We start from the raw sequence: 70,961 nt of genomic DNA on the forward strand, positions 1-70,961 counted from the left end.
GCTATGCGGGATACCTGATATGTGACCCCTCTGGGGGTCAAGACCCACAGGTTAAAAAAAAAAACAACCCACTGTTCTAAAGGTTCTGTAACATCCCAACAAGCTCTGCCAGTGGAGGACCAAACATACTTCACATTCACACATTAATCATGAGGGATAGAGGTTTTAACAATAGTTGTAAGGCTAGGCATGCTTCAAGAGGTATAAGATGGGGGAGAAAAGAGAAATAGGAAAATTACCAATCAAGCATAAAGTAGAATTATAACTAAAATATTCAAATAAGGCAGAATTAAAGAAATACTCTCATCGACACATCACTATTTACTAAAATATACAAAAGGGTTAAGGCCCAAGGGAGGTGGGCATCAAGTCGTCCCCGTCCCCCGCCCCCCCCCCCCAGCTGAGGAGCTACTGACAACAGGGGCTGGGGGAGGAGAGCCAGTTTCCTTAAAGGGTGTGGTCCCCGGTAGGTCACGTGCTCCAGCCAAGTCCCACAGCCACTAGTGTATACACAACACAAGTGAGACCTGGCGGGGGAGGAGGGACTTGGGCAAGCAGGGAAGGGGACATATGGGGGGGAGCTGGGTGAGTGAATATAATCAAAACATACTGTATGAAAGTCCCAAAGATCCGGTAAAATTATTAGACTGCATTTACTTCTTTCTCTCTTTCTCTCTTTCTTTCTTCCTTTTCTTTCTTTCTTTCTTTTTCCTTCCTTCCTTCCTTCCTTCCTTCTTTCTTTCTTTCTTTCTCTTTTTCTCTCTCTTTCTTTCTTTCTTTCTTCCTTTCTTCCTTTCTTTCTGTTTGGTTTGTTTTGAGACAGGGTATCACTATGTAGTACTGACTAACTGGCCTGGAACTCTTTGGGTAGGTAAACTAGGCTGGCCTTGAACTCACAGACATTTGCCTACCTCTGCCCTGCTGTACTTGTTTTGTTTTGAGACAGGGTCTCTCTATGTTAGCCCCAGCTGTCCTGGAACTCACTAACTCACTCTGTAGACCAGGCTGGCCTTGAACTCACAGACATTTGCCTACCTCTGCCCTGCTGTACTTGTTTTGTTTTGAGACAGGGTCCTGGAACTCACTAACTCACTCTGTAGACCAGGCTGTCCTTGAACTCACAGAGATCTGCCTGCCTCTGTCACCTGAGTGCTGGGATTAAAGGCATGTGCCACGACACCCAGCCCTGTACTTGCATTTTTTTATATAACTTAAAACAGACATGCCTACAACTCACAAGGCTGAAAAACAAAATATAAGCATGTCCTATACAAATGCTAACAAAAATAAATCATACAGAACATGACACTGGATATGATCATATCTAAAGCAAAAGGTACTCGCAAAGATGAAAGCCATATTTTGTAATAGTTTTTAAAGTTTATTTATTTTTATGTGCATTGGTGTTTTGCTTGCATTTATGTCTGGGTGAGGATGTCAGGTACCCTGGAACTGGAGTTACGGACAGCTGTGATCTGCCGTGTGGGTGCTGGGAATTGAACCTGGGTCCTCTGGAAGGGTAGTGAGCATCTCTAACTGCTGAGCCATCTCTCCAGCCCCCATACTTTGTAATAATTAAGGGGGAAAATCATTCTAGAAGACATAATAATAAACTCATATGTACCTAATAACATGGTCTCAAAATAAAACAATTCACAAAATACATAATAACACAGAAGCAAAAAAATTACATAAAGCAAGGACAGAATTATAAACAGAAACTGATGAATCAATATAATAAGAGCTTAATATATCAGAAAATCTGGTGGTACACGCCTTGAATCCTAGCACTCAGGAGACAGAGGCAGGCGGATCTTAGTTCAAGGCCAGTGCTGTGGGATGGGATAGATGATAGAATATTTTCTAATTTTGCCAAATATAAACTAGATACTGTAACTGTAATCCTTACTTGATAACTGTTCTATTATATGTATTTTTACTATATTAAAGTTAAAACCTTCCTTTTTGACTTGACAGAAAAGAGGAAGTGCTGTGGGATGTCTTTCTGTATGCTGTGACTATGTGCTATGCCCATTGGCTAATAAATAAATAAAGCTGCTTTGGCCTATGGCAGGGCAGGATGGAGCCAGGCAGGACAATCCAAGAGAGACAGTGAAAGGAGAGGCAGGAAAGACGCCAGTCGCCGTCCAAGGGGCAGCAAGATGCCAGCAGACCGGTAACACCACAGCCACGTGGCAACTTACAGATTAACAGAAATGGGTGAAGTTATAACAGCTAGCTAGCAAGAAGCCTGCCATAGGCCAAACAGCTGGTAATTAATATAAGCCTCCGAATGACTATTTTCTAAGTGGCTACAGGACTGCAGGACCACAGGACCGCGGGGCCAGGTGGGCCCGGAGAAACTAATGGCTACAGGTCAGCCTGGTCTACAAAGTGAGTTCCAGGACAGCCTGTGCTACACAGAGAAACCATCTCAAGAAAAAGAAATAAAAATCAGAAAATCAATGATACAGTTCAAAATGTAATAAGCATATACTTGAACAACAAAACTAAGAAACTAATAAAGGTAAAGTTGAAAACTATATATAAGAGAAAATTCTTTGCTGGCACATGTTCCTGACGGAGGCCAAAGACACTGCGTGTGCTAAGTCCCTGTGACAGACAGAGATACCCCCACCACTGAGTCTAAACACCTGAGGGTCTCCTGCATGAGAGAAAGGGGGAAGAGAGGGAAATGCAAGCAGACTCATGGCCGGCAGTGGTTCTGCTTAGAGGTTCACACATCTGAATTCTCCGAAACAGTGGTAGGTCTGGAAGGTCACTTTCTTAGGAAAAGATAGCTCATTAAGTCATAGAGGTCGCAGATCCTGGAGAGGTTTTAGCACCTCCAACCCCTCCAGACACTTGCCCTTCCTTCACAACTTTAAAAGCAACGGCTTTGAACGAATGGACATCCTTCTGCAGAAGCCATCATGCCTGCTCCCCTATCAGAGTGCAGACTGGGGTACCGTATACAGATGTGCTGTGGGGCATAGTGGGGGCAGGGAGCACAGACAAAGGTCCAAAGGGATGCTGGAAGGAAGGGTGGAGTCCTCTGATCCCAGCCACTCAGAGGACTGGAAAGCGGCTCCAGGGAGGGAGAGGTTTAGCTGACATCCTATGGGTCTGAAGCAAAGATTATGGCAATAGGCCTCCGGCATCAGAGCAGAATAAGAAGTGAAGGAACCCAAAAGGTACCCACAACCATCCTTCGGTGCACCTGGCTGTGAAGAACCCCTTAATAAAGCTCCCTGCTTCCCTCCAGCCTCCTGACTCCACGTTCCCCTTCCAGCTAACTCTAACCTGGAACCATACAGGATGCTGAACCAGGTTGACCCAGCCGTCCACCAGACTCCTTTAGTTAAATATAGAATACTTAGAAGTGATTATTCACATCTTTGGAGAGACTGCACATTTTAATCATAATTACATGATAAATATTTCATGGTATATATCTTTGTCATATAATTAGGAATAAAAAATGTAATCTCAAAAAGATGCTAAATAATTCAAGCTGCTGAGGATGTAAAGCCAGGGCTGAAATATGGTCAGAAGGTAACTCGGGATCTTCACACAGGATCCAATACGCTACAACCCTGACAAGCCCAGAGCTGTTCTCGTGACTTAACCACCTTCTGAGGAAGCCTCTGTCAGGGTGAATTTTGTTTCAAGAACAAACTAACAGCATTATTTAAATATCTTCTTCCCTTCAAAATTACCAGACTTAGAACATATCTTATTAAGCTATCGTATTAAGGTGTTTTAAAAAAGGGAGGAGGGGTGGCTCAGAGGTTAAGAGCACTGGCTGCTCTTCCAGAGGACGCGGGTTCAATTCCCAGCACTCATATGGCAGCTCACAACTGTTTGAAACTCCAGTTCCAGTGGATCCAACACCCTCACACAGACATACATGCAGGCAAAACACCACAAAAAAAAAGAAATAAAAATTAGAACATTAAAAACAAACAAACAAAAACTACAAGTATCCTCAAACACACACTGTCCTGAAACCCTACATTCAACTAAACCTGAGAAGGGCCTATTAACGGGATAAGAGTATCCCCAAGCCTGGCAGAACCCCTTCACAATGTCTTAGGGATTTAATGTGCTGTACGATTTCTTAACTATTTTCATTTTTTAATAGTTTCCATATTTAACCTAAGTATTATAGTGGATTTGCGTACATTTTTATTCTTTTTAAGGTTCATTAATGCATTTGATTGTTTTGCCTACATGTATGTCCGCACCATATGCACACCTGGTGCCCGCAGAGGCAGAAGAGGGTGTCAGACACCCTAGAACTGAAAAGTTTTTAAGCTGTTACATGGGTACTAGGAAAAAAACCCAGGTCCTCTGTAAAAACAAGAGCCCTTAACCACTGAGCCATCTCTCTAGCCCCTATACTAGAAGTTTTTAAATGGGCTACGTCATTGTGCTTTCAAAAGGTCCAGTACTTCATGGCATACACACGGCAAACCAAATCCAGCCCAGACTTTGTGGGCATACAAATCGGCTTTTTTAACCAGACACCCACCACCACCTGAAATAAACAGCACAATAGCGTCTCAAGCCTCCTTCTCAAAAACTACCAGCCAAGTCTTGCAGCTTCCTTTGATTGTCTGTTGATAGAAAGCAAAGAGAGAGAAATAGAGAGGGAAAGAAGAGCCATATGCCTCCATCACCAAGAGAAGACCCTTAACAGCACACTGGTCATCACAGCCACCCAGCTGGGGAGCTGGGGGACTCCTGTGGAAGACCCCTGATCTTCTTTTCCAGCAAGTCCTTGCCAGTGGTGGATGGTTCCACTAGAAGAATGGCGATGGCTCCATGTCGTCATCGTCTTCTCCTCCTCCTCTCTACACAGCCCTGGCTGTTCTGGAACTCACTATGTACACCAGGCTGGCCTCAAACTCAGAGACATCAGCCTGCCTTTGCCTCCTGAATGCTGGGATTAAAGGTGTGCGCCACCATACCCATGGACTCCCAAGTTTTCTATGAGGCCTTCTAGAGCTTCATAGAATCCAATTCTTCAAATGTCCTAGGACTTAGGATAACCCTGGGCCAACAGGTTCCTCGGTCGGGTGGCTTATTTCAAATTGACTTCAGTTCCCAACTCCCGACCTTTTATTTCTGGATAGCTACTAAAAATAAGATTATTCCCCTTCTCCCCAAAACAGTGGCAATGCCCTGCCCACAAATACTGCAGGCTCATACTCTGGCACGGCTGTCACCCTGCCCAGTACTCTCTCTTGCCAGGTTGTTCTCACATTGCCAAGAGCAGGGCCTAGTCCAAGGATATTTGCCCCTTAAATCCCAACGCTACAACGAGAGGCCCACAGCAAGCATTAAAAAATTGCTTCCCCATGCCAGCAAGATGGTTCAGCAGTTAAAGGAACATGCCGCCAAGCCACACTACATGAATTGGATACGTGGGAGAAAACCAAAGCCTGTAAATTGTCTTTGGACCTCTGAGTGCATCATGGCATGTGCATGCATGCATGCACACAAAAATCTTTTTAAAAAAAATTTTTTTTAAGTTGTTTAAAGATGGAGAGTTGGCTCAGCAGCTAAGAACACTGGCTGCTCATCCAGAGGATTTGTGTTCAATTCCCAGCTCCTACATGGCAGCTCACAACTGTCTGTAACTCCAAGATCTGATATCCTCGCACATATATGCAAGCAAAACACCAATGCACATAAAATACATAAATAAAACCCCACCCCTCCTTTAAAAAGAAATTAACTTTATCTAAACTTATATTTACCCTAAGAAATCTATTCATTCTGGGGTCATTTCTTTTTTTTGGGGGGGGCGGGTTTCGAGACAGGGTTTCTCTGTGTAGCTTTGCGCCTTTCCTGGAACTCGCTTTGGAGACCAGGCTGGCCTCGAACTCACAAGAGATCTGCCTGCCTCTGCCTCCTGAGTGCTGGAATTAAAGGCATGCGCCACCACCACCCGGCTTGGGGTCATTTCTTTTACCTTTTTTTTTCTTCTGATTTTGATTTTGTTTTTTGCTTTTTTTAGACAGAATTTCTCTGATTAGCCCCGGCTGTCCTGGAACTTACTCTGTAGACAAGGCTGGCCTTGAGACCTGCCCAACTCTGCCTCCCAAGTGCTGAGGCTAAAGGTGTGTACCTTCATGGCCCAGCTTCTTTACCATCTTGAGACAGATTTTATTCTACAGCTCAGGCTGACATTGTATAGCTCAGACTAGCCATGAACAAGTCGCCAGCCCTCCTGCCCCACCTTCCAAGTGCTAGGATTACAGGTGTGACCCAAACTGCCTCACCAAGGAGCATTTCTTCTTTCGATTTGTTTTGTTGTTGTTGCTTTATCATTGTATTTAGTTTTGAAACAAGGTCTCTCTAGGTTGCCCTGGCTGGCCTGAAAGTTAATATGTAGAACAATTGTTCATGAACTCACATAGATCTTCCTGCTTCTGGCCCCCAAGTGCAGGGATAAAAGGCATGTGCCACAATGGCCTTGTGGTTCATTTAACAAGAAAGCCTTTTCTAAAATTATGAAATTAAAACTTTCAAATTTAAATTTTGAGATATCCCTGATTTCCCAAGTCATCCAAAGAGGTTAACTTCTCTGCATTTCCACAGGATTATCCTAGAGATTTGGGGGCAATCTATTTTTAGCCAAACAGTGTTTCTCGTTGAGCCAGATATGTGGCATACACCTGTAAACCTAGCACTCAAAGGTTAAGGCAGGAGGATCACCTTGAATTCAACAGCAGCCCGGGATACACAGCGATACCCTGACTCAGGAATGTGCACAAACACACACACACAAACATAAAATGTTCAACTTTGTGTTTCCAGGAAGTGAGTGTGCTGATCAAATATTGCTACTACTAACAGTACATTACTAGCTATAAATAATTCACTATTCAGGAATTAAATATATCCCCTCTTATTTCCATTTGCTCTTACTCTAGTCAAGTCAATTTATCACATATTCTGGAGTCTTTTAAATTTATAATGGAGGGAGGTAATGTATGTGGATGTGCACATGCCATAGCCCACATGTGGAGGTCAGAGGGCAATTTGTGAGGTCAGTTCTTCACTTTTGACTAACGTCTATGGTCAACTCATGTCATGAAGGCTTTCATGGCAAATAGGTAAAGTGGGCAAGTGCTTTGAACTGCTGAGCTATCTCACTGACCCAGCTCTGTTTCACTGGAGTCCAAACAAATGGCATCTCTCTCATCATTTGACAGTTTCAGATGATTTTCCACTTCAAAATCTAGATAGCGCCTGGCAGCTCAGGTATATTACTGTAAAGCCAGGTAAAGCAAAAGCCAAGTCCAGTGGAGACTGGTACACATCCTGTTAGTATAGTTAAAACACGCAGCTGCCCAGCTACGATGACTCTGAGCCATAATGACCAGCATGGCACGATATCCCTAAGGATGCAGCCGCGGCACACACACCGTGGTGTAACCAACAGCTCTCTGATTGAACTTCAGGCCTGCTCAACATGCCTGGTAACAGAAACCCAGCCAATGACTTGGGGCTAGTGAAGTCATGGATCTTGGAGAACCTAAAACCACCACTTTACTAAACCAGCATGATCCGTAACTACATTTTTCCCCCCAGAGCTGAGGATCGAATCCAGGGCCTTGCACTTGCTAGGCAAGCGCTCTACCACTGAGCTAAATCCCCAACCCCAACCCCCCCCCCCCCCCGCCAACTACAATTTAAACACTTATCCTTATACCCACAGGTAAGTGCAGTCCTCACCCCACATCAAGGAAACTTGTCTTCACAACAGATGGAGGCCACTGCAGAAAATCATAACCAATCAAAATGCAGAGTTGTGGAGCCTAGTCCTAACTGACGTATCTAACACACAACTCCTGCTCCTAAGGCTCCGGAATCACTACAGAGGGGTGTTGGGGGGGGGGGTGTATGTGGCAGAAAGACTGTAAGAGCCAGAGGAACAGTTCGATGTGAGATGATATATCCTAGAAATGTCAGAGAAGCTATGAAGTCTCACCAACATGGCTGCCTAAAGAGACCTGAACAATGCTAATGTGGAAGGCGGCTCAAGGGACCTGAGTCCTACACTAAGAACTACAGGCAACCAAGGATTGCTGAGAGCGGGACCAAAGTCTTCCCCAGGGAAGAACACACCAACTGGTTATCCAATACCAAACTGTCAGCTCTGAAAACATACCTGAGCAATATTAAATGGACTGAACAGGCTGTACTTACATATTTAGGGATACACACACATACACACACACACACCAATTGAAAAAGAGGCCATGAATATGAAAGAGATCAGGGGATGGAATGCATACAAGTTGTAGAGAGGAAAGGGGAGAAACGGTGCAATTATATTATAATCTCAAATAAATAATGAACAGGCTGCCAAAACACCAGGTACGAGCTCTGGAAGGGCAATGCTCATCTAGACTTCTGTGGTGGCTGGGGAGGACAAAGACCAACCAGTGAACAGCAGCAAAGGACAGCATGTTGAGAAGCTAACAGCTGGTATGTCTGTCCTCTAGTTCCAGAATTACCTTTATGCGGGGTCATGCGGACAGCTCAGCTCCTCCCTACGACCAGCATTCACAATGAACTCACCGTAACCAGGAGGGCAGCCGCTTCCGCACTCAGCTCGGGAAGCTGTGCTTTGCTGCTGTTCCAAACTGGGGTGTTCCTCCAGGTGGAAACCACCAGGAACTGCGTGCCACCATAAGATGGAAGGTTTTTGCCAGGCAACTCTGAGAATGTTGGGTCTCAGCAGAGGAGATATTGTGATATACCACTGAAGACAAATCCGGCTCTTTGAGAATACATGGCTGGTGCTCAGCCAATCTTCAAGAGCCAAGTATTTGGGAATTATAAAGTGATGTTAGAACAAGGTCAAGAGTCTAAGGTACAGGGTTTTAAATTACCGCCATGGCCTGTAACCGAGTCCTGCAACAGGGATGGAGGCACGGCACGACACTGGCTAGTAAAGCAGCAGGTATGATTTGTACTGTGGCTTCAGTTTTGTGCTAACCACACAGAACTGGGCAGAGGTGAACAAATATTTCTTCAGAAATTAGTTAATGAAATAAACCACAGGATGAACCCTCGGTTACTTAAGTCTGACAAATAGTGCACTCAAGGTCAGTAAAGCATTTCCTTTTCCTCTTTCAAGGCAGGTAATTTGGGAAGGCATACTGTCAGCCGGGGATGTATTCAAGGGAAACAAAGCAACAGAATGCAATCAATTGCTTTTCATTTAGAGTAAGTTCTGAAGACCAGTTGCCAAATCATGAGTTATATTAAATGGACAGACAAGCTCATGTCACGATTTCCCAAATACAGACCTCTGTAAATTAGTCAATTTTTCACCTTCAGACTTTTTCTTTCCCACATCAGCACACAAAACTAAAAAGCCAGTGCCCTACAACAACCCCAGGCCAAGTTCTTTGGGCATCCTTGGAAAATGAAAGCACTGTTTCCGCACGCCCCTGATCAAGGGGAAAGTGCCTTTGTACTCAGTGCCCCAGTCGGTATTTGTGGCCACCGCCGGGAGCGGCAGCTTTCATTTCTCTCAGCACTTGTTCCAAAGCAAGGCAGCCAGGTGCCATTTGGAAAGGAAACCTCTTTACCCCTAATAGCTTAAGTCAGTACTTCCCCAAGTGAAAGATGGGGTGCCCTGGGACATTTCAGAGGCGAAGGTGGGGAAGTCAAAGGAGGACTTATTCAGGCTGAGGTGTGTCTACTTCCCCGATGCCAACACAGACGCCATTTTAATAGACACCCCCTCCCACCCCTGTTTACTGGAAACATATTTGGGGACAAAAAAACCTTCGCTAGGTTATGAAATTTTCACCCTTGAAAGAGCCGAGTCAGACAACTGCCATTCATTCCGTAATGGGGCTGATTTCCTGAGAAAGGGACACTTGGCTCAGCCACGTCACCACACAACCTTGCTGCTGCTACTGGGTGGAGCTGTTCACAGCTTCAACTCCTCCTTCTACTACATCATAGTAACAAAACCTCATGCTGGGTGGGAGCACGTCCATTCTAGAAGAAACTATAGCATATATGCCAACTGAAATAGTCAAAGTATGTCCTGTGAGCGTAAATTTAAGAGGGTGCAGTACTAAAAGACAGCGAGGTTCCACATATGCAGCCGCTTCAAAATCAGACAAAACACTGAACTCTTTCCAAGCCAGATGATGGCTTACGGATGTGCTCCGGGACTTTTATTGCTACTAGAGTTCATGTTTTTAAAATATACAGGTATCCTTAATAACTAGGGATCCAATAATTACTTGAGAACCATCTTGACTTATATAAAAGAATTAAGTCAGTTGACCAATTAATCATATCTGATTTTTTTTTTTCCCTCAGTGCTGGAGACCAAGCCCAAGGCCTCACACACAGTAGGTAAGTGGCCTAGTCCTGAGCTACACTCCCAGGCTGGGATGAATGTTTACCCAGACAGAGGGGATTTGCATTGGGACTGTGGCTGGCACACTCTGATAAACAGTGCACATAATTGTTCATAACACTGTAAGCTCAGTGCTTCCTCCCCGATACAGACAGACGAAGACTGAGAGGGGACTTCGGCTAGTGATGCAGGGAACTGGGTGCTAAAGCCAGAGTTGAAAGCTCAACTCCACGATTCACACTCTGTCCCAGGAAACATTTGATTCCAGAGCAGTGAAGTCCATACCGTCATTAAGGCTTGAGGACCAGCTCTACGATTCGGACTGAACTAACAAAGCCAAAAGTCACAGCTAAAGCACCTTTGTGTCAACATTCCACAACTGCATTTGAAGTATGCTGAGAGGGAACTACCTACATCATTCAGCAGAATTAAAGGCAAGGTCGGTGAAATGACTCACTCAGTGAGTAAGGTAGCTGAGCCACACTTGACAACCTGAGTCAATCCCCAGAACTCATACGGTGGAAGAACTGACTTCCACAAGCTGTCCAGCAGCCTCTCCTGTGTGCCACAGAACCCACACACTGAAAAGTAAATACACAGCACGCGCCTTTAACCCCAGCACTTGGGAGGCAGAGACAGGCAGATGAGTTCGAAGCCAGCATGGTCTACAGAGCGAGATCCAGGACAGGCTCCAAAGCTATACAGAGAAATCCTGGAAATGTGGGCTCTAAAAGCATCCTCAAAAGCTCCAGGCACTGAAGGTGGGAGCAGGAAGCACTTGCTCCATAGGTTGAAGGCCCCTTCGCTTTGAGCTAAACAAGCAGTGAGGGCCTCACAGCAGAGGGCACCTTCAACCTTGCAAAGTTTATTATTAGGACCTGAAAGAACAATCCAGAAAGAATAGAAGAGGCTTGGAGATTACTGTGAAAGAAGTAGCCCAGCTCTGGGTGTAGCAGGCTCCAGCATTTCTTGCCAATAGTAAAAGGTAAACGATTCAGTTACAGGTATAAAAAAAAAAAAAAAAAAGCCAAGTGGATATGCAAGTCAAAGGAATTTGGGGAGGTTACTACATTGAAAAATATGTACACAGGCACCCCCATTAAATCTCTGTATATACGTACATATTTTATGATGCTTCCACAGCAGTAGATTCCATGGCTTTTTCAAAAGGCCTTTAGAGCAGGCATGGCGGCTATACCTTTAGTCCCAGCCCTCAGGGGCAGTCCTGCCTCAGTCCTAAAGTCAAAAAGCCTTATGTCCCAGGGGACAGAGGATGAGCAGCAAACACCTTTCCATTTCTGGAGTGGGACTCAGCAGCACAGGCGGCTGCCACAGCAGTTTATCTCACCTACCTACTAAGATTCCTATCGACGAGCAGCCCACCCCCGCTTCTCCTGAGAAAACTTTAGTCAACCTCATCCCTCCTGACAGCTGAAGACTTCAAAAGCATGCCTTCCGTGACTACGAACGGACTACTATGAGAATGGGAAACATGAGACTCCAAGACAGCGCACCAGACAAGTGTTACTGGTTTTTAATTTTGCAAGACATCAAACAGTTTCTGAAAATTGCAAGTGACAATGCATTTATTGTAAAATCATGTCAAGACATCATAACCAGCACTAAATTTAGGTGATACACATATATACGCATCCACCAGATACCCCACATACAAAAAGAGCAAATCTGACCAAACTTTAGTCTGTCATACCATTATGCTGATTTGCACTCTGCTAAAACACAAGAAAGCCATTGCTCTAGGAGACACAGGATTTAGGAAAAGGACTGAATGTGTAACATTCACCCAAAAGACCCTGAGAACAGTCCCAGTCAGCAGAAAGACAGAGTGAAGAAACATTTACAGTATCGGTAAGAAAACCCATTGAAAATGCCAATGTTGGATCGGAGAGATGGCTCAGAGTTTAAGAGCACTGACTGCTCTTCCAAAGGACCCAGAGTTCAATTCCCAGCACCTACATGGAGGGTCACAAGCATTTCTAGCTCCAGTTCCAGGGGATTTGATGCCCCCTTCTGGCTTCCCAGTGTACTGCACACTGTTGGTGCACAGACATTCATGGCCAACAAAACACCCAAACACATAAAATAAAATAAAGACAATCTCAAGACGAAAAAGGCAAGGGAAATTGGAAGTAAAGGAAAATTGGAGGTAAAGGGAGCTGTAATAATAAACAGGCAAACTGAGAAGGCAGGCTGGGCAAGTAGTATGCAGGGGAGGCAGGCAGACACACATTTTGTTTTAAGAGACAGGACAGCTAAATGAAACCATAAGAAGCTTTCTCATCACACATCAACCACAAGTCCAGAACATGGCTTTAATTTGGTCATCTTTAATACAATGTGTGGAATTTACACTCTGCTCTCACCCAGGTGGTTATGACTTTAAAAAGCACATAACCACACCATAGGATCAATGCCACCGGTCAGCTCCTGGACTTCACTCCAATGTAGCAGCTGATGGCTAAGTCCAGAAGGGCCTGCCATTTGGTCCTCTGTCTGCAGAGGATGCTACTGTGAGCACAGGGATGCATGAGTGCTGCAGCACTGGCATTGCTAGCAGTGGTGCCAGACATGCCCAGAGGCTGCCAGCCTGTGCCCATCCTGAGGGAAGCTGTAGAGATGGCTCACAGGCCTCCCTGATCCGCCAAAGGAACATGGGCAAAATGGCTGACTGAGCTCAAGTGGATTCCTTTATCCAGAGCTGGATCCCCAGTGTTCAAGAGCAGGCATGAATAAATGAGGCAGAGTACATTTAAAGACAAATGTCACCCGCAACGTGCCCTCGATGCAGAGCACTGTGCCTAAGAGAAGTCTTGTTATGCAGTAAATGACAATAATTACCAAAATCTTTAAAAAAACACCCAACTTTTAAAAGTTCCAATCTCTGATTTATTAGACAGCAGAAAAATATGAACAGTTTTAGATTGTGCTACAAAGAACTGAAACACTAACAGCAACAGGGCTTGCTTAGGGACAGGAGAACTCGACTACTGTACAAGGGCACGAAGCCTCCCCACCCCACACAATTACAGAGGACAGAGAGACGGTTCTGTTGACAGGAAACAGAGAAATCCACATACTAGACCGAGTGTCCAATGACTAGACGCAGCCCTCGGGGGGAAGCAAGTGTTTCTAGGAGGCAAAGCTTTCCGCTGAGAGATAACTTTCACCAGCTGATTACGTGGACCTGTAACAAAGAAGACACAGTTCAAAGGACCCACTGAGACTTCACACTAAGTTCTCACTGACAACCTTACAAAATAAAAATCAGACTTTTCTCTGTCCCCAAAGAATTTTTTAAAAAAATACACTCTGGGTAAAATAAACCCCAGTAAAGGTCTAAGTCCTATTCAGAGATGCACATTTACAAATAATACACAGGAGAACAAGAAGTCTGGCAACAGAAACACTGGAACTACTTAAGACAGGCCAAGCTAAGTTCGTGTTCTGCTACAAGACATTACATCAAAATGAATCTCATTCTCACTGTAATTTTTTCTTTTTAACCTTTAATCACCAGCGCTGGGCAACTGAAATGGACATGAGAACTATATAAATGTCAGGGAAATATGTAAACCTCATTAATGTTTCCAAAAATTCATTTAGCGATAGAAACAGGTCCAGATAGATGCCTGTCTAAATGTACTGCAATTACGTTACAGTGACTTTCCCAAATGCACAGCTATGTTCTGTCTTCTCTCAGCTCATTACTGACTCAAACAATTTGCCCTTCTGGGATCAATTGTTTGCTAATAAATAATTGTTTACAGTCACAAAATGATGTTAGGAGGTTTTCTTATTAGTTTTCCTCCTGCACCCTAATAAGATTGAAAACTAGCTGAGTCCCAAGAGTCTAACCTTAACCTCGCTTTGTTTAACAGCCCAGGAAATGATGAACCATCTGCTTCAGAAAATAATGGACGGCCAAGAGGAAATATTGTCTAATTGTAGATTAACCTCCTCATGAGGCAGTCTGAAGCAGCTTTCGAATTACCAACTATCACCAGCAAAGAAATCAATGGCTCGAGAGCCTTTTCCTCTACCATTTAAGGTCCAGAAAGAACACAAAGGGATTTTTATTACTTCTATTTACAAACATTTATTTCCACAATAGAAACAAAAATCAAGGTCAAAACCGCTTCTCAAAAAGCACAGTCAGTCATTGCCCTCAAATCCTGTTTGGCCAAATACCTTTAATGTAGCAAACCATCAAACCATCGCGTGCACTTAAGTTTTCATCAAAAGAGAAAAAAATAAACAATAAAAACCTCCTTTCCTTTATTTTCAGGTTCTTAAAAAATTTAAATTAGTATCTCCCTAGTTTCTCTCTTAACAGTTATAAGTCCACCACTGGGGAGGACCAACTGTTTTACTATTATCAACATGGCACTTAAGTGAATGAAATCAAGGACATGGTGACCTACAAGTTCAAAAGAAAAAAAGAACAGCATGAGATCAAAATGGCCGGCCAGGACAAGAAATATCAAAGTGACAGATTAAATGCAAACATGGCCCTTTATCCAATAGGCTCCACAGTCTAAAACTTCTCTACAGTCCAACCTATAAAAGCACACACATTACTCCCTGTAAACGCTCTGCTCCTACTGAGAGGGGCCCACAGATTTAGCCAGGGCACTTAAGAAAATCACAGAAGTCCAACACACATTTACTTATCACAAATATTCCCTGAGGATTTCCTTCGAGGACCCGAGAAGAGGGACAAGGACATGGGGCAGGCACTGCATGGCAAACTGTGTGCCTAAGCCTCTGTGTTCTCAGAGTCTAGAAGAGGTCACTAAATAAAAGACTGGGTACTGCTGTTGCCAAAACAGCAGAACAGATGGCCCCTTTCAGTCAAGAGTTAGGACCTACAGCTAGCAACATCTGTGAAAATTTCAAAAGTAAGGAAATCTGCTGTGCTAGGCAAGGCCATATTACTCTAGGTCTCCATGAAGACCCAAGGGTCATTTACTTCTGTAAATATTACAGAAATCATCTGTGGAGAGGAAAGATTTTTTTTGGGGGGCAGTTCAAATTCTTAAATATCTTAAATAAAATTTACTAAAATATATTATTCTTGAATTCCTCAACTTAATTTTTAAAGCAATGAGCTAGTAGTAACTCCAGAGATTCAAATAATAGAGCCTATTCAAGAAGAATGAGAGTTTGACATTCTTCCCTACAAAACAACTAGGCACAATTTTATCTATCAGACGTCTATCAACCTACGGATATTGAAAGCTTGGGAGAACAAGATAAAATCAACTCCAACCCTAGAGTCAGCTGTAATATCGAGCAGGCATCAACAATGCTATTCATGAATGGAGAAAAATTAATAAGTCCTGGGCTGAATGCAAGAAAAGGCTTCAATCCAGGTGAAGCATACTCACTTGGGCTTTGTTTCTGCATCTGTCACTTGGCGAATGAAGATACCATCTTCAGGGTGCTCCGTGTCATCCATTTCATACATGTATGACGACGCTATTGCAAGCGTCGTTCCGTCATTACTGAAGGCAAGAGACGCGATGCTGGTGGGGTAGCGATGGAACTGGCAGAGTCGCTTTTTGTTAAACGGGTCCCAAATATTTACAAATCCATCAGAACCACCTGCAAGTAATGTAATTTGTTAAAACGGCTCTTTGTAGCAAAGCAAACAGAAACTATTAGGATTCTGCCTGAGCATAAGCAGGGCACAGTCTTAAAACTCAGCTCAGGCCTGCGTGTCATACTTCACCTGTGGCAAACGTATTGTGGATATTGTGAAAGGAAATGGCGTTGACTGGGTAAATCTGCTCAATGTTGTTTTCTTTTAGCCTGTGACACTTGAAAGCGTACTTCTTCTTCTGAACCTCGGGGCTGGGGTCCAAGTATTCCACCGCCACTCGGCCTTCAATGGAGCTCAACACATAACCCTGCCGAGAGAGCAGAGGCCCCAAATGGCAAAACCCGCCTTCCAGAGAGCACACGAGGTCCCCAATTCAATCCATAAAGACGACTATTTCAGAAATGAAAGTTCAGCCACATTTAATAAAGGATCAGAGCTGTGCAGACAGTCATGACACCTCTATAAATAGCTAAGGACATCAACACATGCTTTCTAAGAAATGGGGCCACCCTTGCTTGCTGCTTTCTCCACACTAGCAGTACCTAGCACACTGCAACCAAAAAGGACTCACTTTGTGTACTTCATCTAAACAAATCTGAACTAAATCTAAACAAGAATTTTAAGTTTTAGTATCCTTTGTCTCCTGCCCTGAAGGGGACTCCAATCTGTTGCCTCAGTTAAAACCTCCTCTCCACCTTTAACTCCTTAAGCTTGTGCCCTCATCAGGAGGATGGACCAGCAGTCAAGTCCCAGCTCAGCTGGCCTGCCTCTGCATCTACTACTGTGAGTCAGGTGTGCACGGACCAGACCGTGAGCAACTGTCGAGTGCTTCCCAGTCTCAAACCTTCTTCATCTTCACTTGAAATAACATATTTTTAAAAAGATAATGCAATGATTATGAAATTTGTGCTTTTTACATCTTTACATTTTGGTCAAAATGTTAAAAAAAAAAGTAAGTTATTTCCAAAAACTGCTCCCAGAAAATGAATTCAATATAATCCAATTTTTTTACTGTCTTATTATTATTTATTTTATGGCATGTGTGTATGTGTGCAGAGGCACCTGGGAGTGGGGGTCGGGGGCACCTCGCAGCAGTTGGTTCTCGCCTTCCACCACACGGGTCCCAGGGATCAAACTTGGGGCATTAGTCTAGGCAGCAAGAACCTTTGCCCACTGAGCAACCTCCATTTTTTTTTAATAAAATCCTACTTTAAGCATCCACCATAAAAGCAAAGATAATCCTACAGAAAAATTCAAATATAAAGACACAAAACTAGTCTTTGTAATGCAAGCATGCTTTAATCACATTAACCTATCTAAGTTTCATTAACTGCAGCTAATTGCCTTTAATACTTATCCTGTCTTTAAAAGAACTATGATCACCACTTGAGGCTCATGGAGAGACAAAGGGCCAAGAGAACTGACTTCCTTTTCCATATTCCATAGCAGCTAAAGGATAGCCCTGACTCCAGATGCATTTACTGCTTTAAGTGAAGTCTCCTCTTTAAAAAAAAAAAAATTCCTACAGCAGCTCACCTCACAACCAACTGCCCTTATACTTTTTGGCCCATGATGGCCTTGAACTCACAATTTTCCTGCTTCAGTACTGCCAATGAAAGGAACCCACTCAGTACAACATGAGATAGTCATCATATGAGACACTACCTGATCTCAGCAGCATTCTTATAAAAATAAAGAAGAAGAAGATAATAAAGTCCTATTGTTAATGAGAGAAACCACTCTGTTAACATTAGGATTAAAAAACACAAAGGCAGGCATCCTGTAATACATAGCTGCAATCCCAGCACTGGAGAAGCTGAGGCTAAGGGAGTATAAAAATGAAACCAACCTAGGGTACATTAAAAAAAAAAAAAAAAAAACAACCAAATTCTATAAGCCTAAATTTCCAAATTTAAGCTTTGATTGGCTTATAAATTGAAATATGTTAAGCTCTTTGATACTTCATACTTACTAAGCATCCCATAGCCAAACCAGCAGTAAGACATCTATCCAAAGCACCTGACCTCTGGAACATCAACATCTTCCCTAGAATGTGGGGTTAAGTTAGTCCCCTTTAACATGTAGCTGTCTTTAAAGGATTACAGAGAGCAGACCTAAGGCAGATTTTAAGTCCCCACTACTTGGAAATACCAGAAGCGGGAGGCGTGGGGCCCGGTACCTGCTTGTTTGGGAAGGCACGGATGCAGCGAGTCTGGTACTTCAGGCTGGACTCCCTCCGCTGCTGCACATAGCCCATATTCCTCAAGTCCCACACCAGCACTCGGCGGCCTGCTGTCCCCACAATCAGTCTGTCCCCGGACACGGACAGCGTGTACACCTTTTAGGAAACATCAAAACTCGAAAGTCATCAGCTACTTCCTGAAAAATAACATTTTGCTCTCAAAGTCCATCTAATCCTAATACCATAAAAAAAGCTAGCTGAATGGGTTCCCAGAGCAGGTACACACTTTAGACATAAGTGAGGTGACTTAGATAAACTTAGCACACCCAGTACATCACTAAGTATGAAGTACACTCCAACAAAGCTTGAAGACACTCTTAAAGACACAACACTATTATGACATTTCCCCCAAAATTTCTTGCCTCATTTAAGATAAAAGTATTAAACCCACTCAAAACAGGACAATGAAGTCAAAACGCCTTTGAGAGAGCTTCTGGCTTTTGTAAAAGAATCATTTTCATTTTTTTCTATGACCAGACCAGCTTTTTAAAGATTTCATTTGGCAACTCTAAAATTCTTGGCATCTCCTCCTAGCTGTTCCCTGAGGGAAAAGGCCTTTCTAGGAAGAGTGGAGAAAGACAGCCTGTTAAGGCTGTCTCGTGGCTTTGCAGGTACAAACGCAGAATGAAAAGATAAGGCTAGCTGCACATAGTAAAGCTAATCCTTGGGCTCTGATGTCATCACGTTCAAAGAAGAAAGCTCAGCTTAAGAGGGTGAAAAAAAACTTAAAGCATTTTATCCCCTGAAAGTATTTTTCTCCCTCATAATGTTTTCTCTTCAATATTTAAACTTCCACAAAAATACCTCTATATAAAACCATAAATTTCTTGCAAGCAGAACATTTAGGGGCTTACTTACAGATAAGATGTTACGTAGACACCAGAAGGAGCAAATTCATGAAAGAGCAGCAAGTATCTTCCTAACCAGTCATTTCCTTAAAAATCTAGCTCAGGTCTATAACAGAGGTTATTGCTGACTTTCAACCTCCACAGAATTGCTATTAAAAAATGTGGAGGAACCATGATAAGACTTCCTTTTAACCCTCAATAACTAGGCCATACAGCTGATAATCACCAGTACGTTAACTACAGACCACCAGCCAAAAAACCAGGTCAGGTTATAATACAATGCCCAAACAGTAGCCACTATAATCTGACTTTAAAATTTAACAACTAGTGCAACTGAAGGAAAAATAAGAATCTACAAAACTGAAATATTAAGTGACTGTATATTTAAATAAGAATATTAGAATGTGTTTATTCAGAAAGCCAGTATTTTCTAAAAAAGAAAATTAATCTACAATATCTGAAGTGCTGAACTTAAAAAAATAAACCAGAAAGAGCTCAATTTACAGTGGTACAATTGTATCAGGAATTTACCTTCAATCTTTACTACACAGGTGACATCCAAGCTTTTAAAACTGCTTTCTAGCCCCACTGATCATAAATCAAGGAAAACCATTGTCGTGCTACTGACTAGGTATATACATTTATCAGAGAAAGTATTAAAAAAAAGTGACATAATGAACCTCGCTGAACCAATAAGCAGCTTGATTCAGTGTGGCTGTCCATTATACGATATTCTGTCAGCAATTTATCACCACTCTTAACATGTTACATACAACCATAAATCAAAACTAGAAACAATGCAATTATTTTATTCTGAACAAAGGTCTTGCCAGGAGTAGATTCGACTGTGACGTGACAAAAAGAATAGCTCTTTGGCTACACTGCTGTATATAATGACGGCTACCAGGGCCGAACGGTATATTTACACTAAGGAAATTGACGTAAGTGAAGAATACCTTTACACGGCTAAAACAATCCATCTTTTAAATTAACTACCGCCTGATAAAAGTCTGATGAGGATACAGCTTAAGTATGTTTACCAAACAGATCAAGAAGTTAGAAGACATGAAGTTGGCTTTAAAAAGCTCCATTCATAGGAGTGAGAATCAGTTTTCTCCAGGGACAGGACACCATAGGCTATCTGAGTGGTCAGCCATAAACAAATGTATAAACAAACAACACTGAATGGATTCAGTAGTGAGTGTGATCATGTGTGCATGTGTATAAAGTAATAATAATTATAGAAGAGGCCATGAGTTAGTGGAGGGAGGTGGAGAGGGAAGATGAAGGTAGAAAAGATGTAAATAAAGTGTACTCAAATATGATATTCTCAACAACAACAAAAAAGGAACCATAAATACAAATGGTTTTAGAATCTAAAGGTAGAGATTACCAAACTGGATTGAAATAACAAAACAACAACAACAAAAAGACCCAACTATGATACTGTCTGTGGGAAATATGATAGATTCAAAGTGTTTATTTACTATAAGCCTTCAAATTACATCTGCCAGCATTGAAATACACACATAGCAATAAACCAGAGAACACATCTCTCTCACTGAAGTTGAAATGATAATCCTTTTCATTCTCAACTGTCAATTCAAATGGGACCTCAAGTCACAATTGAAAATGAGTGACGCTTCATCCCATTTTCTAGTTTGGGATGTCAAGCTGAGTTTAGGAAGATCAGTCTCTGTTAATGGCTTCTCTGAAAAGGTAGCTCTCAGACCTCAGATCTAAAGCTTAACAATAACATGGAGCAAGAATTTAAGCTGTGCTCTCTAGCCCAAGTTTAACAACTGACAGAAAAAGATGACCAAAATCTAAAAGTTAATTTCCTTCACATTAAAGCATTTCCATGTAGTTAGGTTTCTAAAACAGACTGCCAGTTCTTAACCTATTCAACAGCATATTCATCAAACACACACCAAAACAAATGACCCCAATGAGCACAGCACCCCGGCTGAACATAAAAACCCTACCTTTTCCGGCTGAGAGAAGGTCCCAGCATTACAAGGAGTTCTGGGATCCCACAGTTTAACTGTCTGATCCCAACTTCCAGTAACCATCACATTCACTTCCGGACAGTATTCCACACATCTGATAGGGGCATCATGTGTTCCGACAAGATTTTCTATTGCAAAGAAAAATAAAATAAAAACAACACATCTAGCTTTACTGTCTCAACTAACTAGGATACCTCAAATGAACTAAGGGGACATCCAACTGAAATGCATTTGTCTTAGTCAACTCCACAGAGATGTCTGCATGCGGAACAATCGCTCCACGACTGAAGTCACACGTTCCTCTCTAACTTACTTCTGCCACTGCGTCGGTTAATTCCAGAGCAAGACTACATACAGCACAGCTGCCCGAATCTCCCACCGTATTAAGATGGGGCATGCTTATCAACTTGATCCTAGATTTTATAAGAAAACTGGTTTAACTCTCTCTGCTTTTGTATCTAGTACAAGATTCGGTACATTGTAGGTGCTCAAGAAATATCTGTTGAATGAAAAAATGAGTCAAGATCTCAGGTTTCCTGTACCCTGACAACACTCTTCACATTAAGCCAATGCTAGTAAGAAATGGTTACAGGATTTGGAATCTGAGGGGATTCTTTCAGGTAATTCACTTTGTTCTCATGGTAAGGTCAAATTTCTACTACATAATTTCCTTCCTGTCCATTTCAACCTTCACAATATCTCATTTGTTCACCCAGTTAACATCTAATAAATATCTACTATGTGCCAAAGCCCATGTGACAGAAAGACACAGGGGCGAATACAGGCCTGGGGATGCAGCTCAGGCAGAGTGCTTGCTTGCCTAGCATGTACATAATATACACAAAAAGTCACTTTCACACAAAGGCCTCTTCCAGTGAAACACTGCTCTTTTCCTCCTTGAAACAGCCTCATGTAGCCTAGGCTGGCCTCAAAGGGGCTATGTAGCTGAGGCTGACCTTCAATATCTGATCCCCCTGCCTCCCCCTTCCCAGTGCTGGGATTACAGCACCACCACCAAACTCAGCTCGGTACTTCTCTGTCCATCCTCCCATTATTCAGCATAGCCTCTGGGTAGTTACACCCCCACACCCTGCCATCTCCTTCAGGTATACCTACATCCAGTGCGGGGCACGCAAACAAAGCTCAGAGTGCTCTGTATATCTGAGTTCCGTTCCAATTTCTGCCTCAGTGAAATCATGAAAACTCTGGGAAATGTTTTTACACACACAACTGAAATACACTCTCCTGCTAAGACTACAAAAGCTTCGCTAAGCTACACATGACTGGCTTTGTGCTGCATTTTTAAAACACACTTTTCTTTAGTTTATGAAGAGACTACCCTAAAATATCACACAGTCCTAGGAAATGCTGACAAATCACAGACCGTGGATCCAGTCTCCTTTTAAGGACTTCTGAAGGTAGTGCTCAAACGCTTACGTGACACTTAAGACTGTGCTCAGAATGGGCTCCACTGCCAAACACACACTCCATTTGTGGGAACTTCATTCCAATTATAGAAGCCTGGTATCAAAGCCACTTTTCACCTTCACCTAAGCATCAAAACCAGCTACTCGTCCCAGGTAAGCATTTCTACAGTAATACACTAGCAAAGAAACACTGGTAAAATGTGGCCATATTACCTTGATCAGTGTTCAAATCATGCATTTTCAGTTGGTGATCTAATCCTCCACTCCAGGCATGCGTTGGATCCTACAAAGTAGAGTTTTGTTTTGGTTTTGGTTTTTTTTTGAGACAGGAACTCATTACATAGGACAGGCCTGCCCCTGCCTCTGCCTCTGGGATTAAAGGCTTGGCCACCACGCCCAGCCAGCCCCTTAAGCTTTGAACCATTTCAAAGTCATAAAGCTTTAGCAAGCATTTCAGAATTACTAAATTTCTACCGACAAGTGTTTGGGTTATGTCCAGTGTGACAGACACTAAGAAGTAAACAAAAAATGCAAGTAAGTGATCGCCAAAACGAATAAAGAGCAGCTTTATCTCGACTGACACCAGCAGCCAACTAGAGGATAGTCATTCCTTTCAACCATTCCTTTTCATAAGACAGCTAAACTAGTACTGCTGAGAATTTCAAATACAATTATCTTACATCCAGAAAGTTTACCCAAGTCTGAACTTGAAAGGGAAGACTGAAACTGAGATGGAAGGAGAAATAAAAACAAGTAAGCCACGGAACTGTCCGAATTCTCCAAACCGTGTATGGGATGCTACTAGCTCTGGCTGCATTTCTGCCTACACTAATTCAGTAAGGGGGGGGGGGGGGCAGGAGCAGAAACTGAGTCCACCTACGTAGAAGGCGCAGTCCAGGACAGCACCAGTGTGCTGGTACTTGAGTCGCATGGAGTTGGCGGGCACATCGTAGAGGCGCACAGATGTATCCCAGGAGGAGACCAGGAGGAATTGGGAGGTGTTGGGGCTGAACTTGACCGAGGAGATGCCATCCTCGGGTGGCTGGTTCAGCTTGAACTCGTTCGAACCCGTCATCTGCGGAACAAATGCTAAGTCTGAGTCCCTTACCGGAGAAACAGAGGCCGGCTTGGGTCTGCGCCTGCGCAGAGCCCGGATCGGCCTTACTCAAGATTAGCCGCCATCCAGCTCCCGCCGAGCTCTACCCGGCCCGGCTCCTTCCCTGCCCGCGGATCCCCAAGTAATACATAATGAACGCCAACCGGATATCACTATGCACCGACCCACTGGCTGCAGGCCGCGAACCCCGCTCCACCCGCCCTCGCCTGGACCTCTACCTCGTGTTCGCCCAAGCAACGTTTCCGAACCGGCCACCAACAACCCGCTTCTCTCCGAGCACTCCCAGGCTAGCGGAGGAGGCGGAGAGGAAGCCCCGGAGCAAGCCTATCATTGGTTGATTTCGAACGTCAACGGCTCGATCTCGGCCGCTAATTGGTTCGATCTGGGCTCGAGTCATTGCCGTAGTCATCCTGTTCCGGCTCAAAGGGAAACCGCGGATTTTTCCGTTCACGGGGTCTCAGTACCAGCACGCAGAGGTTACGTCGCGAAGCTGCGCAGGGAAACTACAACTCCCATGTATGCTCAGGGTAAGGAGCCATTCAGGCCCGCCCATGTTTATACGCTGCATGCTGGGAGATGTAGTCTTCCTGGGGCTGTCTGCCTGACCATCTACATCCACAGAGTAGGAGGCAGGAAAGATTTTTTTATCTAGCTCTGGTTGTGACACACTTCTCTGTCTCTCAGACACAGAATCCCTTTTTGCTTGGTACTGCTATAGAGATAAATTAATATTTTATTTCTGGGCGTGCACATAACCCTGGAATTAACCCAAATCAGACATACTGAAGAAAATAGGTTCTAGTCAAGTGCACTATTTGCCTTCATTTTGCTGGGGTTTCCTCTGTGAAGTACAGTCTCGTTTCCTTTGAGTTCTAGTGGTCTCATAGGAACTAGCCCATGTTTCTATAGTTTTTTTTTTTTAATCTCTCAACAATTATCAAGCATCTGAATGCCAGGCCTGGCAAGAGGCTCTGGGGATACAAATTCAACCAAAATACTCCTTGTTTTACAAGAGTACCGAATTCCAAAAGGTAAAAGAGTAGGACAGGGAGACTTCCAATGTTTTAAAGCTTAAGCAGACGCTTTTAGGGGTGTTCACTGTAGGTCCTAAGAGTCCCCTTCTACCCCACCATACCATGGGAGCTGCAGGCTCAGTTTGCTGCATTTTCTGTTTCTAAAATCCTCCAAAGATAAGAGCCAAGGGGGTCACTCCAGTGACAAGAAACTGTTTTGGTTCTGTGAAAGAAAAGCAGTACTTGACAAACAGAATATAGTGGCTGGCATACTGACATGCAAAATATTACTGAGAGTTTCTAGCAAATCCTTGCTACAATTTCTTTTTCACTGCCCTCTCGTTTCTGAGACAGTCTTTTTATTTTGTAATTTTGCGTGAAGTAGAAAGTTGTCGCTAGGATTAAGCTATTTAAATTTCAAGGTACATTAATAATGACAAACTGATCTTTAGGTATGCACAAACTCTGAAGTAAATGCACTTAAGATTCCTGACAATAAACACACACACACACATACACACACACACACACACACACACACACACACACAGCCTTTCTCCTCTTGCCCTGAAGATGATTATTATGGCTAAAATATTCTGGACTTCTTCCCTCTTCAGATAGTTCTAATGTTTGGTCCTCTCTCACTCTTCTCTTTCAACAAATCAATGGCCAAGTTCAATTTAAAAAAAAAAAAATGCAGTGAGTTGTTTTGCATTCTAACTTTAGCAAAATAATTTTCCCTCTTGACTTATTTGAGTCTCTTTCCCAGTTGTTTATTTAATTCTATTAGTGTTTCCAGATTCTGAGCATAAATTACCTGCTAATAAAATCTAAGCGTATTTCATTATCTAGTGTGTATATGATTCAGGTCCCTCTGGTCATGCTGTTGCAGCCCAACTCTATTTGAGTTTTAAGAAACGTCAATCTTTTAAATCAAGTTTAGAGCCTGAAAGGAGATGGACTATTTTGCTGATTATTCAAATGAATTGATAGACTTGAGATAGGAAATCTGGCAACAGAAGAGTCTTGAACATTCACAACCCAAATGCAAAGCGTGTGTGTGATATTCAGTCACCTGTTGGAAAAACTCCTGGAAACTAGTTGCAGTGTTGGGTCACTTGTCACAGCTAATGTCTGGGTGACTGAAGAAAGTCAACTATGTACATATGAAACTGGGAAAATGGTCATTCCCAAAAATATGAAGGGCAAACTCAATGCATTTTGTGCTGACAGTTACTAGAGAAAGTCACTACCTATAGAGAACGCCAGTCTAAAGAGAATATGGTGACCCATACTGTAAAGTCCATCAGCAAATTGTAATCTACCAAAATGCAGACCAAAATAATCTGAATGGAATATTCTTTTTACAAGATGTTCCTTTGAAGTAATTTGGTTGTGTTCTGTGCAGAATGTTCAAAGAATGCTGTCAGGGAAAGAATGCAAAGAGATTAGCGTGACAACTTTAGTGAGATAAAATACACACATTCAATAAATAAGAAGAGAACTGATGTTCTCTCTCTGACCACCCCAAATTTAGTGCAGATTCTCAGCATGTGTTAGGGCCTCAACAAATATTGGTGGACACGAACACAGCTAAAATGAAATAAATGCAAGTGAACCAACCTAGTATTAGCAGGTGCATTCTTGAGTAGCATCCATCTGACGTCACCGTGGAGTAGTTGCGGGTTTTACCAAATGTAATGTGATAAGAAGAAAATGGGCAATATCAGAGCAAATCTCTTCGACCAGGCACTTTACACGGAGTGGTATAGATCATGTAAACATTTGCATTCTGTGTATTTCTACAAAATGCAAGTCATTTCGATTCCTCTTGGCGCAGAGACAGGTCAATCAGGCAAACGTTTTCTTCTGAAGAAAGAAATAAGGCCTTGTCGCTGCCGATTCCTAGCTCCTTGCACCGGGTCAACCACCGAGGGGAGGCAGGCAGGCGGACCTAGAAACTCCACCTGGGGCCTCCTCCAAGGTCTTGCATCCATTTCTGACGTTTAACAAGGAACAGGTGGCTGCTATCAAAACGGAGAGAAAGAGAACGGGCCGCGATTTGCATAATTCTGGCGCTGCTGCTCCCTGGGTGCAGCGCCTCCCCAGCTCCTGCGTGGAGGCAGGTTGTCAGGGCACCTCAGTCGGTGGACGCCTCCACTGCACCTCAGGGTTCAAGTCAGAATCAGCTGCTGCGTGCTGGCCGCTGATCCCACCATTTAGACGCTCACGCTGCATATTTAACAACTATAGAAAGTGTAGGGAAGCTCCTGTACCACCTGCTCCATGAATCCCTCCATCGAAATGTGGCCTTTAGAATCCCTGTCCTCCCCCCCGCCCCCCGCCCGCCGCTCCGTGCAGAACATGAAACTTTGTCACCAGCCGGAGAACTGTGCGTGGCTGCAAGCGGGTCGCGTGGGGCTTTGGACCCCAGGCGGACGCTTTCTCACATTCTGCGTCTTACTCTGCAAAGGAGAAGCCAAGCGCGCCGCTCGGCTTCGATCATTCATGGCGGGCCCAGATTCAGTCTAGCTCACAACGATCCCAGCGCCAGGGAGATGTTCACCTTCTTGCCCGACTTATTCCCAGAGGCAACCCCGTCAGCAGCCAGGCCTGCCTCTCCGCCTTTGTCTTTCTCGGTGAGGGCTCGGGATCTCGATTCCATCCTGGAGTAGTGCACCCCAACCCTCACACCTGGATCGTGGGAACTGTGCTGTTCCAGAAAGCAGCTCCAGTCACGTGCTGCCTGGGCAGCCCCAATATCCCGACCTTTCACCTCGGAGCCCAACCCCACCACCCTCCCCTAAAGAGAGCGGGACCTTGGTGGCGGAGGGTTGGGGGGGGCGGGTACGGGGAGGGGAAAGTTGGGAGGGTGTAGAGAATCTTCATGCTCTGGCACTAAAAATCCAGAAACTACTCTGTGCATTGTGTCGCGGGACAATTAATCCTTCCAAAGTTAACAACCGTGTTTAAAACGTTTTATTTTTTTCTCTTTAAAAATATTTACAGATCTGTGTTCTCCTCGTTTCACCCCTCAAGATGAAGGGAATGAAGAGAGGTGATTAGTTCAATGACCAAGGCCCCAGTGGGCTCGGCTTGGCTGAGCGTGTGTTCTTATACACACACACAACACATACACACACATATATATACAGGTGTATATATGGGAGAAAGAGTATCCGGTTTTGTTGGTGTTCTTCTGATTTATTTTCTTGCTACCAGCCAAAACCTACCTAGCCCAAACTCCCTTTCCCACCACCACACGAGAATCTCCCCTTTCAAAAGAGTTTTCAAACGCATATTGGTTTGGTTTTTGTGTAGAAAGCAGGTGTTCTGGCTTGAGGAATGCGGATAAATACCCGAAACAAACAAACAAACAAAAAAAGTAGAGAAGAGGCCATAAATAAGACATAACGAATACACATGGTGTATTTCTTAATATTTCTGAACACGCGACGCTCTGCTCCGGAACCCTGGGAAGGACGCCGCCCGCGCCCCCGGTACGCAGGCGGCTGCAGGCGGCCTGGGACGCCCCGGGAGCCGGCGAGCGGCTCAGTAGTCAAGCTTGTTGTACAGGTTGTAGAGCGGTAAGGCCGAGAGGTTGCTGCTGGGGTAGTAGAGCGGCGCCGGGAAGGCGAGCGAGCGCGGCACCGGCACTCGCAGCAGTGAGCTGTCCCGAAACACCAGCGGCATGCCCACGAGAGTCTGCGCCGACGCGTGTGCCATGTTGGCCGCCTCCAGCTCGGCCGAGAGCTGCCGCTTCCACTTGTTGCGGCGGTTCTGGAACCAAGTCTTAACCTGGGTCTCGGTGAGCTGCAGGCTGGAGGCGAGGCAGGCGCGCTCCGAGCTGCTCAGGTAGCGTTTCATGTCGAAGGTGGACTCGAGCTGGTACACCTGGCTGCGGGAGAAGACGGTGCGCGTCTTCTTCTTGGCCGCTCCGGCCTGTCGCTCCGCACCGCCGTCCCGCGGCCGTTCCGGGCCCGGAGAGGGCGAGCCCGCCGGCAAGAGCCTCTCTTTCTCTTCCTTAAAGTCCGAGTGAGAAGGAGAAAGGAAAGGCGCGCGCTCCGAGCCCGCAGGCCCTGCACTTCCGCTGCCCTTGGGGGTACCTGGAGAGTAAACACAAACAAAATGACCAAGGAGTTGATGTGCCTAGAAGACTCAGCTCTTTCCCGGACTAGGAGGTTGGCCGACGCCTGCGTCCTTGGCCCCCTATTACCACCCCCTTTCTTTTCTGCCATGTCCTGTTAGCACCCAAAGTCCAGAACATCGGCCTTTCAAAGCAACAGGAGAGGGTCCCATATAATCCGAGTTTGAGGGTCTCCGCTCCCACTCTCATAAAAAAAAAAAGTATGAGTGGTAACAGGTCTGGAGTGGAGACATTAACGCCATTTTTAAAAGCTGGTTTTTGCCTTATAAGAACTGAGCCATAAAGTTGGCATCATTTTGCAGGCCGTTTCTTTGGAAGTCAGGCTTAAGACTAACTCCTGGGCTCTCTGTCAGCTGTTGTCAAGAGGAAGCCTCTCTGAAAAGCACCACTGTCAATCATTTTAGAGTACTAATCACATCGAGAAAAGACCGAAAGGAAGGAAAGACCCAAAGAGACTGAAGGACAGACAGAACACCTAGACCAGATCTGAAGAACTCAAGGCAGGAAAGCAAACACCCCGTGTGCGAAAGGATTCTGGCCAGCACCGAGTGTACCGCCCGCAAGAGTTCCTGGCCCACTCCGGTTCACCCTCCTTCCAACACAGTTTTCCCCTGAGATGTTTTTCTACATCTCCCCAGCGCCGGCCCTTGTGAGAAGGCACCACTGGTGCGTAGTCCTTCTCCGCTTGGCCTGGACCCCCAGCGGCCCCGCTGTGGCCAGAGGATGCCCTGCTCCTGAGCCTCCCACACGCGCACACCGCGTAAGCTCAGGCACACTCCGGGCCAGACTCCCGACGTGCGATCCTTACCCAAGCAAGGGAAAGGGATGGGGGGATGGTGCTTAGGGCTTGGCTCCTTGGGGCCGTGCGGATCTGGGCAGAAGCAAGCCGGCGCTTTCCAGCCTTCGTCCAGCTCCTCCTCCTCCGAGGACACAGACAGGCTGCGTTTCCTGGCTGGCCACCCGGCTGACTCCCGCGGTGCCTCGGAAGGGCCCCCGCCCAGGATGGACTGGATGGTGAAGCTGGAGACGCCGCCGGCCGCCGGACATCCCTTCCCCACATCTTCCTTGCTGCCCATCCTGGGTTCATAAGAAATCGGAGGAAACCAAGAACTCCCTTTAGAGCGGGTCTGGGTGGAAGGTGGCGCGGGCAAGCAGGCGAGGGGGAGGGGCGGGAGGGAAGACAGGGGGAGGGGGCGACGAGGCTGGTGAGGCGTCCCTTCTGCGCCAGGACGCGCAGGCACCGGACCGCTGCGCGCGGGTCCCTGCCGGCCCGGCTCTGGGTGAGCCCGCCCAGCCCCGGTGCCAATGTCCCTTCCTTGCTTGCCAACTCCACGGGTCTCGGGCGACGCGGAGGCTGCGCGGCCTCATTTGCATAGAGGTTACTCGACCGCGGCCAATCGCAGCGCCGCCGAGCGGCCCCGGAATTTTTTAAAAAGCTGGAGCCGAGCACGCAGCACCGGGGAACGCCCGGAGCACTCCTAGTACCGGACGCTCTCTGGGTCTGTCCAGCCCGGGGCGTCTGGGGCCAAAGGCAGCTTAGATTGCAAAACTGGATTCCTGATCTCACCCTAACTCGGACTCCAGAGGCCGGGACAGCGTGGGGTTTTGGTGGGGCTCTCTCGCACCCGAGATGCTCCCTATAGACTGCTGCCAACCTCCCGAGCCCTCAACCCCTTCCAGCCTAGGAGAAACAGGCAACGAGCTACGAGTCTCCTGCCGCGTTAGGGTAGGGAAGATTAACAGTATGGGGCTCAGAGAGATGCCCTTCTCTGGGTAGTGGCTGGGAAACACGGGAGCAAAGAACTTCTACAGTTCTCCATCTGCAGATCCCACTGGCTAAAGGGGCCACAGAATTTTGGAAACGGACCTAGATCTTCTGAGGTCCCAGTTCACATTCCAGCACCATCATTTACATTGTACTGACTTGAACAAGGCTGGTCCCAAGAGAAACATCTCTGCCCTCTGGCAAACTCGGTAGTGTCGCCCGCCCCCCTTTCTCTATGTGGAGATGTGTCAGCTAGTGGCGGAAATGCACAGAAACCTATACGCCCTCGGAATGCAGCATAGTTATTTCCTAAACCTTGACGGAATACCACACAGCTTGCCTTCCGATGCCACAACTAAACTTTTTTCTTTCTTTTCTTTTTTTCCTCTTCTCCTTCTTTTTTTTAAATAAATTGGGGGTCTCAAAATTGCTACATTGTTTCTAGGGGAAGAGGAGTAGATAGCTGTGGGGCCTTTTTAGAATTGGGCAGAATCCAGTCAAACATGAGCAGGATGTCTTGGAGCAAGATGTGTAGAGTTTCCAAGACTCATTTTCCCCATTCCTAAAATCGTTGGATGTGTTACTTTCCCTTCAGAAATCAAGGTGGAACTCAGTAAAACCTGATTCTCTCCTTCCTTCTCTTGGCCTCCCTCTGAGCCTAGGCTCTTGCTTGTTTAATCCCTAGAGCACCTGTTACCTGATCTAGAGTCATCCCAGAGCAAGCTAAAGGATTTGTTTTGAGGCGACAGTTATCTACCCAAGCATTATGGAAAGGAGGGAGACCCAAGGCGCCCAGCCAAACCCACCCTCTGTGGCTGCAGCCTTGACGTCTGGGGAACCCTGTTCCTTAGACACGCCAGTGAAGAGAGACTATGGATTCGGTCCCCACAAATGTCCAGACTGCACCGTGACGGTGCAGTTCCTCGCCTGCACCGCTCCCGGGTTATTGAGTAAAGCGCTTATAATATCATTAGCCTCGGTGAGTTACCGACTGCGGCCCTGCCCGTGGCAGAACTCTCCCTACTTAACTCCTCAAAGGGCTCGTTAATGGGCTAATTGATTAGGGGTCGGTGGCGCAGCCGGGACAGGGGCAGGGGAGGGAGCGGAGGGCCAGGAGGCTGTGCGCCCAGGCCCGGGAGGCTGGCGAGGGGCAGGTGCCGGCCTCCGTCACCGCATTAACCTCTTCAGGGCTCTGCGGCAGGGTCGAGACACATTACAAATGGTCAGCTTTAATCATGGTGTCAGCTCATTAACCCGGAAGGACCCGGCGCTGAAATACAATTTGTGCGTCCTGCTCTGCGCGGCCATGGCACAAGCTCCCGGGCCTCATCACATCGGAGCCAGCGCGCTCCCGCGGAGGTAGAGAGAAGGATTTCAGGAAGACTTGTCCAACTCATTCACTAACCCTTGGCTTCTCAAAAGCGCGCTCATCTGGGCGATATCGTCAGGCTAGAGGCAAATCAATACTACAAGAGGAGTGTATGGCCAACTTGAGGGTCAGTGCCAGCTATACGCATGGGGGTAGGGGTGGGGTCGCAAAGTGGAGGAGCTAGAGTTAGTTGAACCTTTCTGAGCTAGAAAGTATCTGGTGCTATGGGCGTGTTGGAAGCTACTCATAGTACTTCATTTTCATCTGCACAGCAAATGTGATTCGGATCTTTGCCACCACTGTACAGATGTGGAAACTGAGGCTCGTTGGAAACAAGATGGATGCTCAGGGTTGTTTCATTGCCAGCACTGTGCTCTTGGAAGAGGGTCAAAGAGAGAAGCAGGCATTGGCAATCATCTTGGAGAAGAGCTATAAGAAAGGAAGCAATCTCCAGAGAGCCGAGGGCCAAGGAGGTATGAGGTCAAGCACCAGGAGAGCTGATTTCTTTCATGGCAGGGACTAAAGACCAACAGGGCACATTTTTAAGGAAGCAAGTCCAAGACCCCTAAACCAGAAAACTCTGAAATCTCATGACCAAACTTTCTGTCAGGCGGATTTGGAAAGTCAAAGGAACTATTGTAACCGAGAGTGTTGTCCACGGTGGACTGCTTTCTCCAAGCCCAGGCCAGCGTTTAAGCCACATGTACACCCCCTTATCTAAACACCTTTTCACCCCCACACATCGATTCAGCAAATCTCTCTCTCTCTCTCTCTCTCTCTCTCTCTCTCTCTCTCTCTCTCTCTCTCTCTCTGTGTGTGTGTGTGTGTGTGTGTGTGTGTGAGAGAGAGAGAGAGAGAGAGAGAGAGAGAGAGGTGCACACACGCTCTCACACACACAGAGTATACGCTAAGCTAGTTAAGTAAATGGGGGTGGGTGGGTACAAGACACCTCAAGGCCTTCTTCCACTGGCTGGTCACCTGTGACTCTCAAGTACTACTCAGTCACAGGGGGCAACTAGAAACACTGCAATAGAAACATCTTTTGTACACCACCACCTCTTTCAGGCTTCTGGGAGTGTCTTAGGCTTCACCCTGAGCGCAGATAAAGGCCAGAAGCCTTCTGAGTGCCACACTGCTGTGAAGCCCACTCACTCCCTGGAACCCTTCGCTATAGGTCTCTCAACCAAGTTAAGCAATCCTTCAGCCTAGTACCCCCCCCACCGGCCCCACCCTTCGAGTCTGCAGATAGTTCCTCCCCTCCCTATGTCTCTGTTTAATGGACACCTTAGGGAGGTGCGCCTCAGAATCTTCAGGGGCCTGCCTCACCTCCCTATAGGAATAAGGCATAAACCCGGTTCCAAGGAATGATAAACTTTCCCAGACTGAAAGAACGCTTAAAGTTTAGGCCCTGAGATTATGTGGCTGCTCAATATTAAAGCGGCCCAGAGCAAACTTGCGGAGGAGCCTAATAAAAATTGATCCTCCCTGCTCTGCGGCAGTTGGGAAATAGGCTGGCTGAGCCTGGTAATGGTGGAAGAAGGTTCCCTCTGCAATGACAGATGAAGCCATAAACAAGTTTGATCTTGGAATCAAGCTTCGATAAATATTAAACACAGTCTCTCCCCCCCCCGCCCTTTTCCACGAGTGGATTATGATATATGGCGCGTCCAAACTTTAAAATAAGGAAATACCAGAGAAAATGATCTCAATAAATTTTCTAAGTATAAACGTTGATTATGTTTCGATTTTCATTCAAGGGCCTCTGCTGTTCGTTCTTTGGTGCAAATGACATCTCACAATAGGCTTTTGGGGAAAAGGGCTCCCAACTTGAAAAAGAGAGCCCCAGAGGTGTACAATTTATGTAATCTGCGGCTGGAAAATGAATTGTGTAATTTATTGGAAAACAGAAAGTCATGAAGATTGGATCAGCATAGCCTAGTCCCGACACCCCCCCTCCCACATCCATCAAGTTCCAATTAGAAGCCTAACCAGAGAGCTTTAATGGGTTTCCAATCTAGTAGCCTGATAGACTCATCAATTCCTCTGGGAGAAATTAAGAAAATCGACCGCCCCTTGGCGACGGGGTGTCATTCCTTTCTGCAACTATATGTCAAATTAAAAACACAATTAAAATTTAAACTGTTTCAATCAAAGGGTGCCCTGCAACCTATGTTTCACTTAATAGAACTTGGATGAAAATCTGATGCTTGCTCTCCATCACCAAGGGGGGAGGGGATGGTGAAGGAACTCAAGAGGGGATCCTTTATATTTAAGACATTAGCACGGGGGGGGGGGGGGGACACCAGGTGACTCCACCTCACCTCACTGCTCCTGACTCGGTGATGGGAACCGCTCTTCTCCTCCACCCTCCTTTCTCCTGCTACGCCTTTTTCCGGGCACTGATACCAGAAAGGACTCTTTTGCAACATCAGCGCCCCAAACTTTGCACAGTTTCACCCAGGGACTCATCTCCTTGGAGCAGTAGCCTGGCACAACCCAGTGAGCACCACCTTCCTGAAGGCTTGAAGTTGCAAGTCGGGGGCGGGAGAGTGAGGAGGAGTCTCATGCAGATCAATAGACCCACTTGGGACTAAGGTTGTAGGCTGGGACTCCACCTCAAGGGCTCTTCCCACACCAGTTATCCTTCAGGACACTTTCACAAGAGAGGGGCATTGAGTGGAACTCAAATCTCAGTCCTAGATCCCAGCAGGAGGCACTAGGCAGAGATTCCCTGGTACTTACAACATAGTTATCTCTCACCCTCCCCCATCTGATGTCAAAAGGTCAACATCATCTGCTCTACACAGGAAGAGGCTGGGTGTGCATTCAAATGTGTACCTTCCAGGCTTTCAGATGTGCACATGCTAGTGCAATGGGGGGCTGACACTCTAATGTCAGGGAGGGCCTGTAAATGCTGCCCAGTGATGGGCAGAGAGCGAGCAGGAGGCAAAGAGGAGGGGCTAGGCAGAGGCTCCTTTAAGGTCACAGTAAAGTGCCTATGTGGGCATAGTCCCCTGGTTCTACCTGGGGACTACCAGGGATTTCTGCCGGTCTGAGCACCCTTGGTACCAGGGCTCAGTTTCCTAGTCACTTTGCAGTGTTTAGGTTCGGGCCACTAAAGGGGATGGTCACTGGGCTGCTAGAAGAGTACTAAAATGGGGTCTTTGAGGGGGTCCAGGGCCCATCCACTAAAGGCTAGAGAAGCCCCCATAAGGACTCCCAAAGGAAGTTCAGGTATCCGATGGGCTCAGAGAGATGGAAGCAGGGGTGTTGCCACCATAGTTGGGTGCTAGATCTCCCAGAGCACCAGAAGAAGCACCCAGATTGAGCAGCCCTAGAGACCCAGGGATCAACCTTCGCTCCTCAGTTGCCCAGTGCTGGATGCCCTTGGAAAGGAGATAAAGCTCACCCACCTTTTCACCTCCTTCTCCCCAGCTCCACTTCCAATTTCCCAGGCAAGGGGAGGTGGGCGCTCTGGGGCTCGCCTGCCCCTTGTGGTCTCTGACTCTGACCTGCCGAGGGAACAGCTCCCCCTTAGAAATGAGCGCCAGGGGCAGGGGTCCAGTTTATATGTCTTGCTGTTGTTTGATGTACACACATCCACTCTATTTACTACCAAATAAAAGAAATACATCTGTGTTGCCAACAGAAACAGTTCGAAGGCTGGCTCGGAGCTCTCCCAGGGCCTGAAGGCAGTCAGAGGTACTCAGCGCACTGTTGGAGACTCCTATAGTATTGGCACATAGGAGGATGAGGGTCCCTGGCCACCAGGTGGTGGTTTGGTTAGGCTACTTTGACCAGGTGGCCTGTGACAGAACTCCAGGATCGACCTGGCGCTCAGGAATTTTTCAGTGGGGAGAACTGAGGGGGGAGCATAAACACCCTGCTTCCTGCTCACCCATGCCATCTGTTCTTAGCTCACCCTAACCAGGGACCATCGAGAGGACCAGTCACCCAGGGTCACTTTGAACCAAGTTCATGACTGTCCGTATGCCTGAGCTATCAGAGTGGTGCTTAAATTTTTTTTTTTTTTTTTTTTTTTTTTTTTGTGCTTGGGTGTGTTAGAAATCTTGGGCTACTTGTATTGGCAGAGAAATATAAAGGAGAGGCGTCATGTGTGGTGTGTCAAGTGAGTGTATTCTGTGTCGTTTGCACTCATTTATCTATTGGTGGCCACTGTGGAATGTGGTGAGATCATTTTCATTGACCAGAGCATTGACTGGTATAAAGATCAAGCTCAGAAGTGTGAGTAGACCGAGAGAAAGCTAGGTTCCACAACCTGAAGGTGATAAAAGGCTAAAATGAGGGGTGTCCACTCAGCACCCTGGCACGGGGACCCTGGCTGCCCTGACCTCCCCTACAGATTATCCAGAGGAATTTCAGGAGGCCTCATAAACTCCCCCCCAAAATCTTCTTTAGTGATTAGTTCTTGAAGCTCCTGGGAGTCCTCGCAGAAGCAGCCGGAGATGGGCAGAGGATAAGAGAGAAACCAGCTCTGCAGTCCTGTACTGGGTTCCTTCTGACAGGAAGGTCTCAGAAAGACCCACTGTGCCCCCAGTCAGAAAAGCTTCAGTATTCCATAATGTCATAGCCTCCCTCCATGAACACTGAGAATACCAGCAGGACCCCACTGAGCTGGACGGTAATGTGAACACCACCCTCCTCCTCCAGGACTACACTGTGGCTCTGGGGGGTGAGAACTACCAGCCCAGGGCAGCAAAACTCCCATGCAGGAGGAAAAGCGAGGCCACAGGGATCGGACGAAGGATAAACTGTGCTTGTGGAAAACCAGTTATGTCTTGACTTTCAAAGGACTGGGTCAGTCAAGAACCGTTTTCTAGAATCCAAACAAATAAAGAAGTATTTTCTTGGCATTTGATAACATCATGCTCTGGCTGTAAAATCTGAGGACATGTTTGCTATTGCAACATTATTTTTAATGAGCTGTTACCGGCCTGTCCCGCAGTTCGTATTGCCAACAGTAAAAGGCATCACTCTGTTTGCAGGTAACACAAGGAACACCATATTTTGACCCCGATATTCTGTTTATTTTTCATTTACGACACATGCCCTCGTTTTTATTCCAAACCAGAGGAAAATAAAGGCAGATCTATCTTCACTGGGGTCTAGGCTAAAATTTTGCCACAAATACACGCGCTGGTTTATTTGGGGCCAGTTTTCCATCAACAGAAACCGATAGCCGAGTTTCAGCCACTGTGGAATCAATTGTGTCGATTGAGTTGAAGGAGCTTGGCAACACAGTAAGAAGAGAGATCGCAGACAGGCGCTCCCCAGTGGTTGTGTCCCTGCTTGTAGCCAGGCTGGCTGAAATCTTCTCTGCCTTGCTGCTCCTCAGCCCCCCCACTTCTGGCTCCCCAGCTCCAAAGGGACACAGCCAGGAATGTGATCAGGACACACACACACACACACACACACACACACACACACCACAGAACTTGAAGGCAGGCGGCCATGCTGAGTTGGCAAGGGGCACATGAATATCTACTTCCCTGGCAGACAGTTCTTCTAAGGGGTCTTGGAATGCCTTGCCTCCGGTGCTGAGGACCAAGAGTGCAGTGGCCCGAGGAAAAGCACAGACATCCAAGCATTGGCCAGGACAGGTGGGGCCAGACAGGCTACCCTGGAGGCAGCTTTGGGCACTGATGGACACAGAAAGCCTGGTCAGCACGGTTACAGTCAACTGCAATCATGCCTCCCTCCCTCAACCAGTGGCACATCCCCCACGCCTTCTGCACTGAATATCTGAAATTCTCCCAGCTCAGCTGAAACCTTCCAGTTCTAGAAGTTGTAGCCCCTTCTCCATCCCAAGGACTGCTAGATTTAATGATCTACCTCCAGACTCAGCTGAACTTCCAAGCTTTGTGCTCCCTTCTTCCCTCCAACACCCCTGGGGACAACTGCAGCCACCACTCTCATCCAGGCGTTCTAGGGATGCTTGGCCCAGAAGCTCTGGAAGGAACCCTGGCTTGGGGAAAGAAGACAAGCTTCAGCTTTTCTTTGCGAACCACCATCTGTCTTTAAGCTTCAGGCTGTCGTTTTGCTCAGTTTCGCAAACTAGATAAATCTAGGTCTTTATACCCTTCGCATCCCTCAATCTTCCTTGCTGACGAGGGCCTTTCTAGCAGTAGAAGATACAGAGGAAAGAGCGCCCTTGGTCCTGAACAAAGCCGCCTCTGTCTCCTCTGCCGGCTAGATTCTAGGGGCGTGAGTCCAGGTCAGGCTTAGAGAGCACAGAGGCAGTCAGAGACTGGGGCAAGAGGAGATTCCCTGGACACCTGCTCTGAGGGAGAAAGGAAACCATCCAAAGTTACACACTCTGACAACATGAAAGGCTTATTTTTTCTTTTTAATTAATTCGATTCCACAACAACATTAAGTGTAACAATATTTTGTGGAGTTTTTTTTGTTTTGTTTTGTTTTCTTAAAAAGGGAGGGAACTCTAGCAGAGGACAGGGAGGGAAGGGGAAACAGGCTACTCAGGAACGACGGAACAACAGGTGTAGCCAACAGGAAAACAGAGCAAGAGGCCCTGTGCAGTTGAGGGCGAAGTTTACAAGAAAACTGTACATTTATCAAATAAGTTAAGATTCTCCTACGTTGATTGTCCTTCACTTAAAGCGCTCCACTCTGCCTGGCTTACTCCTCGGAACATTACCACCCTAGCTTGCTCTTTCCTCCCCGCTCTCCCCTGATGAATCTTCCCTCTACATTAATGATTATGCTGGGGCATGGTGGTCTTGATCCCCACAGAGGAAGGGACAGGGCTCCTGGGAGATTTTGTACAATATTGCACAGGTCAAAGCACAATAGTTGCGGCAAAGTAAAAAATGGGAGAGGATAAAAATGGGAGAGGATAAAATGTATTTTTTTTCCTACAAAAAAAAAAAAAAAAAGGAAACCAATTTCTCAAGCAGGTAACACAGTAGTCATAGTGATGTTAAGAAACAATTTTCGGGCCAGTGACATACCACTAAATAAATGCTAGTGATAAATAAGAGCACTGGAACCCAGCCAGATGTGAGGCTGTTCCAATTTTTAAAGGTCTAATTGGGGGCTTTTGTCTTTTCCCTTTAAACGTTTGGTTAGAGAATTCTTAAGTTACGAACTCAGACGAATGACGTTAACTGCCGCAGATCGACCGGCCGAGTAGGGATCCCACCAGAGGTTACTTAGATTTTGAAAAACCGGGGTGTGTGTGTATGGTATAACTGATTGGGGGTGGGAAAAGAAGAACCACACCCAGATATCCAGAAATAAATATGAATTCAAACTATGCATTCTCTCTCCAGATTTTGAAGACAGTTCTATAGGAAATGAATAAACTAAAGGAAGTTGGGTTCCGTGCTTATTTTCCTTCTGTAAAAATACTCGCCCTCAAAAAAAAAAAAAAAAAAAAAAAAAAAAAAAAAAAAAAAAAAAAAAAGCCACAGCGCAACGGAAATTTAAGTGGAGGGCTGCACATTTATCAAAAAACTTGCAGTTGGAAGTTTGACCTGGGAATTTCGTCGCCCTCCCACCCCGTTTTCTCTCAATGGTAAGCAGAACCAAAAATAAGAGGAGAAGCGCCTCAAATTCATAGGAATGAATTGCACGAAAATGCATTGCAAATACTTACAAAATGCTATTGGGGGGTGGGAGGCAAGGCAGTGAGCCCAAGCCCGGTTCCCAAGGCCGCTGGCCATACCTCCGCGCCCTTGGCCCAGCCCAGTCTCCTCCGGGGTCCCGGAAAGGTAGCTCACTCCCTCTCCCCTCTCCGGTCTCACACCGGCCGTAGCAGCGGCACGGACGACACCACTGGGTGCGAGTAGTAGACTGGGTGAGGGAAGGTGAGCAGCGGCTGGCTGACCGGCACCGGAGCCCCCGCGGCCGCCGCTGCCCCCTCGGCGGCAGAGTTCTCGTGGTAAAGGATGGGCACACGCACGATGCGCTGCGCTGCGGCGTGGCTCAGGTTGGCAGCCTCCAGCTCGGCCGCCAGCTGTCGCTTCCACTTGTTGCGACGATTCTGGAACCAGATCTTGACCTGCGTCTCGGTGAGGTGAAGCGACGCGGCCAGGCCAGCACGCTCCGAGCTGCTCAGATAACGTTTCATGTCGAAGGTGGATTCGAGCTGGAAGACCTGGCTGCGGGAAAAGACGGTGCGCGTCTTCTTCTTGCGGCACGCGGGCTTCTTCTCGGGACTCTCGGCTCCCGCCTTCCAGTCCTCGGAGCCCGGAGTCGCCGAAGTCGCCCCTACAGTCGTCCCTGCCGTGCCAGACACGGCCTCGCCTTCTTTTTTGGCTTCCTCTGAGTCGCTCTCTTCCAGAATGATCTCGTCCGGGCTCTTGGAGTCCAGCTCCTTGTGGTCGGGGTCAGCCTTGAGCAGAGGCTCTGGGGAGTCACGGTCGGTGCCGGACGCAGGGGAGGAGTCTCGCAGGAGGGCCTTCTCGGAGGCTGCGGAGACAGACAAACAGACGCACACTCAAGCACAGCCACACAATCTTGAGAGAGGAGGGAGTCTGGGGGCAGCAGGCGCAATCCACAATTGGCCTTCGGGCCTCAGCTTTCCCGAGGTCTTCCTCTGTCCCCGCTGGGCTGCCCTGGGGGCGCCAAGACCTAGGACTCCCCTGCCTCCCAAAGCACCAGCGAGCCGATGATGGCAGCAAGGCCGCTCCTTTTATCCCACGTCTCCCGTGCCAGGGGCCAACGGAAAAATTATCCATAGTTAGGGTCCGTCCTTGCCTTCCAGGCCTAGTCCCCTACCCAGGCCATCCCAAGCCACCCATTCCTGCTGGAGGCCACTTTTCCCGGGAAGCGCAGCGCCAGGGCCTCCAACTCTCCCTCTTTTCTCAGCAAGTGGGATTGGAATCCCGGGCCTCATAACCAAGCGCACACGAAAGATGAGGGCTAGAGGCTGGGGGAAGTTGACCATAACTCGGGTTTGCAGGTGTCAGGGCATCCCAAAACAGTAGTGACCAGCCCGGGGCGGGGATAGGACTAGCCGGTAGGGAAGGAGGAGAGAGAGCGAAAGTTCAAAGAGAGGTCGGTACCTTCTGGTCGCGGGAGGTGGCCGCCGGCGGGGGTCAGGGTGTAGGGGTACCACCAGGCCGGGGAGCGCTCCAGGTAGTGCGCGGGCAAGGCAAACCTCTGCGCTGGGATCTCAAAGCGGGGGAAAGCCAGGTCGCCCACCTGCGAAAGCGCAAAGCCCGCGGCACCCTCCAGGGCACCCTTGGCTGCGGCGGCGGCAGCGGCGGCCGCGGCGGCGGCGGCCGAGGCTGGCGCGAAGAGCGTTCGTGGGGGCGGCTGAGGTTTCGGGGGCGGCCGGTGGTGGTCTCCGTTGAGCAGGTTCCTGATGGAGAACGGGGATTCCTTGGGCGCGGGAGGCTGGGGTGGCGGCTGCGGGGGTGGCGCGCTGGCAGTGCCCGAGGCGTCCGGCCCGGGCTCCGGCATGGTCCCCAGTCCTCCGGGTCCCACGGAGGGAGGGAGCGGGACAGGCGGGCGGCGGGGCGAGCAGGCTAGGGGCCGGAAATCAGACCATAAACGGAACTCAACTATGGGGCTCAAAGTCGGGGGCCGCCCCGGGCGCGAATCGAGCTGCGGGAGGGCGGGGTGGGGACCGGGCCGGGGCGGGATCGCATGGGGGAGGGGTCCAGAGGGGCGGGGAGCGGACCTGCCTCTGCGCCGAGGGAGCTAGGGGGCCGGGTAGAAGCTGCGGCTCCCCGGGAGGAGGCTGCGAGAGCGGTCCCGGGCTTGGGATGCGTCAATCCGGCGCCGGATGCTAATGATGAAATCAAAATGTCATCCAAGTTAAATGCGGGGAGTATACGGCGATTGGGCGCGTACAATGGCAAATGGGATTAGGCCGGCCAAGGCGCAGCCGAGCCCGGGCCCCGCAGCCGCCTCTGCCACCGCCCCCCTCCTCGCCTTCCCTCGGATTTTGGCGCTTTGGCTTCGGGCTATGAGAGCCCGCCTGTTATTGGCTTTATATAGTCCAATTAGGCAGCAAATGAGGACAAACCTATTAGCACAAAAGGATATTGGCTCTCGCTAAAGAGGCACTCGGAGAGCTCCCACCAAAGCGGGAGGCGCACGGGGGACCCCGAGAAGGAGACGCCCCCGGCCGGCCGGAGCACAGCGACCTACGGGAGTCTGGAGCCAGCACCTCCCTCTACCCCCTGCGGCTCAGCTCCCGCAGCCGTCCCGCGGAAGGGGGAGGGGCAAGCCTGCCTGGCCCGAGTCACCTCGGGGTTACACGCGCTCGGCTAGCAGCCGCTGCTCTCCCACCCCTCCCGGCAAGGCAGGGGCCAGCTGTCCCCATGCGACTGGAAAGCCTTGGTGGTGCGGGCCCAGGAAGTAGGGCGCCACTTGGGCCCGGGACAAACTCAGTTCTCTCTTTCCCCAAAACCTGCTAAGCAGGGCGAGGGCAAGAAGAGGGAATTAGGGTTCCCCACCCACCGTCTAGCGGAAAGGAAGAGAGTTCTTGTGTCTGCGGGCTCTGGAATCCGCGTAGCCTTGACCTTTGGCCCTGAGAACCCAGGAGTCAATCTGAATCGCCCGGGAGTAGGAGTGAACAAGCAACTCGGCTCTCTCTTGAGAGCGCAGGACCCTCCTACGCCCGCGCTTCCCCCTTGTGAGACTGTCGGGGTAGCGATTTCCCGCACCGACGGCTGCACTCCGAAGGACACCACTCTCTTCTGTATGACCCTGTCCACGGCTCAAGGACGGACTCCAAACCTGCCGTCCGAAGACAGCACTTCCCCAAGAAGTTTCCGGGTGGCGTTTAGGAGCTTTAATACAGGCTCCGAGAATCAAAGGCGCAGCGGAGTACCTTTCTCGGTTGTGACTGTGGCAGCGACACCTGCAGCGTGTCCCAAGGGCCTCCAAATCCCTGGAGAACCAAGGCGGGCCTCTGAGGAATAGCTGGACTCCATCCGCCTTAACAGCTCCCTGAGTCGAGCAGGAAAGGAAGCCCGAGAGACAAGCAGTTCAATTACAGATTTCAGCGACAAATAAAATAGAGCTGTTGGTGGGGTCCCTTCCCCGGGGATAGTTCCTTGGCCCGAGAGAGATGACAATCTGTCCTCAGCCCTGGTGAAGCTCCCTTTACACCTGAGCTTTTTCCGCCCCACCCCTTTCTTTTTCTTTTGCTTGAGCCTTGTTTAATTCAAGCTTGCCTTGCCAAGTGCAGACCTGACCGCTTTGGGTCCCCAAATGGGAAGTAGGTTTATTTTATTTTTCAGTCCCAGGGCTCCTGAGCCTCCTCCACCAAATCTTGACGGTCGTATTTAAAGTTTTGACATTCACCCCACAGTAACGACCCCTACATTTGCCTTGTAAGTAGCGCTTCCATAAATGGTTACTATTATTCCTCTGAGTTTGTACAAGGCTTCACTGGAATGCACAAGGGTACATCGTCTAAAATCCGAGTCGGAGCCAATCACAACTCGGAGGCTCAAACGGGGTGGGTAATGCGCTCGGATTTTATAGAGAAAAGGTGTCCAGAGAGGAGACCATACCTAAGGCACCCAACCAGTGTTGGACAGCTAGAGGTCATTTTCCTTCTCCCAAAGGCGGAAAATGTTCTCCGCAACGTGAGCTCGGTGCGCACAGCAAACCCGGTGGCCCAGCAGGCTGCGGAGGGTGTGTGCAGGTCTGATGGGGAGCTGCCGCAGATGTGTGCCCACTCGCGAAAGTTCGGACGCCAGAGGGCTACTTTAAACTAGGAAAAGAGGAAGCACTTCCCAATTCTTCGAAAGGCGGTTGGTCGTTGTGAGTCAGTGTCTATCCTACTCTCTGCCTACCGTGCGAGACTGTGTGTTCAACCAATGTGTCTCGAAAAACAAAAACCACAACAAATAGACCCTCAACAGCCCGCAGGCATGGAAGACGTTCTGTTCCAGGAAGTGGGCTTCTGACAGATGACAACTCTGGACCTAGATGCACCGACCCAAGAAGAGTAGGAGGCAGCCTTCTCGGGTCTCCCGGCCCTATCAAGCATATGTGTCCCTTTCCTAAAGGGCGCTAGAGTGTGTGCGAATGTGTGTGTTCACGAGAGGCAGGGTTCGGTTATTCGGCGTCAGCATCCTCAGCTTGACTTCAGCAACAGAAAGCATAGAATTGCTCTTTCCTTTCCGGTTCGAGAAAGCTCGTGTCTTGGGCTTGGGTGCCTGGACAGCAATTCACTCGCTCTCTGGAGAGGCTGGGTCCCTCCACTTGCCCGCACCATGACGCCATGCAAAGTCAGGCAAACACCGCCCTCTATGGGCTATCCTCGAGCCTACAGAAAAGGCTGAAGAAAACAGAACCGACGCTAAGTATTTAAAAGCATAGGCTTTACTATCCCCATCACCCTTGGAAAACAAGCATTTTTTTTTTTTTTAATCTGCGTTATGGGAGAAACCAAGGGCGAAATCACCTGCAGGTCTCTGCAGATCTGTATCTAGCCACCTCTAGAAGAGGTCTCTCCTGCCTCTCATTCTCCTCTTGGCTTTCCATCTTCTAAGGCCTGTTTTAGGTTTCCCTTACAGCCTTTTCTCTGCATGTGGTCTTGACTGCTGTCGACTGAGCTTCAGGATGCATACTGCATAAGGCAAGGGACTGCCTTATCTATCTTTTGAGAACACAGTGTACAGTTGGCCAGCGAGTGGGCATCTCAGTAAAGGCTTGTGTTAATGCTTAAATGTCTGAATTAGGTGAGAAGATAGGCAAGCACGTGGATGAACAGACGAGTGGGTGGGTGGGTGGATGGGTGGGTTCACAATTCCCACTGCAGAGGATTGACTGCTTGGTAAGGGTACTTCAGATACCCTGGCAAAATCCCCAAAACAGTCCTCCCAAAACAGTTTTTGAAGTGCTTAATGAAAATCTGGGGAAGTAACTGTGCAGCCTCCCTAATGCTGAGACTACACGCATGAGCAACCACACTCAGATATGCTGAGGCTCTTTGACGACACATTTAATAAACCCTACAGGATTTCCCAGGAACAGAACTGCTGAAGAGTGCCTTACAGAAGGTTTATGGCACATGGGCTGTGTAGAATCAGATCTCCACACCACTCCCTACTATGACAAGTGGCCAAGAGGGCGAATGTGGCCTGGAGAATGCTAATGACCAACGCCAAACTTTTACACAAAGAATGAGGCTTGGCAAAGGGATGCTTAGAATTGCCCTCACACCCACCCTGCACAAAACTCACATATGCATTTGCGCACCGCACAGTCAAGGTGGCAAGCAGATTGTTCTCCAAGGGAGGGGAGCATTGGCATGTTCTCTGGGCCCTCCCCTAAGGCAGAGGGCTTCCTTCTGCCGCCGGAGTGGATGAGCTCTTCTTAGATGGAGTGTACAGATTTACAGAAAGGGTGGGAACCAGCTGAGCTTTTAGCCAAAGCTGCAAGACCGATACTGGAGGACCTCACACTAACAGCTGCAGCTTGCCCTGTTCCTGATGGTTACATTTTTACCACCTAACTCTCCTGAATTCTGTGGGTTTTTTTTGTTTTTTTGTTTTTTGTTTTTTTGTTTTTGTTTTTGAAGGCAGAATGGATCAAAGCCTGGAGCTGTGATCCCCCATAGAAACTCTGACCTGTCTCCAGGAAAGCCCCGCCCACTTTTTTCCATGCTCCGTGGAATACTACCAAAGGCTCCTGCTTTGGCTAATGGATGTGACCTTGAGGAATTATATAATCCTTAGGGATGAACTGTAGTCATGTTGTCCTTGATGACAAATATGTCTTGAGTCACATAAGGGAACATATTATACAATTCCTAATAAGGGAAATTATTATGCAAAGCTAGTCTTAGACATCAGTCATTGGTTGGGTCCTCGATGCATACTGGCCACTCTCCCAGGGTGGGGCAGGCAGTACTATCATTCCTCCTTGAAAGATGAAGAAACGGAAGCACAGGATTGTATGACAAAAGGCAACAGATCTCACACGGAAACACAGTCTCATAGCATTGCTACAAAGTCACTTGGGGTAGATCATGAGTGCTGGCTATGGTTATGGCTAATTCTCCTCACTCTCCTCTTGAAAAAGATTTATTGATTTGTTTGTTTACTCGTCTGTTGTTTATTTTGAGACAGGGGCTCACTGTGCAGTTCTGGTTAACCTGAAACTCATCGGGATCTGCTTGCCTCTGCCTCCCAAGTGCTGGGATTAAAGATGCCCACACAGACTATACTGTTCCCGCCAGTTTCTCTGAGAAAACTAAGATTCCTAACTCTGGTAGGTCTCCGCCATTCTCCCACTCCTCCTTCCAACTCTGGCATCTTCAAGTCTTTCTTTCTAAATAGGAATCTTCCACACACCGTTACACACAGGTTGCTTTCTGTCTTCAGAGTTCTTTTCTTTCTCTCTTTTTTTAGATTTATGTATTTTATTTTTATGTGTATGAGTGTTTTGCCTAAATGGCTGTCTGTCTACTATACGCGTTGCTTGTGCTCACAGAGGCCAGATGCAGGCCTTAGCTCCCCCTGGAGCTGGAGTTACAAATGGCTATCAGCTGCCATGCGTGTGCACGGAATTGAACACAGGTCCTCTGAAAGAACAGCCAGTGCTCTTAATTGCTGAGCCATCTCTTCAGCCTCTCTTTAGGGTTCTTATGGTGGGGGGAAGAACTTCAAATGTTTGTGGTTTTTCTCCATGGAACTTGTCTGTCTTGGGACTAATGAGATGGTGTGCCAGGTAAAGAAATTTTCCACCAGGTCTAGTGACCTGAGTTCAATCCCTGCGACCTAAGTGGCAGAAGGAGAGGACAGACTCCTTCAAGCTGTCCTCAGACCTCTACACACACCGTAGCCTGTGTACACATCCCCCTACTAAACAAATACAATAAAAACGAAAGTGTATGGTATTTGGGGGGCTATGGCTGATAGCCGATGTGCCAGTCCCCAATTCTGAAAAAACACGAGGACACACCAACATGAGTCCAGCTGGAGCAAAGCAGGACATCTTTAGAAGAGTCCTTTCCGAAAGCGTTTGTGCAAGGTCCCCAGAGTCTTGGGACTCATCCGTTCCCAAGGCTCACCCTTTGAGAATGATGTGCTTACTCCAAAGTCCCACAGGGTTCCATTGGAGATATTGTTCTTCAGTTACTTTTCTATTGCTGAGACAGGCTGGGATTTCCAAACAAATGCTGCAAAGTACCAAGAACCCTCTCACAATGTATGGACTAAATATTTCTTGGTCAGCTGATGTATGCTCAGCAATCTTCTGGACACTTGGAATGCCTCGTTGAACTTGCAATCCCTACCCTTAGGGACAGTGCACTAGAGCTGGTCTCAGGCAAATAGGTGATAAGGGCTATGCAAAATCCTAAAAGGACCTGAGAATACTGGGGTGGAAGGATGAGGGTGTATTAATTAGGCAGGCAAGAGAAGCTGCACCAAGAAATTGAGGTTTGAGCTAGAGCAGTGGTTCTCAACCTTCCTAATGCTGCGACCCTTTAATACAGCTCCTCATGTTGTGGTTGCACCCCAACCATAAAATTTTCATTGCTACTTCACAAGTGTAATTTTTGCTGCTGTGATGAATCATAACATAAATAAATGATATGTAGAATATCTGATATGTGACCCCGTGAAAGGGTCGTTTGACCCCCAAAGGAGTCATGACTGACCCACAGGTTGAAGACCACTGATCTAGAGAGATGTCTCAGTGCTCGATAGCACTTGCTATTTAAGTATGTTGGCCTGAGTTTGAATCCAAAGCACCCATGTTAAAAAAAAAAAAAAGGCCAGGTGTGGCCAGATGCACACTTACAATCCTTGCACTGAGGGTGGAGGATCACTGTGGCTTGTAGGTCAGCCAGTCTAGCTGAATATTGGAAAGCTCCAGATTCGGTGAGAGACCCTGTCTTAAGGGGACTAAAGCAAGGAGCAAGAGAACAGGACACCTGCCATCCTCCCCTGGCTTCCACTTCTATGTGCATGGACATGAGCGTATGTGTGTGTGTGTGTGTGTGTGTGTGTGTGTGTGTGTGTGTGTGTGCACCATACCCAAAGTGCAGGTTAAGCACTTATATTTTGAGGTATATTTGATGGGGGAGCAGGATAAGTGTTGCAAACAGAAGGAAGTGCTTGATTCAAAGGCCTAAGACGGGAGCTGCAAGGATGCGGTGTTGCCAGCCAGTAAGAGAGGTAAAAGGGGTTCACTGTTTGGGACTCTAGAGGCCTTGGTAGGAGGCTTGAATAGAAATCTGATTGTGTTCTCTAAAATAATGACACAAGTTGGGGGTGTTGGTAGAGTGGTTATCTAGTATTCATGAAGCCCTGGCTTTGATCCCCAATATTGCATAAAATAGGTGTGCTGGTACCTGCCTATAATCCCAGCACTAGTAAGGAATGAAAGAACCGGGCAGCAAGATGGCTCAGCAGATAAAAGAGCTTGCCAGGCAACTCCGAAGACGTGAAGTTCAATCCCCAGAACTCAGTGGAAGAGAGAAAACCAATCCACAAAGACTGTTGTCCAACCTTGACTGTGCACAGTGGCATACACATACACACTCACACAACACACACACACACACTGAAAAATAAAATAATGACATGGAGAACAGCTCTCCAAAGACAAAGTTTGTTCAGGAATAGTCTGGAGTTGCTATCTGTGATATATCAGATTCATGTAATGGCACTGGAATAAACCCAAATGAATTATTCCTTGTCTATCTGAAGCAGAATCTTAGTCTGTAGCCCAAAGTGCACTTAATTTTGTTTATTTTCTATTATTTTAATTGTGTGTGTGTGTGTGTGTGTGTGTGTGTGTGTGTGTGTGTGTGTGTTTGGATGCCATGTGCGCAGGTGTCCACAAAGTCTAGAAGAGGGTGTCAGATCCCCTGGAACTGGACTTACAGATAGTTGTGAGCTGCCAGAGATGGGTACCAGGAACTGAACTTGGGTCCTTGGGAAGAGCACCAAGTACCCTAAGTGTTGAGCTCTCTAGCTCTCTCGACTGGAGCTCCTTCCTCTTCCCTCAGACTCCTACTTGTTACAGGAGTTACAGGCTACCACTATACTCATCTGGAAGCTTTTAAAGAATTGCACACACAAAAAAAATGTCCAAGCAAACCATTTTGTTAGAAAGACCAGTGTTCGGGCCTGGAGAGATGGCTCAGCAGTTAAGAGCACTGGCTGTTCTTCCAGAGGTCCTAAGTTCAATTCCCAGCAACCACATGGTGGCTCACAACCATCTGTAATGAGATCTGGTGCCCTCTTCTGGCCTGCAGGCAAACATACAGCCAGAACACTGTATACATAGTAAATAAATAAATATTAAAAGAGAGAGAGAGAGAGAGAGAGAGAGAGAGAGAGAGAGAGAGAGAGAGAGAGAGAGAGAGAGGCCAGTGTTCATGGAGGCTCCTTGGCAGCAACTGGCACCAGCCCCTTGGTGGAGTCTGACTGTCTTAGCCACTGCTCTGTTGCTGTGAGAAGACACCAGGATCAAGGCAACTTTTAGAAGAAGAAGAAAACATTGAATTGATGCTTGCTTACAGTTTCAGGGGGTTAGTCCATAGCCATCATGGTGAGGAGCATGGTGGCACACAGGCATGGAGCAGTAGTTGAGCACTTGCACCTGATCTGAAAGTTGCAAGCAGAGAGGGAGCCACTGGGCCTGGCTTGGGCTTTTGAAACCTCAAAGGCCACCTCAGTGACACACCTCCTCCAACAAGGCCACACCTCTTAATTCTTCCTAAATAGTCCACCAACTGGGAACCAAACATTCAAATGTATCAGTCCATGGAGGCCATGCTCATTCAAAGCACCACACAGACACTGGGCAGGTATTCCTGTGCAGATGGTTTTTTGTAAAATTGCATTTTTGAGAAGTTCCTTGACTAGTGACCATCACAAGGTGTGTGTGCAGGAACTTTTAGTGGCAAGTCCTGATATAGGCCTATGTGCATGGCAACTCCTTCTCCATGGCTCCGTGGTCTTTTATTTTTATTTTTTTATTTTTTATTTTTTTTTTTGTGATTCAACATAAATGACTCCATGTTGACACCAATAACTTCTGCATAACCAACATTTTAGTGTAATTTCTTGTGCAGTGGTATTCATACATCATGAGGATACACAGATTGAGAAGCTTTGACAGATGCATACACCTGAGTGCACACCTCTGAAAATCACCTCTGGCTGTTTGCAGGCAATTCCTGCAAGCGTGCTGTCCCAAGAAACCACTGGGTTGAGACTGTCGTTAGAGGCCAGTTTTTCTAGCTTTAGAAACATAAACATAAACAACGTGCCCACTTTCCCCTCATTCTGAGTCTCTCTTCTTGGACTCAGAATGTATGTGTAATTCAACCCTGCTGCTCTGGGTGGCATTCCTTTGGCAGGGTTTCTTGTAAGGAAGCAACACGGGACTTTTAAAAATCAATTTTGGATTCATTAGGTTTCAGTGGGATTCTGAGTCAAATAAAAAAAAAATCCCACATGCTGTGAATGGATAAAGAAAATGTGGTAAGCTGGGCTTGGTGGCACACACCTCTAATCTTTGGACTCTGGAGGCAGAGGCAGGAGGATCTCTGGGAGTTCGAGTTTGAGGCCAGCCTGGTCTACATAGCAATTTCCAGATCACCTGGAGCTACATAGCAAGAACCCACACCCCTAAATAAAAGGAAATAAAATGTGATATTTCCATTCATTGCCATATTACTCAGCAATAGAAAGAGTGAAGCACTGAGCTAGGGATGTAGCATAGTCTGTAAAATGTTTGCTGTGCAAACATGCGGACCTGGGTTCAATCCTCAGAACCCGTGTAAAAAGCCAGGCATGGTGATATACTGGGGAAGTGGAGACAGGAGGATCCTCCGTGCTCCCTGGCCAGCCAGCATAGTCATATCGGTTAGTCCCACTTCCCAGTGCGACACTCTGTCTAAAAAAAAGAAGATAGATCAAAGAAAACCACCTGTGGTTGATCCCTAGCCTCCACATGCATGCACACACATGTGAGCCCCGACATGTGTACACACACACACACACACACACACACACACACACACACACTACACACCACAGCACAAATGAACCTATGTGATTGCCTAGCTCAGACAGCCCCGTGCCTCACCACTACATTATTCTTTCTGCTGATGGCTAGACATGAAGAAGAGATGCAGGGACAGTCAGCTCAGCCTTTTACATAATAGAAGGAAGTCCTGCCTCTTCACCTCGATGGGGTCATGTCAGCCACACCAGAGCAGGACCTCTGCCCCATTGGATGTCTCCCTTCTAGCTGCCATGGTCTTTGGCTGTGCACTGTTTACCTCAGCAACTGAGGGATAACTGGTTCCTCCTGACCATCCATTCTCTCCTGCCAGATGGATGTGGCACAATCAGAACAATTGATGATGATGTGGGATAAATCAGGACAGCTACTGAGGACTGCCAGTCAAGGGGCAGGTGCAGCCTCTTCCACATCATATGTGGATGGTTGGGCAGCTAGGACATCTCTTCATTCATCCACTCCGGGTTATGTGTGTCAGTGGTGGCTCCTATGTGTCTAAGGGCCAGGAACTGAATGAGTTGTAGCTCCTGTCTTTGGGATGTTCACAGCCCAGGGAAGTAAAACAAGGAAGGGGGCCTAAGCTGACAGTGGCAATGTAGCGGGCATATGTGGGTACCCAGTGATCAGCATCCTGGAAGAAGGAACAACCAATGTACTCTGGAGGCAGAGTGCAGGCAGGAGAAGCTTCCTAGAGGAAGTCATCAGCTGGGACAGGGCACTGATAGATGTGTTAGTTAGTAAGGAAGTACGAAGGACAGAGGGAGGGGACACAGCCAGCACACGGACATGCAGGTTGTGGTGGGGAGGGTGGACAGAGGGCAGGAGATGAAACACAGATCTGGCCAAAGCGACTGCATCCCTTAACTTCCTACAGATTAAAAGCAAGAGGCTCCTGCCGAACCCAGAGGTAGTAGAACTATAAGGTCAGGATTCTGTGATTTTTGCTAGTTGTGGCAGGTCACATTGGGCTGAGGTCTCCACACTAGGCTCAGTTCCTCTGAGATGGCAGGAAGGGAAACCTATCTATTATTATTATTATTATTATTATTATTATTATTGTTGTTGTTGTTGTTGTATGTGTGTGAGTGTCATGTCTGCATGAATGTCTGTGTTCTTGGTACTCAAGAACGTCAGAAGGGGGCACTGGATTCCCCGGAATTGGTATTATAGTCAGTTGTGAGCTGCCATGCGTGTGCTAGGAATCAAACCCAGATCTTCTGCAAGAGCAATAAGTACTCTTAACCATGGAGCCATCTCCCCAGCACCTCAGCCTCTCATTGTAGGCTCTACTGGCCTCAATGGAGACCAGGAATTTGACTGTGGAGTGGGAAGCAGGGTAGTAGAAGTAGATTAGACTCAGACATGCTTTGCTTTAGAACCCAACACTATCACTCAGAGGCTTGTAGATTTGGGCACGTTTCTCACTTCCCATGAGTCTCAAACCCCTCCCTCCCCTGGGTGACAGTGACGGTACAGGTCACCTCTCAGCATAGTCTGAGGCTGGAAAGAGTCTGTGTGAGGAGAGCTCCCATGGCAGCTGTGTCTAGTTGCTCAGTAAAAGGCAGCTGGTCAAAGGCCAAGGGTGTCTTTGTCACTTGGGGATGCTGTAACAAAAAGTACTATAGACCGAGCTGCTTACATAGTGACATTTACTTCCCACAGTCCTGGAGGCTCAAAGTCTGAGATTAGATGTCAGCATCATTTATGTCTGATGAGGGGTCATATCCTGTTTAACAGTGGCCATCTTCTTACAGTGGATCAGAGAACCCTTTGGGATCTCTCCAATAAGGTCACTAATCTCATTCATGAGAATGCAATTCTCTTGACCTAATTTTCTGCCAGGGGCCTCACCTCCTGGTCCATCGCCTCAGGGCAAGGGCATTAGAACTTCCATAGACAGAGGCTGGAGCAATGGCTTAGTGGTTAAGAGCATTGGCTACTCATTCAGAGGACCCTGGTCCAATCACCAGCACCCATATATCAGGTCCCGAGTGTCTGTAACTCCAGTCCTAGGGGACCCGATGCCCTCTCCTGGACCCCCGAGGGCAATGAATGCAGATAGGTGGTGCAGGCAAAACACCCATCACACAAAATAAATAATAATAATAATAATAATAATAATAATAATACCTGAATTTTCATACACGAATTTGGGATGGGGACACAAACATCTTGGCCATTGTGCCAACTGTGTGGCCATGGACAGGGTGCTTAGTTCCTCTGCTCCTCAATATCCTTGCTTCTAAAATCAGTATCAGCCTCTGCCTTCTGGTGGTGGTGAGAAGGTCACAAGACGGTATGTGGAGAGCGCGAATATAGAAGTTCCTGGTCCGCCCTTCTTAAATGCTCTGTAAAGGATGGCTCCCGGGCACAGAGGAGGGAAGACTGGAGCCCACAGCACTGAGCTGGGCAGCAGCTGTCCTGAGATAGGTTCCCAAAGCAGATGCTAGGCCGATAAGGACAATTTAGTAAGGGATGATCCCAGGCAGACTGGAAGGTATGATGAAGGGAGATGGGGAGAGGGAGGAAGGCAAGCAGGGCAGTCCCTGGCCACAGTTCTGCCGAAGACAACTGTGTTCTGACCACGAAGGGCAGTTGCTATGGCTGATCTAGAGTTGCTCCTCTCTGAGGCAAAGGTGTTTGGTCTTCTGTAGTTCTGCTCCTCTGGGATAGTTGATCAGTGTGGACTCCAAAGCACCTCCGGGTCATTGCTCATTTGGGTAGAATGGCTCTGTAATCCCTCTAGAGAAGCAGCCCAGCTGTTGCCATGGGAAGCAGAACACGATGAGACTCAGTGCTGGGATGAGCTGGCTGTGAGAGGGATTCCAGGGATTGTGTCGGGGTGCTAACATGATCCCGCTGATGTGGGAACAGGACCCATTCCACCACTTCTGGATGAAGTTCGCTACCACATCCAGCTCCTTCATCCCTTTAAATGGCCTAATCGGGCGAGATAGGCAGGCCCCAAACTGGCACGGTCCTCGTGCCTCTGCTCTTGTGGTGCCAACAGATGTGACTTTCCCTTTTGGTGGCAATATTGAAGCAAGGGAGAACTCTCTCACCCAGAACAAAAGGCAGCCCCCTCCTCAGTCTGCTCCTTGTCTTTGGAAATTTGTGGCAACTGTTTCCACTTACGCATATGACAATTAAATCGTTGAGGGTTCCAACGCCGAATTAATTACCCAGTAGAAAAGGGATCAATTGTGTAAATATATCATTTATGTAATGAGTTCTGGCTGTGATTTAGATGTCCAGATTGGTTTTTCCTCCAGCTTCTGTCCTGAAAACAAGTCTAGCCTTTGAGCCAGGGCCAAACAAACAGCCTCTATTAGGTCTGAGTCCAGGGCATTAAGTGGCCCAAATAGACAGGGTGGGGGGGAGGGGGCAGGTGATACAGGGGGTTGAGATTGTGGGAAAATTGGAGCAATTTGCCAGAATGAGCCAAGTTCCTCCTATTATTCTCCCTGTCTCTGCAGAAAATTACTCTTCAGAAACAGGGAGTGGAAGTTAAACATCCCCTTCAATGACACTTCAGGATCAGCCCATTCTACACACACACCCCACCAGACACCCGAGTCCAGTCATGACGGCCCTTCCTGAGAAAGAAAAAAAAAAGAAAGAAAAAAGAAAAAGAGCCTCTACTGGGTTCTAGGAGGCGGCAGAGGCTCCAAACATTTAACATTCCTGGGATAGCTGGAGCTGTTCATCAAGCATGTGGCCTGCGTGCCGAGCGCAGGGAGCTGGATATAGGCTTGCTTGCTTGCTTGTGGCAGCAGCCACAGTGTTGGGTGCTCCTCTGGGTGAAGCGTTTTAATTCCCCAGCACTCCTCATGGAGTTTGCATTTGCAGGTTACCTACCATGTAGCCCCTTTCCTAGACTCCCCAGGGCAAGAGAACCCTTCCTTCCCACTTCCTCGCAGTTCATCTCTCATGGTGCGAACACGTGACAAGCCTCTCTACAGTCCTGAAGCACATAGGAGACTCCGAGTCACTTTTTTTTTTGATACATACATACATATATATATATATATACATACATACACACACACACACACACACACACACACACACACACATATGCATTGGTGTTTGACCTGTGTGTCTTTGTGAAGGGGTTGAATCCACTAGAATGTGAGTTACAGACAGTTGTGTACTGCCATGGGGTTACTGGGAATTGAACCCGGGTCCTCTGGAAGAGCAGCCAATACTCTTAACCACTGAGTCATCTCTCCAACCCCCGCGTCCGTGCCCCCCCCCAGTCACTTTTGAGGAATGCATTAGATCACTGGGCATGGGGGGGGGCTAGGAGTGGAGAGGGGGAAGGTGTCCTCAACCTTTGCATGCTCTGCACCCTGTGGCAGACTTCCAGAAGCATCTCTTCTCTGAGCTACTGCCTGACCCCCCCCACCCCAATCCATAGTCTTCCTCTGGGCCTGTCTTCTTCCTCCCCATCCTCTCCATAGGGAATGGAGCCCCCATTCCTAGCTTGCAATGGAAAGAGAGCTGATCCACTCTGGTTCATCTAGAAACTTGGCGGGATGAGGTTAGGATCGTCATGCAAGGCTTTTGCCTCAAGGCTCCTGATCTTAATTTTGTTGTTGCTTTTTGTTGTTTTGTTTTGTTTGTTTTTCGAGACAGGGTTTCTATGTGTAGCCCTGGCTATCCTAGAACTCGCTTTGTAGACCAGGCTGGCCTCAAACTCAGAGATCCTCCTGCCTCTGCCTCTCGGGTGCTGGGATTAAAGGCATGTGCTGCTACCACCTGGCTCCTGATCTTAATTTCAACACCACTAATTTATGATTACACTATCTGCCAGCTCAGCTCCTTTGCATGGAGTGTTTCCAAGACACCTGGCCCAGGGGAAAGGTACATAGTCTGTTTTAGAGGTCGAAAGTGGGAACAAAAATGGTCCAGGAAGCCTTGGCCCTAGGGAAAATGAGATCAGAGGGGGTAATTATACACCAAATGCCACATATTTGTCAGGAATTCATTGCTTAATTGATGTTTTATTGCTCCTACTGACACATGTGATTGAAATGAAATTGCATCTACAAGGGAGGAAGTAGAATTGATTTCTGCTTGTGTCTTAATGGGGGGAATAAAGTGTCAATTAAACAACGAAGATGGCATGTATCTGATGTACGGCCTGAAGACGTAACACTGTTCACTAAAATGTTATTTTACAGTTTACAGTAATGAGCACCTGGCAGTAAAGGAGAGTGGCCTGGTCCATGCGTGGTTCACACTTTCCATGACTGAAAATACACACACGAAAATATGTCATTATTAGATAACGCAAGGAGAGTTTGCCTGTGATCACACAGCATAAGAATTCAGCTAGTAAGCGTCTGTCAAGATACCCAGGGGAGGGATAGATAGGGAATAGAGGAATGGGACGTAGTAGGGTGGGGGAAAAGCTCATGTTTTCCTTGAGCCTTAAAATCAGATGGAAAAGAAACTCAGGGAGGCCCAAGTCATGAGGCCCTGTTGACTGAACCAGGCTGTTTGCTGGCCTTGGCCTTTTGGCCAATGGTCTTTTTTCTATGCAAACAAAGAAACTGAGGCTCAGAGGCCTCCCTTAAGACCACACAGCAAATATAGATAGTCAAGATTTGAACCAAGGTCAGCCTGACTATGAGGGGCCTCTCTGGAGGAAACCAGAAAATATTTATTGAGTCAAACCTGGGAAAGCTGAGGTAGTGCTACACAGAAAGGCTTCCCACATGCAGTCAGAGGGGAGATGGGCCTGTAGCACACAGCAGCAAAGGCCAAAGACCCAGTGGAGAGTCAGGAAATGAAAACCAGAGAGAAGTACACAGAAAGAGGCCAGTGGACGGCTTTAACTCAGAAGTTCATTTATAAAGGAACTTGTAGCCAGCTTGTGAAAAAAAAAATAGATACTGTGTTTCTGGTGTACTTTACCTGATACTTTACCTGGGAGCGTTGTGAGTTTGTTTTTTTTATTTTAAAATTACATTATGAATATTCTTATTTGGGGAGGGGAGGAGTTGTGTTCCCAAGCCATGGGGCACCTGTGGAAGTCAGAGGGCAACTCATGGGAATCAGTTGTCTCCTTTTACCACGTGGGTCCAGTATTTCAACTCAGTTCATCAGGACTGAGAACAAGCACCTTATCCAGTGAGCTACCTAGCCAATCCTGCTTTCTTTTTCTTTCTTCTTTTCTTTCTTTCTTTCTTTTTTTTTTTTTTTTTTTTTTTTTTTTTTTTTTTTTTTTTTTTTGTAGTGGTGGGGATTGAACCCAGGACCTTAGCTGTGCTGCAACCTCAGCCCTGAAAAGCTTAGTTTTTTGTTTTTGTTTTTTTTTTTTTTAATCCAATACTATGTCCTGAGCCTGGGGATTATAGCTCAGTTAGCAGAGTATTTGCCTTGCATGAATGAGGCTCTGGGTTCAAACCCTACCCCTGTAGTATCTACCATCAGCAAATATTTTTGTAACCAGGAAAAAAAAAGTCACGTTTGAAAATAGTCAAGTACGTTTGAAGTACAATATTCAAAGGAAAGATGTCAAGGATAACGTATTAATACTATTTGTAATGAATCACAAACCGAGAACAAAAGAACTCTTGGGTTTCTAGTAAGAATCCATTTGCTTTGCAATCGAAGGGCCAAGTGACCAAACTTTATTTGAACAAACAATACTAGATTGGAAAGTCACTTAAGGATGAAGCTGGTGGTTAAAAGGATAAACTAAACTTGTACCCTGAGGGGAGCGAGCAGCCCAAACAAATCACAGGTGTGCCCCCTTGCAGCTCTCCAGCACTAACAGAACAGCCAGGGCTTCATGGGTACAGTTGTATCGTTTGGGCAGCAGAGTCGTTCTAGTGAAATCAGCAGTTGGTTTTAGAATTTGCTTCCTTTGGACGTGAAGACTTGATCTCTTTTGTAGTGAGGTAATAGGAATGGAAGCGTTTGGTTTGGGCTGAGGGCGAGTGAGAGTTTTTGTTTTATTTTGTTTCTCTGGATGCAGGGATGAGAGATGACGTTCAGCATAGTCTAGTTACCGACTCCATTCCTCCCAACCCCCGAGTGGGCTGCTCTGGAGCCAAGGTCAGAATGGAGACTGAGGCTAGAAGGTAAAGGAGCTGTTTTTACCCAGAATGTGAGAGGCCCTGGGCCCAGGCAGGGTGACCAGGGTGCTCAGGATGGCTAGAAGGGGATCAAGGTTGTGGCTCTCCACAGAGGGGGCATCCAGTGATCCCCTGGCCTACGGTCTAGCATTCTTTTTTTTAAAGATTTATTTATTTATTATATATACAGTGTTCTGCCTGCGTGTGCCCTTGCAAGTCAGAAGAGGGCACCAGATCTCATTACAGATGGTTGTAAGCCACCATGTGGTTGCTGGGAATTGAACTCAGGACCTCTAGAAGAGCAGTCAGTGCTTTTAACCACTGAGCCATTTCTCCAGCCCCCAGGGTCTAGCATTCTTATGGTGGGCCCCAACACAAGTGGCAAGGATTAACCTTAACCATTAGTGATAGTCCTTCATTTGACAGGATTCCAGAGAGAGGGAGGCTGGAGAACCAGTAAAAAAAAAAAAAAAAAAGCAAGAGCCAAAGGTGTTTAAACAATAGTGAGCACAAAGGACCACCAGACAAGTTTTCTGGATAGAACATAGCAGTTGTGGAAGGCTCAAACAGCCTGACCACCAGCCCTCTGGGCCTCTGCTGGTAATAATGGAACTTATCCTTTGCCTTCTCTGTCAAAATGTATCTGACTGGTCAAGCAGGTCATATGCTTGTCTCACCTATCAGGGATGGGAAGCTGGGAGATTTGCCCCTCCTCAGCTTTAGAGCAGGAGTTTGATGGGTAGTGTTAAGTTCTCAATTTGACAGACATTAGCATTATTCAGGAGATGGGACTCTAGGCATGTCTGTGGGGGAGCATCATCTCGATTATATTTACTGAGGTAGGAAGACTGGCCACTTAGAGTGGCGTCATTCCCTAGGCAGGGGATCCCTAATTGTATACAAGTAGAGAAAGTGAGCAGAGCACTGGCCTGCATTCATCCCTCGCTCTCCACTCCTTTACCGAAGGTGCAACGTGACTAGTCTTTGTGACTTCCCCTGAAATGAAGGACTGTCACCTGAAGCTGTGAGCTAAAAATCAACCCTCTCTCCCGTGAGTTACTTTTGCCAGAGTGTTTTATCACAGCAGCAGAAGAAATCAAGACAAGGAACATGACCTACTCATAATGGGATTTTTCTGTATCAAGCTGGTGTTCCCATCTGAAAATATGGTACATGTCCACAGCGAATAGAACTCAAAGCCCAAATGTCCACAATGATCTCTGATAGAATGTTTATCATTATTTGAATAATTATTGCACATGAGACCTAGATTTGGTCAATTGGGTGAGTTTCTGGGGACTCCAATTCTCCTGAGACTCGGGCAGATTTTGTTCATGGACAACAGGGGGAGGGTACGATTTAATGCTTTCTCTAAGTGACAAAATTTACATTAAAAAATTCCATTAAGAAGGAGAAACAATCATATCTAACCAACAAAGATCTGATCAATAACCAATCCCAAAACAGGAGTCCTTTTCTCCACAAAGTCAATGTGTGAGTGTTTGTATTTTCAGACCAATTGGGATGGAGCATCCTTCAGAGCAGAGGCCCTGTGTCCTTTCTCTTCTTGTAAACAGACCCCGACTTTAGGAGTGTGTATTGCTGTGTAGACTAAGAGAAGGTGTATCCAGCTTTTCATGGCTGTAGTGGTCATGCTGTCAGACTTTGATCATCCCTAGGTGCAAACTGGGGTACTGTAAAGTTTGCTGCTTAAGGTTTCAGCTGTATGTGGCCAACGTTAACCCCACAGAGCAGTCTCAGGATCCCCACCTCTGTTTAATGATGAGGGAGCTGGAACTCAGGGGGCTGGAGCAGTATATTTGAATGTCACACAGAGAAGTGGTAAGATTGCTGGACTGATGAGGTCAGGTCCCCTTTTTTTTGAGATCCATGCTTATTCCCATACGCCCTGCCGGTTTGCCTTAAAAAAAAAAATCAATGTGACCGTAGTAGAACTTGAATACCACAAAATACCAGTTTTTAGCATAAAATGTAGTGAGTTTTGTCAAATGCCTGCACCCTTCAAGACCCCAAATCAAGACAGAGAGCGTTTCTGTCACCCTCACCCCGCAACCTCAGGCAAACACTGACCTGCTTTCTCCTATAACAGATTAGGTTTGCCTCTTCTAGAGTTTCACATAAATGGACTCATTCGATGTCTGCTTTTCGGTGTCCGGCTTCTCTTGCACCACATAATGTTTTTGGAATAGCTCCAAGTTGCTGCTGCCATCCATCTCATCCTTTTGTATTGCTGACTAGTACACCATTGTGAGGATGGGCCGCTATGTGTTCACCTAGTCACCCGTTGAAGCCTATCTGGTTTGGCCCCAGTTTAGAACTGCTATGAGCATTTGTGTGTCTTTATGTACACATGTATCTAAAAAAATTTTTTTTTTTTTTTTGAGACAGGGTTTTTCTGTGTAGCTTTGCGCCTTTCCTGGAACTCACTTGGTAGCCCAGGCTGGCCTCGAACTCACAGAGATCCGCCTGGCTCTGCCTCCCGAGTGCTGGGATTTAAGGCGTGCGCCACCACCACCCGGGTTAAAATTTTTTTTTTCTTGAGCAAATACATAGGAACAAAGTTGCGGAGCCACAACTTAGGGTTCGAAAAGGTTTCTTTCCCACAGGCTCGTGTTTTTGGACACTTGGTCCCCAGCCTATGGTGTCCTTTTGGGAGGCACTGGCGATTTAGGAAGGTTGGGCCTAGCTGGAGGAGGTGGGGTGTTGGGACAGGTTTTGGGGGTTCCATTTCGCCTGTCCATTTCCTGCCTGCCAGTTTGCTTCTTGGCCTGCTTCGCTTCCCCATGCCCTCTACGCTGCGATGGGCAGAGCCCTCTGAAACTGTGGGCCAAAGTAAGTCCTTGCAAATTGTTCCGCCACAAACTCTGTCACAGTGACGTGAGAGTACCTGGCACCCATCAAACAGCTTCTGCAAGTATTTCATGGTATTTTGTCTTTTTGAAAACAACTAATTTTCAAAATCTAGTTTAAAATTTATAGGTACACACACATGCTTTTTTTTTTTTTAAGTGAGGTGCAGCCTTCCCCCGGGCAGCCTGCTAGCTTTGCAGTCTTTATTAACCCTCTAAATATCACATGTGTACGTGTTTCAACAGGAGACCAACCCTCAGCCAGATCCAGCTTCTTCAGCTGTACCTAGGGCAATGCAGTGCTGGTGAACGATCCTAATTCAGAAGTCCAAAGTCTGAAACTTGTTGAGTGATCAAATGCTGGAAATTCCATACCTGATCCCATGCGATGGGTCACTGTCAAAATGCAGGTGCACTAGAAGCATATACAACTACACAATCGTATACAAATTAGCTTCAGGTTGTGTGTGGGCCCATGTGTGTGCATATAAAGAATTCATGAAGTATAAATGAATTTGGGGTTCAGACTTTCATCCCAACCCTAGAAATGCCTCATTATGCCAATACTCTAACCTTAAAGAAAAAATTCTGAACTCTTGGACACTTCTGATCCCACCCATTTTGGATAAGGGACACTCAACCTGTCATTGTCAGAGTTAAGTAGGATATGATTTCCAGAGAGGCTTGGCATGGCACGTCAGAGTTGCTTGTTATCTTGATGTTAGCTTTATGACGAGGGGATTTGACTAGCGGAGAAGGCGTCTTTTGTACCCTATGATGGAAGAAATATCCATCATCACGTTTTATAAGGTGCAGCAGTGTGCGCTTTCAAATGGATTTGCTTCAACAGTTCATATTAGAATTGTTGACACTTCTTGGAGTCATTGTGATCTAGATGGCTTCGTGTAACTCAGCAGATGGGAAGACAGCTGACAATATTAATTGTTTCATAAACAGTGTCAAGATGGGATTCCCCCACCACCCCTACCCCTGGCTGAAACCAAGTTACTGAAAAACCAATACCATGCCAGGTGTTTATACTTTTCTTGGCACATAAACCAGGCATTTTACAGACAGGGATGGGTGATAAAAGGTAAGCATCACTGAAGCCACACGTCTGATTCTCCATCAAAGAAAAACAGCCATAACCATGCCAATTCCACTGAAATTGTATCGGAATTAATTGTAAATCTCAGACCTCACCGGCAGCACCTTAAGTAGACATGCTTGTGGACACAACTGAGCAAAACCGCTTTCTAGGTGGGTTCAAACCAAACTCCGAATGTGTGTCCCGTTTTCATGATGACTTCCAGAATAGCAAGTTCGTTAAGTGAGGCACATTTGACACTGGTAAGGGTACACGTAGTTAACTACCGCCATTACTAAGGGTGGATTTGGTGACCCAGTAGCTTAAAAACATTTTTTAAGATTATTTTATACGTGCATTAGTTACTCTTCTGTCTCTGTGGTAAAAACACCGTGACCAGTGCAATTTACAGGACTTGGTTTAGGCTTACAGTCGCAGAGGGGTAGAGCACATGGTGTTGGAGGAGAGGTGGCGGGCAGCAGGCCCGGCAGCTGGAACAGAAGCTGGGGGGTTCAGCTCTTGAACCGGAAGCACAAAACAGAGAGGGCAAAATAGAAATACTGTGCATCTTTAAACTCTCAAAGTCTGCTGTCACACTTCCTCCAACAAGGTCACACCTCCCCTAACAGCACCATCGTTCGAGGACCAAGTGTTCAAATGCCCGAGACAGTGGGAGGACTTCCTCTCTCAAATCATCACATTGTGTATGAGTGTGGCTTTTTTTGCTTGTGTGTATGTATGCGCATCACTTAAATGCCTGGTGTCCAGGGAGGTCAGAAGAGGGCTCGATCCCCTAGAACTGGAGTTACAGGTGCTTCTGAGCATCCTTGCAGGTGTTGGGAACCGAACCTGAGTCGCCTCTAAGTGCAACAAGTGCTCTTAACTGCTGGGCTCTCTCTTCATCCCCACTACTAGAATTTTTCTAAGTGGGATTGTTACGTACAGACGACCACGCAGAGGCCTACCTGGTCCTCTGACTGACCTACAGAGCATCTCTTTCTATCAAAAAGGAATTACATATGTCCATGTCCAACCAAAGTGGGTTCTCTACGAGATGAGGGAAGGGGTATAAGACTGCCCAGGCAGGTGCTCTGTGAGACGGGAGCCCCCGTGGCTTGGGGTCAAAGTTGAGAGGGACCACAGGATTGATTTATGTCTCCTTCACACCACTTTGCCCCTATGTGCAGCAGGCTTTTCCTTTGGGGGCCACCAACCAGCTCCCAAATCATGACACAGAGACTTATTATTAGCTATGAATGCTCGGCCTGGATAGCTCTTCTAACTTAAATTAACCTGTTTCTCTTTACCTACGTTTTTGCCTCGGGGCTTTTTACCTTCTTTCTTTCTGTCTATCTTACTTTCTTGCTGTCTCTTTGTCTGGCTGGCAGCAGCTGCCTGGTTTCCGGCCCCGGGCATCTCCTTTAGTCTCCCCTTTCTTTTTCTTCCTCCAGTTTCTCCTCTCACGAGCCTAGATTCCTCCTCCTGTTTATTCTCGCTACCTGGCCACCCCCACCTACCCCTTTCCTGCCTAGCTATGAGATGGTCAGCTCCTTATTAGACAAACTAGGTGTCTTAGGCAGGCAAGGTGAAACAGATGCAACACATCTTTACATATTTAAACAAATGTAGCATAAACAAAAGTAACACATCTTTGCCCAGTTAAAATAATATTCCACAACATCTATGTGCCAGCCAACTGTCCATGTCCCTAGCAGGAGGAAAGCCCAGAAACCTAATCTGGGCTGACAAGGAGGTGGCATGCCTCCTGCCTGACAAGTGCATGTGTTGAGGACACTCTGCTTGGGGCTAAGCCAAAGCACTTACCAGAGTGATTTTTCCATTGTGCAATAGTCACTTCTAAGGCTGCCATGCCCCGAGGTGCTCACTGACTTACAAGCCAAACCTCAATCCAGTGCTTGGCTGAGGCCTCCTCAATGACCACAGAGATGACAGTCCCCCATCTTCTCCAGGAGCAGCTAGGGGAGACTTCTCTGCCCTTGCATGACTGTGTTCTTTAAAAAATGCACGTTGACTAAAGGCCACAAGGATGCCCACTGTCTGGGCTGCCACCAGTGGCCATGTAGGTGTCCAAGAGCCATGCCACCACCAGAGCCACATTGATCTAGGTGGACTGTGCTGCTCTCCGGGACTGTGGTGTCACCCGGGTCTAAGCTGCTGCCGAGGGCCACGTCTGGGTCTGTGGCCCTCCAGCACCCAGGGTCTGAATTGATGTCTGTGGCTCCTGTTGCAGCCAAGGGCTGTGTGGTTGCCTGGAGTCAGATCAGCCACCTGGAACCATGTTGGTGCCCAAGGGCCATGCTGCATGTGGGGCCATACAAACATACGTTGTATGTATTGCTACCTGGTGCCATAGTGACGTTCAGGGATGCAGCTGGGGGCCATGTCTGGGTCTGTGGACCTACTGCAGCCAGGGTCTGTGTTGAAGTCTGTGGCCCACGTTGCCACCAGGGGCTGCATGGAGGCTTGGGATCTGGGTTAAAATCTATGGCCTTGTTGGAGTCGGGGCCATGCTGCAGCTGGGGCCATGCATACCTGAGTGGCCTGTGCTACTACCCGGGACCATGATGTTGTGTGGGTCCAGGCTGCAGCTGAGGGCCATGTTTGGATCCATGGTCGTGTTGCAGCTGGAGACCGTGTTGATGTCTGTGGCCCATGTCACCTCAGAGGGCCGTGCTGAGTTGGGCTTGCCCCTCACTGGATGCTACAGCAAGAGAGCTGTCCTCTCCCCACCCTGCACTTGGGAGAGATGGTCCCACCTCTTACCACAGACTGGGGAGAGCTGACCCTAATGGCGTCTGCCCCTCGCCTGAGGGGAGTGGCACCAGTGGCCTAGACTGACCAACTCAACTACCACCAAGGCCTACAACCAGGCCTGGGGTTGGCCCACCCTGACATCTACCCCATCTAGGATCTGCTGGAGCCTGTGAAGGAACTGGTCCTATTGAATGATAATCCAGGTCGCTATGGGATATCCAAGAGGAGTTTCCTTGAGGATCCAGTGATGAAAATGTACCAGAAACCAGATGCCATGAACCAGACCAGTGACTCGTTGCAATGAACATTCACCAAGCAAAGCTGACTGGACAAAAGGGTATACTGTGAGGCACACTTCCCAATGCCACACAACCTAAGTCAGAAGCTCATTTTTTAGTAAAAAGGGGACCTGTAGGGCCCTGGCCCCGTTTTGGGTAACTGTTGCCTTGCTTGCTGACCTTGACCTTAATATCCTCCCTATGCTAATTCCCTGCCGGGTTCCACCCTCCTGAATGCTTAAGGGAAGTTCCTTGTCTGTGTATCCTACATAATGGGCATTAACAGCTTAGATGCAAGATTGTAAAACATCGGTAGACAAACTTCTGCCCTCCGGGGTTCTCCCATTGTGCTGTAAGCCTGTATTTAAGACCTCCTCCCTCCTTCAATAAACGGCATTCAGGGGGAAAAATTTATACTGTATCAAGCTGATAACAGAAAAATAAATAATAAATAAAAATGGAAAAAAAGGGGGTATACTGTGTGGCACACTTCCCAATGCTGCCAAGACGGATGAAGAGGTATCGGAGAGGCAGGAAAGACGGAGGAGGTTTTTGTTGTTCTTGTTTTGATTTTGTTTTTCTCTTTGTGTTTGTTTGCTTGGTTTGATTTGATTTTTTTTTTAATTTTCGTTTTGGGGGCACTGCAGTGGGGAGGGGAGGACATGGAGTCACTGGGAGATGAGCAGAATTGAGGTACATGGTGTGAAATTCCCAAAGATTCAATAAAGAAATTACATTAAAGAGGAAAGAAGTGCACTTGGGAGCTGGAGGCTCACAGATGGTCTCAAGGAGACTGTTTTTTTCCTGAATACACCCACAGAAGCACAGCCCATAAAGCAAACCAGAGCTGCCCCAGGGGCAGAAGGGGTGGCAGTGAGGTTTCAAACAAGCCCATCATCTTCCTCATGAGAAACCCCCGTGGCATCCCATTCCTGACAGTGTGTGCAGAATTCAATGTACTTGCAAGCATGCTTTCTGGCTGAAATCAAGAAAAACTGTTGGCCTGATACCCCATAGCAATGGATAGATAGCTTTTGCCTTTTTGTTTTGTTTTATCGAGACAAGATCTTACTACTTAGACCAGGCTGGCCTTGAACTCACAGAGATCTGCCTGCCTCTGCTTTCCTAGTGCTGGGCTTAAAGGTGTGAGCCACCACTCCGGGCCCTTCAGTTCTTTTATTTAAAAGATGATAATTACACTGTGTGTGTGTGTGTGTGTGTGTGTGTGTGTGTTATATGTGGGGTGCATGTGCCAAGGCATGCATATGGCAGTCAGAGAGTATCTCTAAGGAGCCAGTCCTCTCCTTCTTCCATGTACTTAGGCTCAGTGGCAGGAGCATTTACCCACTAAGCTGTCTCACTGGTCTTGCTTATACAGTTGTTGAACTTCTGATCTACGTGCCTCCACCTCTCAAGCATTGAGGCTACAGACGTGGGCCACCATGCCTGGCTTATATGTGTGCCAGGGATCCAGCCTCGGGCTTCAGGCAAACAAGGCAAGCACTCTACCATCTGGGCTGCATCCCCAGCCCTAGTTTGCACAGCTCTTGCATGCCTAGGGCCACAGTGAGTGCTCCATAGATAGCGGCCCCTTCCCCCTTTCCCTGAACTTCGTGAGTCTATCTCCTGATTCTGTTTTCACGAGCTCAGTGTGTGTCTGTGCAATGGCTTCATTGGATTTTCCTCTTTATACTGCTGAATTGATAAGATCCTAGTAAGCACTGAAACATTACAATGTGTCTGGGCATTAATTACGGTGCATACCTGTAACCCGAATCCTCATGAGCTGAGACAGAAAGACTGAGAGTTCCAGGGTAGCCTGGGCTACACCTGGCTACATAGAGATCTCTCATCTCAACCAAACAAGACAAAACCACGGAACCCAGTTGTAAAGCATGTATCCTAGATTTGGTCCTTAGCAACAAAGTTCTTTCTTGATTAAATAAATAAAACAATATGTAGTTGTCTCATTCATGTAAGAGATATGTAAGAGTAGTTGGTTTGGGGAGGATAGGGAGGCAAGTGGATTAGTTACTTTTAATTGCTATGACCAACATACCTGAGGCAAGAGCTTATTTTAGCTCATGGTTTCAGAACACTCAGTCCATGGTTGCCTGGCTTCATGTGCTAGGGTAGAACAGCACGGTAGTGGGTCTTCACTTCATTGTGAACAGAAAGCAGAGAGAAAAGAGAGAGAAAGAGAGAAGACAGGGAGGGAGGCCTTCAAAGCCCTGTGCCCAGTGACCTACTTCCTCCAACTAGGTCCCAGTTCTTAACATTTCCAGAACCTTCCAAAATCTCACCATCACCTAGAGACCAGTCATTTGGGGGGATGGGCGGGCACACATTTTCTGCTTGGACTATAAGGACAGATGACTGTTTTCTGAGGCTTCATGGAAAGCAACCAAACAGGAGGGTAATGGCCAACCATTTGCCTGCCTTGTGGCTAGGCCCCTGCAGGCTTCAGTGGCTGCTCTGGAAACAGGCTTGCTGAATGAAGTATCTCTGGGGTCATTAGCCAGGAAGGGATTCATTCTGGAAGAAATCAGGCCTCTAGCCCGTTTGGCTTCGGCACGTCTGCTGAGACTTCTTTTCCACTAACTTACATTTTAATTAAGAAAGTCACCCTTCGGTGAAAATTGCAGAATTCTTGTACTTAAGAATCAATAAAATGTGCACAGTCTAAAATGAGATTAATAATGGCCAAACTGTCTATTTTGGGAGTAATTATTTATTCATCAAAGAAAACCAGCTGCTTAAAACTGTAGTCCATCATGACCGAACAAGACATTTCCACTTCAGTCCTGTTGTTAAAATTCCCTTCTATCGCTCTGTCTGCTGTTAAATATAAAAAGCAGGAAGGTTCATTCTCTACCTGCATACATTTTAAATAAGAATTTCAACATTATCTTGTCCATTTAAAATAATTGTATGAAAATGTGAAGAAATATGATCTTGTAAAAGCTGCAGTCTGACGCACCCAGGGAGTGAGGGAGAAAGAGCAGAGACGTTGTTATTTAAAATTCATGGAGCCTTGGCAAGATTGATGGAGAGTGGTTCCTTTCTGGGACACTCATGAAGCCTGGGGCAAGAGGCTGAGGCTGGGAGGCCAGGTTCAGCCAAGGGTCCCAGGCCCAGCAAGCGCTCTGGGGAGGGGCACCCACTGTGTCAACTGATCGAGAGAGCAGAGAGAGGGTGGTGGGTCCTCCGGGATGCTGGCGTGGCAAGGCTCCGGCTCAGATCAGCCCGGGGAAAGAAGAAGGAGCCACTGTTGCCGTTTGGGGTCTGGGTTAGTCTAAGCCCTCGAGTGATGACTTAGAGGCTGAGTAGGGGCTGGGCTGTGGAGCAGAGCAAAGGAAGGAGGCTAAGGAGAGGAAGGGGTTAGCCACCAGGATGGCAGTTGAGGTTTAAATAATTTACCACCCTGTGGCTGTCATCACCAGCTCCCAGAGGGAAAAAAGGTACGAACTGAAAATGTTTTCCCCTTTAATATCTATGCCCCCAGCCCTGGTCCTGTCATGAAGGGTAAGGGCACGTGGTCTACTTCAGCCTTTCAATATCCGTGCCTCCCCACTGCCCCTGTGATGGTGGAGGTAGAGGTACCTGGACTGAGTGGGTGCCCTTGAGTTCAGTTCTGTTGTTTTCTTTCTGGGTGACTTCATCATTGTAACTAAGTCAGAGGAATGGGCACTCATTGGGATAACCCAAGGGGCTGATGGGACTGAATTCTGTCTGGGGGTTCTAGAAAAGCATCTATTTCCTGGCCTCTCCCAGCCCTTGGAAGACACTGTGGATCTTACCTCATGATCCTTCCTCATCTTCAGAGCCAGTGTGAAGGGACCGGTGCCTGCACCTCTAATCATGGGCACTTACCATAACCCTGCAGCAAGCCTTCTTGAACCGCCAGCCCCCAAATCATGACTTATTATTAATGATGAATGCTCGACCCTAGCTCAAGCCTGTTTCCAGCTAGCTTTTCTTAACTGAAATTAACCCATTTCTATTAATCTATGTGCTGCCCCGAGGCTTGTTTACCTCATCTCCGTACAGTTCATCCTGCTTTCCTGCTTCCTCTGTGGCTGGCTGGCTGGCCGCCCCCTCTCCCACTGCCCCCCCCCTTTTCTCTCTGCCTGCCAGACCTGCCTATCCCTCTTCTGCCTAGTTGGTCAACTTTTTATTAGACCAATCAGGTGCCTTAGGCAGGCAAGGTGAAACAGCAAATGCAGTATAAACAAAAGGAACACACCCTTACACAGCTAAACAACTGCAGCATAAACAAATATAACACATTTTAAACAATTATTCTGCAACACAAACAAATGTAACACATCTTTACTTAGTTAAATATTCTATCCCAAGGATAATACTCCACCTCCAGACTCAGGACATATTCATATCTGTAAAGTCCTTCTAAGGCAGTAGTTCTCAACCTTCCTAATACTGTGTGACCTTTCAATACACTTAGTTCCTCATGTTGTGGTGACCCCCACCCATAAAATTATTTTGTTGCTACTTCATAACTGTAATTTTGCTACTGCTATGAATTGTAATGTAAATATTTGATATGCGACCACAGGTTGAGAACCACTGTTCTAAGGTGATGTCGTCACCAGATTTGGAGATGAAGATGTGTGAAAATTTGGGGTGGTTCATTATGATGCTCACATAGTGCCTATCCCAGTATCTGTTGCTGTGAGTACAAATAAACACTGGTCCAAGCCAACATGAGGCAGAAAAGGGTTTATTTCATCTTACAGAATATAGTCCATTGTTGAGAGCAATCAGGGCAGGAACTGAAGCAAGATCTGAAGGAGAAACCATGGAAGAACGCCGCTTGCTCCCAGGCTTTCCTTCAGTTACTTTTCTTAAATAGCACAGACCCCTCTGCCTAAGGATGGCACTGCCCACGGTGGACTGAGCCCTCCCACATCAATTAGCAACCAAGAAAATGCCCCACAGACATGCCCACAGGCTCATCTGGTGGAGGCAATTCCTCCACTGAAGTTCCCTCTTCCCAGGTGTGCCAAGTTGCCAACCAAATGTAGCCACCAGACTGACCACGGACAAGCCGTTGGGCCTCACTTTCTGATTTTCCTCCTTTCTCTCCTCCTCTTTTTCCTCCCCCTCTTTTCCCCGCCCCTTCTCTGACCATTCCTCCTTTGGAAATGTGGGTCCAGGCTGGCCATGCACTTGAGGCCCTCCCGCCTCCCCCTTGTGAGTGCTAGGATTATAAGTTCAGGTCACCACTCCTATTTAGTTTCTGGGTTTTCTTTGTTTGTCTTTATTTATTAATTTACATATTTTCTTATTTACTTACTGTGTGTGCTTCATATTGTATTTTGAATTACACTTACTAATGCATGTGTAGGTTGTGGATGTGTGTGTGAAGACCAAATGATGATGTGTACGAGTTGGTCTGACTTTTCCCCATGTGGGTCCTGCGGCTTCAACTCAGGTCATCAGGCTTGGCGGCACCCATCTTTGCCCACTGAGCCATCTCGCCAGTCCCCAGTCTCTGGTTTTAAGTAGAACAGAAGTACCTGGTGACGTCTTCAGAGGATCCCAGGAGCTAGACCAACGCATGGTCCTTACTTACACATGGTGTATTTGATGGAGTTGAAGAGTCTCCTCTGGCAGGGAGCAGGCATGGCTGGATTTTAAGGATTCTGTCCTTTTCTCTCCCCAGGCCAGTCTGTTTACAGAAAGCTTGGTCCCCGTTTGGCTGAAAACTCCAGAGTGGGATAAACTGAATTTTTACGGAGTTACATAAGCACCTGCTGTGGGGGGCACTTTCACACACCCTTTTGAGCTCAGGACAGAGCTCAAGAAAGAGCTGGCCCCACACACGTCAAAGGAAAAGTCAGAAGCCACAGCTCCTTCCATATGTGAGTCAAGTAAG

At 47.1% G+C, this 70,961-nt stretch overlaps 3 protein-coding genes across 3 annotated transcripts; all 3 read right to left on the reverse strand.

Moving 5' to 3' along the window:
• Positions 1–13,289: 13,289 nt before the first annotated feature.
• Positions 13,290–24,000, reverse strand: Bub3 (BUB3 mitotic checkpoint protein). The gene is made up of 8 exons (XM_028868454.2): positions 23,890–24,000; positions 23,435–23,629; positions 22,768–22,837; positions 21,104–21,255; positions 18,208–18,366; positions 16,158–16,335; positions 15,814–16,030; positions 13,290–13,610 (listed from the first exon to the last, which is right to left on the reverse strand). The coding sequence occupies exons 2-8, from the start codon at positions 23,627–23,629 to the stop codon at positions 13,601–13,603; spliced, it is 981 nt and encodes a 326-aa protein (XP_028724287.1). The 5' UTR covers positions 23,890–24,000; the 3' UTR covers positions 13,290–13,600.
• Positions 24,001–27,655: 3,655 nt separating this feature from the next.
• On the reverse strand, positions 27,656–35,500 carry Hmx2 (H6 family homeobox 2). Its single transcript, XM_028871938.2, has 3 exons — positions 35,379–35,500; positions 29,640–29,908; positions 27,656–28,790 (listed from the first exon to the last, which is right to left on the reverse strand). The coding sequence occupies exons 2-3, from the start codon at positions 29,905–29,907 to the stop codon at positions 28,237–28,239; spliced, it is 822 nt and encodes a 273-aa protein (XP_028727771.1). The 5' UTR covers position 29,908; positions 35,379–35,500; the 3' UTR covers positions 27,656–28,236.
• Positions 35,501–39,416: 3,916 nt separating this feature from the next.
• Hmx3 (H6 family homeobox 3) lies at positions 39,417–41,417 on the reverse strand. The gene is made up of 2 exons (XM_028871934.2): positions 41,013–41,417; positions 39,417–40,416 (listed from the first exon to the last, which is right to left on the reverse strand). The coding sequence occupies exons 1-2, from the start codon at positions 41,410–41,412 to the stop codon at positions 39,746–39,748; spliced, it is 1,071 nt and encodes a 356-aa protein (XP_028727767.1). The 5' UTR covers positions 41,413–41,417; the 3' UTR covers positions 39,417–39,745.
• Between the last annotated feature and the right edge of the window lie 29,544 nt (positions 41,418–70,961).

Source organism: Peromyscus leucopus, chromosome 1 (genome assembly GCF_004664715.2).
Source record: "Peromyscus leucopus breed LL Stock chromosome 1, UCI_PerLeu_2.1, whole genome shotgun sequence".
NCBI lineage: Eukaryota > Metazoa > Chordata > Mammalia > Rodentia > Cricetidae > Peromyscus > Peromyscus leucopus.

Excerpts from the sequence above, each read along its gene's own strand:
- Bub3 (XM_028868454.2), bottom strand. The coding sequence starts at position 23,629 with ATGACGGGTTCGAACGAGTTCAAGCTGAACCAGCCACCCGAGGATGGC. Across the intron at positions 16,336-18,207 it reads GTGCCTTCCCAAACAAGCAG|GGTTATGTGTTGAGCTCCAT; the intron begins GTACCGGGCCCC and ends CTCTCTCGGCAG. Across the intron at positions 16,031-16,157 it reads CCACAATACGTTTGCCACAG|GTGGTTCTGATGGATTTGTA; the intron begins GTGAAGTATGAC and ends CATTACTTGCAG.
- Hmx3 (XM_028871934.2), bottom strand. The coding sequence starts at position 41,412 with ATGCCGGAGCCCGGGCCGGACGCCTCGGGCACTGCCAGCGCGCCACCC. Across the intron at positions 40,417-41,012 it reads CCACCTCCCGCGACCAGAAG|CCTCCGAGAAGGCCCTCCTG; the intron begins GTACCGACCTCT and ends CTGTCTCCGCAG.
- Hmx2 (XM_028871938.2), bottom strand. The coding sequence starts at position 29,907 with ATGGGCAGCAAGGAAGATGTGGGGAAGGGATGTCCGGCGGCCGGCGGC. Across the intron at positions 28,791-29,639 it reads CATCCCTTTCCCTTGCTTGG|GTACCCCCAAGGGCAGCGGA; the intron begins GTAAGGATCGCA and ends TTTACTCTCCAG.